Source organism: Haliotis rubra, unplaced genomic scaffold, assembly GCF_003918875.1.
Source record: "Haliotis rubra isolate DU_JTF1 unplaced genomic scaffold, ASM391887v1 Scf97, whole genome shotgun sequence".
NCBI lineage: Eukaryota > Metazoa > Mollusca > Gastropoda > Lepetellida > Haliotidae > Haliotis > Haliotis rubra.
This window is the reverse complement of record NW_025767712.1, coordinates 1,268,817-1,340,905: the sequence shown is the minus strand read 5'-3', so window position 1 is coordinate 1,340,905 and position 72,089 is coordinate 1,268,817. Positions and strand designations below refer to the sequence as shown.

The 72,089-nt window shown below is 40.6% G+C and overlaps 2 protein-coding genes and 1 pseudogene across 2 annotated transcripts; 2 read left to right on the top strand and 1 right to left on the bottom strand.

The window, feature by feature from the left end:
- Positions 1 to 13,390: 13,390 nt before the first annotated feature.
- LOC124265267 (bone morphogenetic protein 1 homolog) lies at positions 13,391 to 16,603 on the top strand. The gene is made up of 4 exons (XM_046700055.1): positions 13,391 to 13,525; positions 13,817 to 14,056; positions 14,324 to 14,421; positions 16,525 to 16,603. The coding sequence occupies exons 1-3, from the start codon at positions 13,465 to 13,467 to the stop codon at positions 14,419 to 14,421; spliced, it is 399 nt and encodes a 132-aa protein (XP_046556011.1). The 5' UTR covers positions 13,391 to 13,464; the 3' UTR covers positions 16,525 to 16,603.
- A 14,636-nt stretch (positions 16,604 to 31,239) lies between these two features.
- LOC124265284 lies at positions 31,240 to 36,292 on the bottom strand (annotated as a pseudogene).
- Positions 36,293 to 37,417: 1,125 nt separating this feature from the next.
- Positions 37,418 to 42,254, top strand: LOC124265269 (zinc metalloproteinase nas-39-like). The gene is made up of 5 exons (XM_046700056.1): positions 37,418 to 37,537; positions 37,769 to 37,832; positions 39,215 to 39,466; positions 41,203 to 41,304; positions 42,133 to 42,254. Exons 2-4 carry the CDS (start codon positions 37,772 to 37,774, stop codon positions 41,301 to 41,303), a joined length of 414 nt encoding a protein of 137 aa, XP_046556012.1. The 5' UTR covers positions 37,418 to 37,537; positions 37,769 to 37,771; the 3' UTR covers position 41,304; positions 42,133 to 42,254.
- Positions 42,255 to 72,089: the final 29,835 nt, after the last annotated feature.

The window sequence follows — 72,089 nt, the reverse complement described above, 5'->3', positions numbered from 1 at the left end:
CGCCCTGAACTATTATAATTAAAGTACGAGGACGCTTGCGTCCGAGTGCTTTAACGTTATAATAGTGTCCCCTCTACACCACATATACATGGTGGTAGAGCGAACTGTATTTCTTTTCTAAGATGCCAAATTTAACACACACTTTCGCCCTGAACTATTATAGTTAAAGTACGAGGACTGACGCAAAATCACGCAGAACGACAAAGGTCTAATTATCAGCATTTCTGGCTTTTTCTCTTCCTTTTAGTGAAAACGATAAAAACATATAACAATACACAGATAGTCAGAATCATTCTGATTACTTACATCTCATATTTATGTACAAACGATACCTGAATCAATGGAAGGGTCCTCGCAAAATCCTGTAAGAAATCGGTCAGTGGTAGTGATGTCTACGTCAACATTGTTCTACATATTAGGCAATTTCTTTGAGGTGAAGGTCGGTTGAACAAGGGTTAACACAATCGCCCAATCCTTCCGATTACGCTGTCAGTATTATGGTGTATATTTTGCGTATAGTTCAGATAATTTTTCATAAAAACTGACTTCAGTATCTACATTTAGCCTTGTTCAATATCATATCATACGTGCATATGTACATAAGAAATTGACACATTTAGTGCAATACACCATATTCTAAACCATTACACAAGTTTTAGAAGATCAAACGTAGCAATAACTGCAACTACTTTAGTTCCTATGATGTACAATATTCAATTTATTTGGACTAATATTGTAATTTCATATGAACAGGTAAATGAACGGTGATTTAATTCAACCTTGTATGTAAAACTGATAATATTAATGAAAATGATTTATATATGGTATGAAATGTATATGCACACATATTTAAAGGAATTGTCTTGTTCATTGCATAATTTTGTGTCGTTTTATAGATGGTGCATATTGATCGGCCAGGTGCGCGTTTGTTGGAAACGTTTTATGGTTCTCTATCATTGTTTTCGATAATATAATCAATTCATATTCGATTAAATAATATTGTGATGACAAGATATCAAACTCTAACTACATTTATAGGAAAATTGTTGAAAAATATATATACCATCTCATGTGTCAAATCTTACATCCATATTCTAATATATAGTTCCATATATAAAAAGCCATCTTTTTTGCATCTTTCATTGCATAGGTATGAAGAGAAATAGCTACATAATCATAAACAAACAAAATTCTTATCCCAAACAAAATATTCGGGTGCTGTGAAATATTATTTTCATTAACGTTAAATTGATGCCAAACAGGTGCGCGTGTCGTTCACAATAAGATACGCTGTCAAACCGTGTATTTGTTGATATATTCAGGACACTATTTAAATGGGAAAATCAGTCATTTAATGTTTTGTCTAAAGAGTGTTAAATTCTGACGTAGAAGCCGAGACCTTTTATACAATTAATGGAAATTAGGTGAGATATGTACTAATCAGCATACCAATGTCGTCTTTTTCCGACGTCGCAAAATGCATAAAACATGCAATGACGTCAACTAAAATGTTGTATTATTTTCAGCAATTTCATTACATTTGAAGATATGGCTAGTATTCTGGTAATAACGATGCAAACTTAGTCACATTACATCTACACAAACAGGAGAATAAGGGAATCTAAGAACTAACTTATATATCGGATAGGGCCATCCAAATCCCTATTTCGTGCTTTCACATGTACGTTGTCATTTGTCTTGTAAATTGTGAAACTACCAAACTGCATCCGCTCACATTGGGGAACTTTGAATTGGAATAGTTTGGTTCACCATAAACATAAAATAACGAAAATATAACGTCCGTATCCACAACAAATACTCTCAAAGTGATCTGAGTTACATTGACCTAGTGTTACGCATAACGGAGTTATGCCCCCTTATCATTATACGTGTATCACCTCTCTGTCGTCGTTTGACGTCCTAGAAGAAAATCCATCATTGACATTTATTGCGAGTCATTTTTAATGTTGAGCGTATAACGTTATGCACAAGCACATAAACCCAATTCATATACACTTATGTCGTTCAGATATCAGGCTGTATTTTTTTAACGCATAACAAACTTTGGACAACATTTAGCAGTGTCTATTTCTCAAACCGCCCAGGTAGTTGCACTTATATTTATACCAACGGATAGGAAATTTAATATTCTACATTTCTGTGTATGTTTATAGCTGTACGTAGATACAGGACAACGCGAGCGCAATTCTCGCACAACGTTCACTTTTCAAACCGTATGAAAATGTGCGCCTGAAAAAAACTCGTCATCAAGGGGGTAAAACATTTTACGCGAACGTAATAAACCAAATGATAATGTACAATATGTTCCTGTATCTGTACAGATGAACAATTGACCCGTCTTTGCATGTGTTTGTGAGGGGGCCGTCGATGGTACAAGACATTTGGTATAACAGAGACTGATTATGACCGTGAAAATGGTTGTGTCGCATTAATTTAACCACAACGATGATCGTTCAGCCTTAAATCGGATTGAAGAAAAGCAATTGTTGCAATACTTCACTATTTTGTTTTCAATAACATTTTGTACCTGTGTCGTTGTGAAATAGGAACTTCATTTTACCGTGATACTGTTGTTAAACTCAGTGGTATGTACTTATGATTTAACATTTCAGAGGTCTGAATTGAATATTCGCCTTTGAAGAATATTTCTTTTTGGCTTCAAGGGTGATCGCAAGTTATTGCCCTTGTTGTAGTATACATGTACCTATGGTAGACGAGGTACTCAAGTTCCCGCTGTATTTAAGGATTAATTCTTCGAGCAATCGCAAGTACTATCAGAAGAACATGTACACTGATGTACAAAAGTAAGTACACACCTGGCCCCATTTGAGTTATTAAAACACACAACGTAAATAGTGATGAGCTGGCAACGTTGCATTTGGGTATGCTGTATATGGCGTTTCGGGAACACGTACACAATCTTTGTGACTTGTAAGTCACAATCAAAACACTTTTCAAATGTCTCCGTCCGTTTGTTTTCAATAATTACAAAACACTAGGTGTATACTTTCTTTTGTACGTCAGCATAGTTTAGGCCTACTCACGGATACATGTATACATACCTCTATACTAACGTAATGGCATGAGCAAGAAGTAATGTAAATGACTGAAATTGTGGAGCCAGGTGTTGCAGGATGCGCTCACCTTTCCGTATCTCTTGCTACTATTTGATAGTGATTCATAAACATATGCTCCCTTGTTACAATGAGTTTTAACGCTTTCATGTTTGTACTGTTTCCCCCAATCAGGCCACGCAGACAGGTTTTTCTTACTTTTAACCCTTTATTTTGACAGTCACCTTATTTGAAACTAGGTTGTGTTTTAGTCCTATGCTGATATTAGTCACGGTGAAATTGTTTGCCACGGGAAGTACGGTGTTCAGCTGTATCAGATACTTTAGCGTTATTCGTGCTATTGTTTGCAGATTATGTCATACATATTCTGGTTACACTATCTTAAGATAACAGATGAAAACTTTCAGTAAATCTTACAAGACAAAAGTTTCTGTATTTAGGAGAAGAGGTTATTTCGTTTTGAGAGAAAACGGTTTCACAGGGTCGAAGCCCTGTCCACACGAAATGTGGAGTTGCCCCAAAAGCAACTCCATTTCCTCGATGGACAGTGAACGAAGAACACGTGGCACAAGAGTAAAGGTAAGTTTTCCATCGCATTTTCATTATTTTGCAAGTATGTATATCAGGTTTTGCCATTTGGCAGACGGGTCTAGAAATCTACAGATCTTTCTGTAATAGCTTGTCACTCTCTATATTTATTGCAATTGCGCGGTAAGCGAGGGCACCCTCCTGAGTGTCGAAACAAGATCGCGGAAAATGATCGTTTCAACACGAAATATGACATCCTCATCAGCAGACACGCCATTTTTTGCTGTCAATTCTTAGATAAAGTGATTGTAGGTCTTAATTCATAGTGCAGGCTTTATTGCGTCAGTAATTCTTCAATTATCGTCGAAAAATCAAACGGTACATTTTACATCGAGTTGTTCACATTTAGCAAACATAATGTCCATTGCATTGTCATTTTACTGTCCAGGGAGTTGACTGGGTGTAGTTTTAACCGCCATGCCATCAAACGTTATTCTAGAGGTATTTGTTGTGAAGAAGAATGTTTTGTTCTTGATTCTTGTAGTTTCTGAATAATATATTATATACTATTGGTAAAAAGTCAAGCAACCCCATAATTTCTGGAACATGAAGTCACAGTGCCATTTTTACTGCTAACGCTTTATGATGACACACATATTGGTGGATGTCTAACAACCACTAGTTCAAAGGTACTAAACATCATTACAAGACAAACTCCAGTCATTATGTTGTACTTTTAATCTGCATAATGTTGAAATGGTAATGTTTTAGGCAAATAATGATCTAACAAAGTTTGGGCACATAGGAAAACTTTTAAGTGTAAGGTGGGGTTTGTGACTGTTCAGCACAAACTGTAAACTATGGACTGTTTGATGACACAGTTTTTACAAGTCAAAATTGACATAATGACCCTCAGTAATGGGAGTCACCTCGGCTGTTTATCATCTCCTGACATCTTTGCCTCATAGAGAGCACCAGATTATGCATAAGTCCCATTGGCAAGTTGTTCCAAGCATTCAGTACAGCATATCAAAGCTCTTGTAAGTTGGTCAGAGGTTGATCACACCGGTTTACTTCCAAGTTTCATTCCATACATGCTCTATCGGGTTGAGATCAGGACTCTGACTTGGCCAATAAAGGGACTCAATTCTGTGTTCTTGTTTGGCTTCCTGTACAACAATGGCACGATGTGGGCGAGCATTGTCATCTTGGTAAAAGAATGCTGTGTCAGGTATGGCGTGAAGGAAAGGAACAACTGTCTTTTCAATAATTTCATTGAGAAACTTTACCCCTGTCATTGTTCACTGGACAACCTTGATGTCCACCTTCTCGTCATAAGTGACTCCAGCCCATACCATGATTGAGCCGCAGCCCCCAGCGACAGTAGGAAGCACACACTTTGGGTTCAGCGCATCCTTGGTTGTCCGTCTGACACGTAAACAACCGTCAGTGACGTGCAAGTTGTAGCATGACTCCAAATTACCCCTTTGCAGTGTTCGAATGTTCTAGTTTTGACGCTGTCTAGCCCAGAGTTATCAGTCTTGAACGTTTGAGTAGTCTTCGAGCCTTTAATCCAGCTGCCACAAGACGTTTATTCACTAACTCACGTCAAACGTTGAAGCCTGTTCCTCGTGTCCGTACTTGGCGTAACTGGTTAGCTCGACCGCGTCATACCAAAAGACGTTAAAATATGGTACTTGTTGGTCCCTGCCTGGCGCTCGGCATTAATGGGTACAACAAGGACTGGTCGGCTCGGAGTCAGTATAATGTGTCTGAGTGGGGTTTTCATGCTTCACTGCGGCATGGCATCTCAGTGGGCTAGCACTATAAACCAGCTTCAGTCTGGCTAGTACAAGCAACCGCACATACACATACACACGCATGCACGTCGTCATATGAGCGAAATATTCTCAAGCACGACGATAAACCCAATTTCACCTCACCTCACCCTTGTGATGGAAAAATCAATGCTTGACCGTGATTCTCTCATCACAAGGGATGCAAAACGGCGGATCCACACCTTTTAGCAAATATTCGTGGGTGTACCTTGAGTGGCCAATGCGACATCGTCGCATGATGACCTCTTCAAATCTGGACTGACAACCCAAGTAAGTGTCACCGATTGTTGGTTTAATTTCATGTAACTTATTTATGCCTACTTGGGTGTCCCACTTCTTCTGCATTTGATCACGAATGTATAATCGAATGGTTGCTTTGTAATTGGAGTATCGAATAAGAAGTGGTGTCAAAGATTTGTTGAGTGCTGCCTTGGCAGCAAAATCGGCCATTGTGTTCCCGGAAATGCCAACGTGGCTGGGTAACGTTCAAAAGACGATGTCGTATTGGCCAGTAGCAAGATCATTACATAATTCAATAGTTTGGATTAAAAGTGGATGTTTGGAAGAATGATTTTTTGATAGCCTGAAGGCAAGAAAGTGAATCGGAAAAGATTATGTATTGTTTATATTTAGGGTGTTTATTAATATATTTTAAGGCTGTTAATATTTTAGCTTCTGCTGTGAAAATAGAGCTGTTATTTGGTAGGCGAGAAGATAAGGATTTGTATGTATTATATTTATTTTTTAATTGATTATATTCTTGTTTATATTGTAATTCATTAGTTTCAGATTTCAGGCCTCACCAGTTGCCAAGGAGGCAAGACGGGAAGAAAGAAGACGGGAAGGAGATATATTTTCCAGCTCAATGACGGCAGCAGAAATGAATGGTTTAATTCTTAAACCAAGAGGCGGAACAAGAGAAGGCTTTTGTTGTACAAATCCTCATAAAGAGGATTAAAGACACAATTAAATGCAGGGCTAGACTCGTTAGAATAAAGTTTTGTTATATACTGCAAGGACAATTTTATACGGCGTTGTGTAAGAGATGGCTCATCTGCCTCGACGTAGAGACTGTCAACAGGAGAAGTTCTAAAAGACCCAAGACAAAGTCTTAGCCCTTGGTGGTGGACAGAATCTAAAAGGTGTAGGTTGCCTTTGCAGGCTCCACCATATACGATGGAGCCATAATCAAGTTTTGAACGTATCAATGATCGATAAAGTTGTAGGAGGGTTGCTTGATCCCTCCCCACTTAGAATTAGAAACGACTTTCAATAAGTCAAGTGCCTTCAGGCACATAGTTTTAAGGGATTTAATATGTGGCAGAAAAGTTAAATGTGAGTTAAAAATTAAACCCAAGAACTTGGCCTCCTTAACAACTTTGATGGGAGTGCCATTTAGAAACAGTTCGGGGTATTTAGATGGTTTATATTTTCTACAAACATGTATACAATTAGTTTTGGATTTAGAAAATTGAAAACCGTTTTCAAGACACCATTTATTTATTTTATTTAAACACAACTGCAATTGCCGTTCAATAGTGTGCATATTTATACCGCGACAGGAAATATTAAAATCATCCACAAAAAGTGATCCATCAATTGAATCATTAAAAACCTTGGATAAACTGTTAATCTTAATGCTTAACAATGTGACAGACAAAATACTTCCTTGCGGGACGCCATGATCCTGACTATAATGATCGGACAGGGTTGAGCCCACACGGACTTGAAATTGCATGTACATGTATTTAAAAAGTTGGATATAAATTGAGGCAAACGGCCTCCATTGATAATGGAAGTTATCAGCTCCTGCAGCAGTATCGTGAGCTTGGTCAAGAGCTTTGTGAAGCTCATGAATAGAAAATATCTCATTATAATCTTCCCCATTATCAGAATTAGACGAGGAAGAATGTTTAGCCAAAGTTTCACAAAGTGTATTTGCAATATCTGAAGTATCTGTTAATATTTCACTTCCATTTGTAAGGTGATGATTGTTAGTTTTAGAGCCCTTACCTTTGATATTTTTAACCATATTCCATACCTTGGACATTGGCGTTCGTGAGTTTTATTTTTGACACATAATTTTGCCAAGATTGACGTTTACTTTGGTTAAAAGTACGCCTAACTTTTGCATTTAAGATTTTGTATATATTTAAATTATGGACCATAGGAGGGCGACGGAAATAGTGTTCAGCTTTTTTCCGTGCCTTTCGCGCTATTTTGCAGTTGTCGTTAAACCATGGTTTTCGTATGTGAGGAACAGCAGAGGACTTAGGGATACATTCATCAGCTATAATATTTAGCTCATCAGAAAAACGTTTTATGAGATCATGAATGCCCATGAAAAGGTCAGGTTTAAATTTGTGAAGACACAGAGTTTAATATAAAAGCCAATCAGCTTTTTGAAAATTCCATCGTGATGACGGAGGAAAATCTGATTGGGACACAGGTTTCAAAATAGCTGGAAAGTGGTCACTTCCACAGAGGTCATCGTGGACTGACCATGTGAATTCACTCAACAAATCTGAATCTGCAAGAGACAGGTCTAGTGACGAATACGTACCTGGAGCAGGATGTAGGTAAGTTAATGAGTCATCATTAAAGATGCACAGGTCATTATGAGATATATAATCCTCGATCAATTTTCCTTTTGATTAATGTGTGGACTTCCCCATAAAGGATTGTGCCCATTTAGATGCCCCATGATGATACATGGTTTCGGGAGGTGGTTGTATAGCTTTTGAAGCTCACTCTGATGAAGACCCAAAGAAGGAGGAAGATATAAGGAGCAAAGTGTAAATGTAATATGCAAGGTAAGCCGAACTGCCACAGCTTGCAGATTTGCATTTAGGGGAACAGGACTATGAATGATGCCCTGTCGCACCAAAATAGAAGCGCCTCCAGTAGCCTTATCACCAGGAGGGGAAAATAAATGAAATGAACTGTATTGTCTCAAAACAAATTTATCTGTGTTTTTGAGATATGTTTCTTGTAGGCATATAGCTGATGGATTGATATCTTGAGTTAATAACTGCAATTCATTAAAATTATGCCTAAGTCCTCTGCAGTTCCACTGAAGTAGATTGGAATAGTTCATGATGGTTCGATGGGAGACCTTTCACGTGAACGTGAAGACGTGTTATGTGGGTGGACGGATGGCAAAACAATCGGGCGAATGCATGATTTTGAACCATGTCCAAATTTCTGACCCTTATAACACCGGAGTGGATTAGGAACATATACCTCCACTCCGATGTTGAAATATCCTGCTTTTATAGATCTAGGTATAGTAGGAAGAGAAAGAGTGAACAAATAAGTGTTTGTTGGGATAATGTGCTCTCCATCTTTCCTGGTGAAACGTTTCACGGAAGTGACATGTTGTGTTGAAAGTTCTTTCAAGATTTCAGCTTCTGTCATTTCTGCCAGACATCGTGTTCTGTCACAGATGATCCCACGACTTGAATTTAGAGTTCGGTGCTCTGATATAACAACTTCAATGTTTGCAAAAGTAGTACACTTTAAAAGATTCATAGCTTGTTTCCGTGAACATTCAACCAAAAGGGAGCCGCCCCGGAGTCTTGAAACATTCTTGACCTCACCACAGATACCTTCAATAGCTTTACAGATAGCAAATGGATTTAGTATCAAAGGAAGGCTATTTTTTTATTCAACAACTAAAAACAGTGCCCAATAATTTGAATTTTGCGGAGCAGAAACATCAGCAGCGGATGATAAACCCTCAGCTTCCAGCCGTCTTTTGTTTTCATTACGGTTTAAACCAGAATGGATATGAGACATGGTAATATCATTGTCATTCAGCAATCCTGCTCCCTACCCACTATGGAGTGTCAATAGAGACAGTGTTGCAATGCACCGGATCTCCAAGATGCAAACACTAGGGATACAGGATTGTTATACTCCAGCAACCCTGACCCAAATAGTAATATTACACCAATTCCAATGTCAGGCTGGTTTTGCCCCATGACAAGAAATTAGGTACGTATCAAATTTGGAGGTCAGTGTTACCAGATTGGCCCATGAGCCACCGCCTTCTGGCATAGGATTTAATATGATAATAATCTGAACAGGAATATCAATATGACCAATACTCAGTAATAAGTTAAATGTGCAAAAATACTAACTATGCACAGGGCTTGGCGTGACCAGCCGATTGATAGAACCGGACCAGTTCTACCACCCGTCCAGGTGAAGTTAGGGCCGAAGTGGTGTGTTTGGCAAAGGAACACTGTTCCTGGAACCAGTGCCATCAACCACCAGAATCCCTTCCTCCACCGACACAGGGGCGAAACCCACGGCAAACGGGTTGGTGGACCAAATATAGCCCCGGGTCCACAACGGGGGGTTGAAGAGCTCTTAGTGTTACCCGGCACCCACCACGAGGAGGTAGCTCTTCAAGGGTGCCCTCTGCCATCGTGAAGCATCCGTGCCATGTACATACTTGGCTGCCTAACTTTTTACCATCAGTATATATGCATTAGTTTGATATGGTTATGTTTTCAGGAAATGAATTTTGAAGTTGAACCAGTGGACGAGTCGCATATACTTCAATACCAGCCGTTTGTTGTCAAGCACACCGAAAACCAAGAAGAAACAGAAACAGACTGGGTTCCGTCCTATTGAGCAACTTAGTACACTTACCAGTCCACAATTTTGAGACCAACTCATTCAACTGGATATATAAGTATTAATCAGTATTATCTGATACATCTAATCACTTGTATATTGCAACACTAAGCGCCTTATATTCCGCCGTGCAGAAGAGCTCTGTCGTACAGCGTGCTCTGACAAACGGAAATCTGGAAATCTCAAAACGAAAAGATTCGGCGGTTTTGTACGACCTTGATATGGTATCAATCACATTCTTTGGTACAAAGATACTCTGAATAAGCGCAAAGAACACATGACAGGTGTAACCAGTGAGCCAGATGAATTGTGAATCATATTACGACCTCATCAAACAGACGCATTAAAGCCTACATTGTGAATGAAGATCTAAAATAACTATATCTAAAACTTGACAGCAAAAAATGGCGGGTCTGCAGATGAGGATGTCATATTTCGTGTTGAAACGATCATTTTCCGCGATCTTGTCTCGACACTTAGGAGGGTGCCCTCGCTTAACACACAATTGCAATAAATATAGAGGTGTCAAGCTATTACAGAAAGATCTGTAGATTTCTAGACCCGTCTGCCAAATGGCAAAACCTGATATACTTGCAAAATAATGAAAATGCGATGAAAAACTTTCCTTTACTCTTGTGCCACGTGTTCTTCTTTCACTGTCCATCGAGGAAATGGAGTTGCTTTTGGGGCAACTCCACATTTCGTGTGGACAGGGCTTCCACCCTGTGGGTTTAAGAAACCATGGCAATAACAGTGGCAGGTGAATATAAATACTGGGGCATTCTGCTTTCAAAGACCGAATTTAAGAAAAAAAATGTTCAACATTTACCAGCCAGATCAACGAAAGCAGTGATGATCACTACATGTAAATTACATCCCCCATTTTAATCTGTTTGACGCCCAAATACAATCCATACTTTTTTGTTTTAATCATGAACAAATAGAGAAAATTTTACATATACATGCTTGTAAAGGTTTTCTGAAGATTGGATTATCAACCCCTAACTGTATGGCTTAATAAATATAACTCGACTTATATAATCTCCAATTTTGTAGAAAACAATTTTTTTCATGTTTTTTTTACAAAAGTCTCTTTGTTCGAAATTGTAGCATCTGTACATAATGTTCTGAACTAAACTTCATAAATATGTTTATGTGCATATATGTAAAACAACTGTTTTGTTCAGTTCAAGTATTAATATACAACAGATGTATCATTAAATTCAGTTGACGGTCCAGAAATTGCACGTGAAATTTACATCATATACATGATATCATCAGATTTGTTCAATATTACTAACTCACTCAGTTAACTCATTGCAATTTTATAATGTAAGTCAGTCAGGAAGATTGCTTTTTTATGATCAACCATGAAATTAAGACATTTACAGCTTCAAAAATGATTTTGAGCCCATTATACACTTTTAGCTGTATTACAATTTCCTCCAGTCTGTCTTCCAAGAGTAGATAGTGCATGGACTCAGGTATGAAAGGTGTGCTTCTGTATATATGCAGCATCGCCAGACCAGTTAGACGTTCAGAGCTCATTGTTGCACGTGTCCACAGCTTGACCCAAGACTCACTGACGACTACTATTTATTTATTTGTTTGTGTATTGTGTATTCGTTGTTTTATATGTTGTTCTTTATTTTTGTCTATCCTGTCATTTGGAGTCATTTGGATTGAATGCAATCCTTTTTTCTTATTAAGTATGTTGTTCGTTAATTATCATTAGTTATTGCACAATATGCCTTCATTTTGTAGGGTTCCGGGTAGTCATGTCATTGCCCTGGATACCTAATCCGCAGATCCGGGTTCGATCCCCACATGGGTATAATGTGTGAAGCCCATTTCTGGGGTTCCACCGCCGTAATATTGCTAGAATATTGCTACACGCGGCGTACAACCACACTCACTCCTGCCCTATAGCCCTAGCTGCGGCCACCCGACGGACGGGTGCTAAATTGGCTCGGTTCCATCTCTTTAACTGGCTGGATTATACATACGTCCCACAAGATCAGAAGAATGTATGGAATTTCATGAGGAACACACTGTATACAAAAGTATTGAGGATGCACGGTCGTGAAATATCGAACAGTGATGCATCCCTTTGGCGATTGTGCAGCACTAGACTTGCTCCAGTCTTTCTACGCACTGGTGCACCTGAGCAGTTTGAACGTGACATGGCGACTTTATTGATGTTTTCAGTCGGCCATGAAGATTCCTTGTTGCATTGTCATATGCACATCTATTTTTAACTGATAGTACATAATAGTAGTATATTGTACTGATCTTTACAAATGTTTTATCATGATGCATTTGACTAACGACTGAAAGCGACTAAACAATCAGACACCCACATAAAAGTGTTCGACATGCGTTACGTCCTCATTTTCGAGCGAAAAACCCATAACATGTCGGTTTGTATCTCACTTCAATATGCTGTATAATTCTAAACATTCCTGGTCGAAGATGCGTGGAAGCGGTACGATGACCATGAACTATGTGGTAATGTGGTTTACCATCCATGATGCAAATACAGCCAGCGCCACCCATTTGCCGTTTTTTTACGTTTTTCACTGATGATATCTGAATATACCAACATGGTACTTGTTCAATACCACATCCAGCCCCTTCGCAGCTTGTTGGGAGGGAATTGTTTTTTAGAATGATGTAGCAAATGGCTGTATCGTCGCTTTTGACATGCTATTTCTGGACATGTTCCAGCTTGTAAGCAAATAATCGACATAATGAGCGATTGTTGCGTTCAACCCCCATAATTAGGTTATATCTTACAACTCAGCACGACAAGTCCATCAATAGTAAGAATAGAGCGATAGTGTGAGTATTTCTATTTAAGATTTAGTTAATTAATGCAGGTAATCCTGTTAGCTGTTCGTCCCACACAAGTGCGAGTGAGTGAGAATGTGAATTTAGTTTTACGCAGCACTCAGCAATATTCCAGCTATATGTAAATAATCCAGGCTGGACCAGACAATCCAGTGATCAACAGCATAAGCAGTTGGGATACGTTGACACGTGCCAATAAAGTCAGCGTGCCTGACCACCCCATCCCGTTAGTCGCGTCTTACGATAAGCATGTCCCATACAAGTATGTATATAGATACACAATCATATATATTTCATACAATGCGTATCCTTTACGTTTCAGAGCTACCTCTTGGAATTATATGGAATTATACATATAACGAATGGAAGAAGATAATAACATTGAACCCCTCCTTTTAATCTCACCAGATTTAATATCATATTGATATATTTTACATTAGTCCTATCTCATAGGTTTTGTCATAACAAATAACTTCTGCCATTCTTATCCAGAGAATCTTCTTTGGGATATGGATCACAAAGCAGTCATCGTGTGTCTCATCTTTGGTGTAGTCCAAGTATCTGCCGTGGGTGAGTCATATAACCGTGTTGCCTTTTATTGAATTTTTTTATTTATTTTATTAATGATACGTAACAATCGTATATTGTCATTCAAACAAAAACAGGAATTTCACTAAATATGTTATGATGCAACCCATTATTTAACAATATTACAATACTTAAGCGCTGATAATATGAGTAAGATTCAGTCGAAATTAAAACGATTTTCATGCCTAGATTTCACATAACAAACTGTAATGCCTGTCAAGCATATTTACTTTCTGAAGACATCTTTTAGAAACAATTCGTTTTGGTCTACAGAAACATATTATGAAATATTGGAAGGGAACCACGGTGACTTACACACCCCAGGGTACCCGGATGAGTACAAGAATAATTTTCACAAGACCTGGCAGCTGAATCTACCATGGACGGAAAAAAAATATACCCTGACCCTGACCATTGAGGCGATGGACATTGAAGGAACTCCTCCAGATTGCTATGATTATATCAAAGTGGACCATAAGGAATATTGTGGACAGTCATCAAAGGAAATCAAGGGTAATCTCTCATATGCGACTGTTTTTTTATAGTCATGGAGACATACTTTATTGAGATACTGATTGACTTTTAAGGTAAAAATATATGAATTATACTCATCTATATACACGTTTATCTGGAAGGATGGCATGGCATGCACGTCGTAATGTGATGTTCCTAATATTTGGACAGGATATGACAATAATAACGTTATTTATGGTATCATGCACTTGTCAGACTTGAAGTTTAGGAAACACAATTAAAGTCTGATACTTATTGAATTTTCAGTGTATGGCATCGAAAGCGGTCTGAACATTGAATTCATCTCAGACGGGAGTGTGGTTGGACAGGGTTTCAAGGGTCAATATAAATTTGAAGAAGACTAGGTTAGTTTGATACATAAATATTTCCCTTTACACATATGCCTGTTTCTTTCTCTGTCCACACATGCTTCTTTCCTATATTAATGCATAAATTGCCATCCGACCATATATTCTTGAATACCACTATACTTGCATTCTTTACCTCCTGTACATTTTCATGCTTCCTTTTTTGTTCGCCATGTTTTTCGTTTACTTTTACTGAGTTGGTTTCTTCTTTCTGCTCATTACTTCCTCTACACATTCACTATTGTTTTCTTGTACGTTTTACCCTATGTCCATACACACGTCTTTCCTTCATCCATAAATTGCCATAGCCATGTTTTCTTCTTTCCTCTATCCTTGTCGTTCCCGTCTCCTGTCTATATTTCCATACAATCTTTTCCCTCATTCCAACAAAAAAGATTCTTCTGTCAGTACATTCGAACTGTTTGCATATCTGCGTTTTACATTCTTCTATCCCCTATCAATTCTGCTCTTCTGCTTATCCATACAGTGTTTTTTAATTAACTGGTAATCTGTCCATTACTATAAATTTGTGATGTTAGTTAGACGTTCACTCCTTTCTCCCAGTTCTACCCTTGTATCTTTATCTCATTTCTGACTCCATCGTCATCTGCCTCTACCTTAATCTACCTCTGTCATCTCTCAACTCCGATCTGTCTATATCTCCACTGTCCCTCTCTGTATGTCTCTCCTAGTCCTATACTTGTATCTTTATCCCGTATCTGTCTCAGTCTGTCTCTATATATCGATCCATTTCCTTGCCTGCACTGCAACTATCCGTCCAACACCCTTCCAATGTTTGTGTTTGTTGTACATACATTCCTTATCGTAAATCTTCATTACTGGAGGAAAAAAGAGAAGTATATATATTTGTTATAGGGAATGTGTGAAACCAGGGATTTCACGTAATCCCTAAAAGAGTTCCACCAGGGATTTCATGTATTCCCTAAAATTTCAAGGGATTTCATGAAATTACTGATTTTCATGTTCCATTACACAATTCCCTGTTAGGATATCAGTGAATGTGTGAAATTAATGTTTGTAGCTTAAATGGACACTGATCCAGAGCCATTCCCCGGGACTGGTTGTTGATTTTGTTATTGTTTTTCCCCTGCAACTAGCCAGATGATATCCCAGAATTATTGATTGGGTTGATTCTCTGTTGCGCAACCCGCAAGCGCAATTGTTAGTATAAGAATGATATGTATATTCTTACATTGACCAACAAAGATGAAATCCTCAAAAGGAGGTATCCACAAAGGTTTGTTCACTCTCTACGAATGATGTCACAATGGTGAAAGAAGTATCTCTCCGGACTGCTGTGATATCCGAGTCGAATTGTGGTGGACAGGGTTTCTCTCAATGTAACTGTGATCCTAACCAGTGTAAATCGAGACGTTGTAAATGTTTTAAAATGGGACTGAAGTGTAATAACCGGTGTCATAATAGTCTTTCTTGTCCAAATATATTAATTTTATCAGCATATACTCTGTACTCGCGTCATAAATTTAGTGTTCTCTATTTCAATAAAGACCGCCAGGGGTTTCATGAAATTTAAGGGAATACATGAAATCCCTGGGGGTCACAGAGATTTCACGAATTCACTGACTCTTTCATGGATTACGTGAAATCCCTGGTTTCACACATTCCCTGTAACATTTATATATTTTCTATCCATACATTCTTTTCCCTCTTTTAAACCATTCCAACATAAAATATTTGAACTGTTTGCATACCTAGGTTTTCTCCAATAAATACAATCTTCTATCCCCCTATCAATTCTGCTCTTCAGATTATCCATACATTGTATGTTTTAATTATTAATAAATACTGTTAATCTGTCCATTACTGTAATTTTGTGAGTGGGTATGGTTTTACGCCGCTTTTGCAATATCCCAGCAACATCATGCTGGGGACACCAGAAACGGGCTTCACACATTGTATCCGTGACGAGCGAATGCTTTAACCACTAGGCTACCCCACCACCCCTATAATTTTGTAGTGTCAGTTGGACATTCCTTTCTGCCTTTTCACATCGGTTTATTTCAGTAGTCCTATATCTGTGCCCGTTTCACCAATGTTTCACTAATTATAATTTTGCAGACGAGGCTTCACGGCAAGGAGGTCTGTCATGCAACTGAAAAGCGATGGGTTAGCCGCATTTTTGGTAACAACACCTTTGATGACTATTAAAACGATTTGAATATACTCTTATTATTGTCTTTCAATCCTGTCTGCAAGCATAGTGAAATAGTTAACCAGCAGTAGTATCTGCAATGTCAATAGGCGACGAAACCCTTTCCACATAGATCAGAAATCTCGGCTCAAAGTAGAGTCGGTCGTATAATGACGACCGTATTATTTATGACTCAAAATAGTGAGTGAGAAAGCTTAGTTTTACGCCGCACTCAGCATTATTCCAGCTATATGGCGGCGGTCTGTAACAGCATGAGCATCGATCTGCGCAATTGGGAACCGATGATACAAAGTGTTGGCGAGCGTATCTTACCCAACTGGTAGCTTCCGCATAAACATATGCAGAGGTTAGTCAGTTTTTCACCTGACAATATGAGATCTTGAATCTTGTAACTTTGATCGAACAACTTCTGAGCAAGAGTTTTATGACGCTCTTGTAAGAGAATGTTTGATTGTACCTTAAAACTTGTCAAATGTGAACACCAAATAGTGAAGCGGTTTCCATTAACAATGTGCATTTCATGATAAAAGCACAAAAGTTGGTTATCATTTTCAAGAACATATCTGAAGTAATTTCAGATATGGAGGCACATGAGTTTTTGTTTGTTCGGTGTGCGCATGTGCAGTATACAAAAAATGCCGTACTATTTTCAATGTTTCCTCTTACATAATCAGCATAGCCAATCATTAGAAACCAATAATTTCACAATTGATGATTTACAGGTACCGGAAAAGAGAAGAAATAGTTAATTTACATTATGATTAAACATTCACCGAACATAAATGCTCCCTCCATCCAAAATGGCAGGTACCAGAGAGATTTTCACATATGCAACTCAATGACAAAAGATAAGTATCTTGTGGTTTCATCTGATCCATACTGACTGAAAATGCACATAATATTTGGCAAAAGAACACCAGGACAATAATTCATAAGTTAAAGTTTTGGATATTTTAACAATAAAATCTTTAAGTCATTAGATTCAACGGCAAATGTGCAGATAATTAAGTATTAAGGGTAAACATCAGTATGCCGCACTTTTATTGTTTAATTAATTTTATTAAATTATTGCAATTCAGTGACAATGTAGCCTAATTCGATATTACAAATGAAGATAAAATATGTTCTCTATACGTGTCTTTTATATACCATTTCCGTATAATTACGTTATGAAGTTTTGGTTTCCAGAAAGTTGATAGTAATATGTTTATGTTCATCAAATAGTTTATTCGAAATTCAAAACTCATGGTGACACAATAATCTCCTTCGCTTACAGCTCCCATGGCAGTTATACTACAAATGACAAGTTACGATATTGAATTTGGACTTCATGCTCAAGGCCATAATGAAATATATCCATGAGCATTAAGCATGCAATAACCCACGTTTTGAAGATGAGTCCGAAAACACATAATGGTGCATATGCTTTGAAAACCAAAATTACACAGATTAAAATGGGAACTGCAACACATTTTACTCTGATTTCAACAAAAACAAATCTGAAATTGAAACATGGTAACACATTACTGCAATCTGAGAAGAACACACAAAAACGTCAATATGATAATGCTGGGAAGAATGATCACCATGACTACATCACAAATCTGATTGTCGCATAGTTTTTGAGCAATGGTTGTTGTGATTGTATGAACCAGCATACTATCAGGTGTAGCATCCCTCGGACTACTGGGTTGCGCAACAGGGAGAAAATGACCAGTCTTCCTATTTGCGAGCAAAGGTTGGCAACGTACTTCTCTCGCTTCGGTTCGAAAACTATGTTTTAATGTCAAAATAAATCTCGCTACCATCAATGGTGGACACCCGCTTCCTCACAGGGTTGTGCTTTCAGATTACAAACTTCATATTTAATAATTACTCACGTAAAACATATTTCATTCAACATTTTAAGCGTAACTCGTGGCATATCAAATCGTTCTTCGCCTCCATTACCCCTGCCGGCTTCCAGTTCAACGGAATGCAGGAACAAGAATGAGCAGAAATTAAAGGCACAATGTCACACATTTTCGACAATATTTTGGCCTATATTACACATATTGGTGCATATGCATTCACAAAAGTTTTCTATTGATGTAACAAAAGACTAAATTATTATATCTTACAACTTGCCTGAAATCGATAATTGAAACTTTGAGGCGAACAGTTTCCAATATATGGAATGTAAACAATTGTTCCGTACATCGAAAACTGTCGCACCCGGTGTTGTCGGTGTATGCCGAACTGGTTTCAATTCAATCCAATCTGTATTCAATACTGAAAGGCCACAGGCCTATAGCACAATATATGTAGTAGTACAATACAGAAGAGTATTATATACGATATTGATATTATGTTTCCATGCTCGATGGCTATTATTCTTTTCTGAGTTTCATAGCATGATATATAAACATAGCAACCTTCTGAATCATATCATGGTTGTTGCCGTTTAATAAGGAATAAAATCTATCTATAGATGGATAGACATGAGAAAAATCTTCCAGGTATTTTCCAGGTATATAAAATGGACATACGAGCAAAAAATGATATTCATTTTCTAAGACATTAACATCACATGATTTACATAATCTATCTTCTCTTTTTATCTTCATATATCTACCTTTTTCATTCCACAGATTATGTGTTGAGCAGCGAAAACGTGCTAAACTTACTCTCTTTTTTATCGTTACACATGATATATACTCATGCCAATAATGGTTGTCACCCCTTCAATTTTTTTAATTGGAGAGGGGGTGTAGGTAGGATGTGTGGGATGTGAGGGGTTGGGGAGGGGGTGACAACCATTATTGGCATGAGTATATAATGCTCAGTATAAATGCATGGTTTAAAAGATGAATAGTAATCACATTTCGTAGAAAGGGAAAGTTTTGTTGGTATATATCTTTCAATCTTTGCGTAAATAAACTAATAAACATTAAGGGAGACTCAACACACTGCTCACACCACATGTGACTAAAACCTGTTGTAAATAAAAGATTCTTTGCATTCGTTGCCCAATTTGTGTGTCTATCATATAAAATCATCATTTCATAACATTTCTTTGGTAAACGATAAAAGGACATACTTAAAAGTCTTAGCCAATATTTGATTACTTTAACTTGTGAATTTATAGTAAGTTGTGCGTAGGATATTCGTAAAGAGCGCACCAAGAGACATACCTCTATGGCGTTCGCTTGAAATACTATGTTCGGCCAGTAGAGGGCGCGGGCGTTGATTTAATGCAACGTTGCATTGATTCATTCAGCCTTTATAATTTAGGGAGGGTTAACTATATGTCCGCTTCCCAGAGGGCTGATAGTTAGTATTATTGAGAGAAATGAATTGTATATTTTCAGAGATGTTTGGTGTGATATAGTGCCTTTAAAATCAAATATCATATTGTTTAATTTTGTCAGTAAACTGTTAAAGATTATTAATCTTATCTGCCGTCGTTATTGTTAGAATTTTCGTAACATTTATTCTAAAAAACACTTCTGACGTAGCGGGTGAATGAAAACAAGGGAGGTAACTCATTCATGGTTAATCTGGACAGGGATAATCTACAGCTGATCTGGACGACGATTGTCCATTATTGCGGACACGTGATTCAACACGTGTATTTAGAGTTAACCCCTGTTGCTTCACTCCGTTGAACTGGAAGCTGGAAGGGGAACGATTTGATATGCCTGTTCCTATCTGTGAGGAAGGGACGTATGATCGGCCGACGTACCCTCAAACGTCGCAGCCACCAACTGATGGTAGTGATGGAGATTCTGAGAAACTGCGACTCCCCATTTCAGTTCTTCGGCAAGGCTTATAATACTGATGTCTTGCCAGACGAATTTAGACCCGATCACCATGGTCATTGGTGTTCCTCAGTCTGCTAGGACTTGGACGACACTATACTTCCCCGGTGACAACATGGTTCCTCGTGGGCACAACATTCCTCTTAAGTGGACTAATGGCCATGTAATAGCCATCATGTAGTTTTTGAACGTTAAAAAGTTATTTTTTAGTACTGCCGTCTTTTAAATCATTTCAGGAAGTTGTAGGGCACATACTGCAATTTTGAAGTTTATACTTTGCTGGGGACCATCGTATCAGACGCTGGAAAAGAGCTGTTTGAGACCTTCACAAAGGAAAGAACAAAGCCGAGTAACAGCATGTGTCTTTTACGTATTATTTTAACTTAATTATTTCTAAAAAAGCAATAACAAGGGGTCAAGAAGAGCTGGAAACAATGAAGAGTGACACTCTTTTCATAGTGTACATTAGACGTCAGTCACGTGGCAAATTTAGATGATTCTGCTCAGCATGAAAAGCAGACGCCATCCCCATCAGAAAATCGACTCGTTCGCACTTTTACAAAATGTGACTTGTTGGCACGTATAGAAGCATATGTTGCAGCAATATTAGAATTATTGGCGATGCTGTCACTGTTCAAAGGTTGAAACCTGGTACTGTCAAAACATTGATGAATATGTCTTCACTTGTCCCTTGCAGCCATCTAGAAACCGATACTGACATCACACTTTATCTTGCTCTTGCTGCAAATAATGGCCATGAAAAGATTATGTTACGAACAGTAGCTGCAGTAGTGCTTACAGTAACGTTCAAAACATGCCATCCCACCAACGCAGGCAGCTCTTGTACGGCATGTTACAAAAACAATTTTCCCAACCTGAGCAGAAATTCTGATTCGATGCATGAAGAGTGAGTGAGTTTGGTTTCACGCCGCTTTCAGCAATATTCCAGCAATATCACGGCGGGGACACCAGAAATGGCCTTCACACATTGTACCCTTGTTGGGAATCGAACCGGGTCTTGGTGGTTAAAACGTTCGCTCGTAACACAGAAGACCCGGGTACGATTTACAAAGTTTAAAGCCACCATCATGCATATGAGAAACGTTGAAACATTTAAAATCTATAACATCACTGACCATGAAAAATAAGGAACACAGATATGTATTGTCTTTTTATTCAGAAACACGAAGATAGCGTCTAATATTATTATGTTTATGTTATAACATTTCTAGATCTACTATATATTGGTATGTTTATATAAAAAATATATAAATATACTTCCTTTCAAAAGTTTAGACTCACTATATGTTAAGGATATATATGTTACAGGGAATGTGTGAAATCAGGGATTTCATGTAATCCCTAAAGGAACCAGTGATTTCGTGAAATCACTGTGACCCCCAGGGATTTCATGTATTCCCTAAAATTTCAAGGGATTTCATGAAATTACTGATTTTCAGTGGCATGCATTTTATGCCAGGATCTTAAGCTTGATTAGCATAATGGGGATTTCACGAACTCACTGACTCTTTTAGGGATTACATGAAATCTTTGGTTTCGCACATTCCCTGTAACATATATATATGGTTATGATTGATTTCTCCACTCTTGGAGGAACCATCTGCAAACCTTATGCAGATGAATTGCACAAGGATTATGCATCAGATTGCTGAAAAGCATGTGCAAATATCGTGCATGTGACCAGCTGCGTTTTGGTGTTAAGTTTTGTTAAGAATTCGCCAATTTTCACTGATTTTTATCATATATTGAACTCATGACAATAATCTTTTCAACGTTACGAATGTGTTTTACAATACATCAGTTGATGTGTAAACAATACCTTTAAACAGTATGGAATATTTTGCAAAATTTACTTTAGAACAGTTGCTTGAAGTAAGTGGCTATATTTACACTAGTGAGTCTAAACTTTTGAAAGGAAGTATATATGCTCAATTTGTGAACTACTTTCTATGTAGGCATAGGTACACACATCCCGCAACTGATGAACATCGATCTACACAATTGGGATACGACGATATGTGTCAACCAAGTCAGCGCGCCTGACCACCCGATCCCGTTAGTCGCCTCTTACGACAAGCACGAGTTGCTGAAGATCAATTCCAACCCGGATCTTCACGGGAAAATCAACAAAGGAACAATCAAGGAATCGAAACAGTTGACATTGCTTATATCTGAGGCGCGCGTAAAATACCCAGGCTGTTTGACATCGGTTTGTGATTATGCGCATCGTTCAACACAGTCAATCAAATCAGCAAACATCATCCGATCCCGTTAGTCGGCTCTTATCACAAGCATGCACAGCCAAATCTTATCACAAGCAGCACTTGAAGCACAAAATTCAGAAAATAGGTTTTTAGCTTCAACCAAAACAGTAAATGACTGGTCAAGACTGGTCAAGACTGGACTGTTCACAGGGCAACATACAAACGTTATAAGACGTGTATATGGATGGCAACGTCTTGTTTATTGTATGAAAAGACGTTTCTGGGCTACTTCTTGCCCCTTCTTCAGGTGCCCCAGTAGAGGCCCCCCAAGAAGTAGCCCAGAAACGTCGTGTTATACAGTAAACAAGAAGTTGCCATCCATATACTCGTCTTATATACACTAAACGCCAAAAGAAACGTTACCCTCCTTCCTTAATGAATGAATGCATTTGAGAACTTATTTTCGTGATTTGCATAAAGCTGTGTTGTTAAGCTTTCTTGTAAACTATTACCTTCTACTATATCTTTGATAGTTTTTAAGTAATTCATAGTGTATTCAACAACTTCTAAATGCCTCTCAAGAGCAGCGGGTCTCACTGGTAAAATAGGGACATGAGTTCCTTTTTCAGGTTTAGTGTATCATCACTGATTTCCAGCCATCCATTCATAAAACTTTCACCACAATTTCTCCGCTATCGTGCCTATAATGCCCAGTTGACTCTTGCAGCAGATAATCAAGACCGCTGTCCGTTGTTGAGATTTTAAAGCCAACTTAATGGAAGATAGAAGCCCGAAAGGTATCAAGGGTGTCCAGTACGCTTCCCACACCGGCGAACCAGCGAGCACCACAAAATTAGAGATAAACAGGGTGAACCGTCTCGGATTGAATTAAATTAAACATGATTCATTCGATGTATATTTAGCGTATACAGTATTTGTAAAATGATTATTAAAATAAATAGGGGCGGTGGGTTAGCCTAGCGGTTAATGCGTTCGCTCGTCAAGCTGAAGGCCTCACATGGGTACAATGTGTGAAGACAATATCTGGTGTCCCTGCCGTAATATTGCCGATTATTGCTAAAAGCGACGTAAAACTAATCTCACTCACTCCCTATAAAATAGATAAATACGTAAGTCAATTATTACATTTTCTTATTCACTAGTTAATGTGTGACAAGTATATAGCTGGGTGCCGTTGTACAAAACAACCTTAGACTACCTTGCGTCTATGTTAAGGTATTGAAGTTATGGTCACCTTAGCGCTAAGATCGCTTTGTACAACGGCACTCTGTTCAGATTGTTTGCCAATTCAAAGCAAATATAGGTAAATATTTCACGTAAGCAACTGTGGAATATATTCATTTTTATTTTTGTTATCATAAAATTATCAATGGTAAAAACAGGTACATCTAGACTGGCCCTAATCAACATATGAAATCAACAACCCGAGAAATAGCCCCATTAATGTGAAATATAAAATTTAAGTTGATTAGGTATATATTGATTTTAGACTCGTAGCTATTTTACTTATACGTAAACGTATTTATCATTATCACAGGAAGATGAACATAACAGTGAAATAAATTCGATCGTAAATAGATCGTTATGTAAACAAACACACCAGAGTGGATTTGAATCCGTCGTCGAGCATGACCCTATCTCTAACGTTTTTAATTCGTGCAACACAATTCTTTTAGCACGAACTTTGTAATATCAACACCAGTTCTCGATATTTTACGAGAGTTTCGGGCATTTGCTGCCACTGACAGTTGTCTTTAAGTCTATAACAATCTAATACAATTGCTTGTCGTTTAACACCGCACTCAGCATTATTACAGCTCTATGGCAGCGGTTTGTAATTATTGAGTCCGAACCAGAAAATCCAGTGATCAACAGCATGAGCATCTATGTTCGCAAATTTTAGGTACGATGACATGTGTCAAAACAAGTGAGCTATCCTGGCCACCCGATCTTCTTACGACAATCAAGGGTTGCTGAAGACCAGTTCTTACCCAGTTCCGAGGATCGTACACCACGGAGCCTGAATACCTCCATGGAAGGTAACCATTCTAACATAACCATGCTACATGTGTATGTCATCAAGTGGTGATGGGTTTCCTCTACATATCCAAGAGTTGCGTCCCTTTTCCCTACTTGGAGCGCTGTGGTAGGTGCGGTCGAACATATGTCACGCAGGCTAATATTGAAATATAGGCCAAGCCCTCAACTTCAGTCAGACTACATGTTTTTTCTGTAATACTTATATCACAATTTAGGAAGGTGGTAGACTAGGCACAGGCACAGTTGCACGTCAAAGGCATTGTTGTTTTGTTCTTTTTAAAATTGACGGTGCAAGAAACTTGAAACAGCCTCAATATATCGGAAGTATACTCAGGGCCGTACTAATCTGCGGCATCCATTGGCGAAGTGGTGAAGGGGGACAACCGAAGAATGTTGGTGGTGATTTTCTTTTCTGCTTAAAACGAATTAACCCATTACTCTTCCCGCCTGTCTATGGACGGATCAAGAGCGGGTAGTTTGAGATCGGAAGAACCAATGCAGGTTTACCTAATTGCAAACCCATGAGGTATAAAGGATGGACCTCAAAGGAATGGGAAAACTCATTGAGCCTTTTAGCATGTGAAGTTTTTCCAGGATGCATGCTTACACAGTTCCCGGATAAGCAAGCTATTTATTATATTTCAGTTTCATCCGAATTCTACGTGATAAAAAGTCCCACTCTTCGTACATGCTAAGAAAAACAATATAATCCAAGATGAAGATAGAATTCAGTACCTTCAGCTGAAAAGGAATCCAAATAACCGTGATATTTATTTAAAAAATAAAACCATTGGTGTTTGCAAAACAGTACATCATATTAAGGGAGTCACCTAAAATGGGCTAATGTCAAATTTGAAAACTTAGCAGCCTTTACGATTGAGCGGACCGCCTCCGCGGTGTAGTGGTTAGAGCGTCCGCTCTGTGTACCCAGCTAAACTGGTTCGATACATAAGCTATGCACCACTTGTCTACCCGTGTCTTCGCGAAGCGTATTTTCTGGAACCATGGCGAAACTTTCTTGTCTGATGACAGCTCTCCAATCACGTTAGGAACATATTGATAAATAAACCACAGACAGCTGAACATACACTCAATAGTGAAATCTGGCAACCCTGCAATAATCATTCAGAATCTGTTTCGGTAAGCACCAGAAATATATTTTTGCCTACTCGACATGGTTTCGGTGGCAATACCTCCGTATTCCGATGAAGGTGGCCCCGCCTTATCTTTCAAGTAGCACTTTATTACGCATTTAACGTTTCTGCATATCGTCAATGTGACAAGTAACCTTTTTCGGGGCGTTTTCAGTTCTGGTCAATAAACATACCTTATCGTCATAATTCTACTCAGAACGGTGTCTCAGTCATGTGAAAACCCGAGTGAAGAGCAAGTCGAAATGTTAGTACTTTATAAATCATTACGAAAAATGAATCGCTTGACAATATATGTGTATATATATATGTAAATAAAATAAATAAAAACGCATTTACAATTATGTTCAAGACGATTGTTGCGTCAAACAGGAAGGAATTATTTTGGTTTCTGTGTTCTAATCCAAACGAAAGATGCATCTCATCCTCTTTCTGGTTTGGCGTGGCTGATTCGGATAAACGGTGTAAAATGATCCATGTCGTTGATCACCAAACTAGCTTGCTCGACTTATAACAGAGTCATCGCTGTAAACACATCTATTTTATCAACATAAGCCTTTAGACTGCATTGATATTCACGTCAGTGCACTTGCCGGGACCAGCTGTGCAGCTTGTGATGAATTATACATGTGATGTTTAACACAAGGAATTATTGAGCTGGATTTTGTCAACACGTATTTTGTATCGCAGGATCAATTTGTGGAAACCAAAACAGCTCACATTTCCGATTGAAATAAATACAGCTCGTTATGAACTTACACGTACTGTTTGAACATTTCGGCTCTGGGTGCATGTACGTCCTAATTAACAGACCTCATGTTTCTGTTGCTTTGTACCTCGGACCTAATTTTCGCAGTTGTTGAACATAATTACTTTTTTAAAGCACACACTTTCTTCGAATCGAGTTTTGATATAGTTCAGCTTTTAGAAACAACTAAAACATATTAATACAGAAGGGAGATGCACTTTCCGCTCCAAGCAGAAACCTCCGTCCTTTCATCCCCCGAATTGAACCCCACTTACTTTAATCAGCACTGATCCTTCATATGTTTGACACTCACTTCACTACAAGTACCGTAGTGAAATTCGAGACGAATGCTGCAATTAGGGAAACAAGTAAAATCTCTAAAGAATACCTCTTAAGATTATATCTATGGATCACTGAAAATGTGTGGCATACTTTCATTGATGTCTTACTCACCGAGCACTTGCTCATTACGTCACCGATATATAGAGGAGTGTTTCGTCAAGTTTGTACAGGGTTGTTTTTCAAGATAATCAATCTTCATTATTTCAGATATCGTTAGTAAACAAGTCATTTGAGGTACGACGCTGACAATAAGAATCTACGTAATCGGCTCACCACAAGACCATATTGGGAGACATCCGTATTGGACTTAATTTCACCAGTTTTACGTATTCACGTGATATATGACAATGTTCAAAGAACCTGACAGCAGTCGTAACCCTTATGAAAAGATTGAGCCCTAACAATATTGTATGGCTGTGTTCTATATAAACACAAAATAGCTGACCGGTCAAACTGCGGTTTACGGTAAAATCGCGCTACATCGATCACATCCTCTTACCTGTCCGATTTATGGTCGGGGAATAAGCCAACTATTACCCAATAGAAATCGCAGCTTCACAGCGACCATTACCCATAAGAAATCACAGCTTCACAGCGACCATTACCCAATAGAAATCCACAGCTCCACGGCAACCATTACCCAATATAAATCACAGCTTCACAGCGACCATTACCCAATAGAAATCACAGCTTCACAGCGACCATTACCCAATAGAAATCCACAGCTTCACAGCGACCATTACCCAATTGAAATCACAGCTTCAAAGCGACCATTACCCAATAGAAATCACAGCTTCACAGCGACCATTACCCAATAGAAATCACAGCTTCACAGCGACATTACCCAATAGAAATCACAGCTTCACAGCGACCATTACCCAATAGAAATCACAGCTTCACAGCGACCATTACCCAATAGAAATTCACAGCTTCACAGCGACCATTACCCAATAAAAATCCACAGCTTCACAGCGACCATTACCAAATATATACATCCACAGCTTCACAGCGACCATTACCCAATAGAAATCACAGCTTCACAGCGACCATTACCCGATAGAAATCACAGCTTCACAGCGACCATTACCCAATAGAAATGCACAGCTTTACAGAGACCATTACCCAATATAAATTCACAGCTTCACAGCGACCATTACCCAATATAAATCCACAGCTTCACAGCGACCATTACCCAATAGAAATCACAGCTTCACAGCGACCATTGCCGAATAGAATTCACAGCTTTACAGCGACCATTACCCAATATAAATCACAGCTTCACAGCGACCATTGCCGAATAGAATTCACAGCTTCACAGCGACCATTGCCGAATAGAATTCACAGCTTCACAGCGACCATTACCCAATAGAAATCACAGCTTCACAGCGACCATTACCCAATAGAATTCACAGCTTCACAGCGACCATTGCCGAATAGAATTCACAGCTTCACAGCGACCATTACCCAATAGAAATCACGGCTTCACAGCGACCATTACCCAATAGAAATCACAGCTTCACAGCGACCATTACCCAATAGAAATCACAGCTTCACAGCGACCATTACCAAATATATACATCCACAGCTTCACAGCGACCATTACCCAATAGAAATCACAGCTTCACAGCGACCATTACCCAATAGAAATTCACAGCTTCACAGCGACCTATTACTCAGTAGAAATTCACAGCTTCACAGCCACCATTACTCAGTAGAAATTCCCAGCTCACAGCGACCATTACTCAGTAGAAATTCACAGCTTCACAGCGACCTTGTACAAAATCGAATAAACACTCCTCTGTATGATTAGAGAATAACCCACGAGGTACGAGTGACTACGAGAAACATGTCCCGACTCGAAATCAATGTTCACTGCCCCGAGCTTTAGCGAGGGTCTTGAACATTAACTTCACGAGGTTTCGATTACATAATGGGTAATATAGGTTGTTTTATCTCTCATACATGTGTAATTGACAGTCTATTTTATCTTATACTCTATTGTAAATCTGCCATGATCCTAATAATGTATCCATTAGCACAGGGGAATAGTCCGCAATTAAATATCCATGCGACTACAAAGGGGAATGACTGACTGACTGTCAACACATTGCATGGATCATCTATATTGATGTAGGTGACTTGTTTGCCTGTTCCAAACTCGATTATGCAAAGGTTATCGTGATATAGCTGGAGTATAGCTTAATGTTCAACACCATTTCCCTCACCCATTGCTCTGTTAATGATATGTTAATGATAATGGTACCTTTTTTGCACGTTGAATCTTCTTCGCGTGCTTCATACTATTTGGCACAGTTTTCAGTATTCAAGCACCTTATCAGTGTGTCTTTATTACTTTAGTTCAAAGAGACCAAGCTGATATCTTCCATATACGAGGGTACAAAACTAACGCTTGTTAAGTACGTCACAATTCTGTTTTGTAGGTATGGCGTCGAGCGGGCCCTTGGGTAGCCTAGCTGTTAAAGCGTTTGGTCTTCACACCGAAGACCCAGATTCTATTTCCGACATGGGTACAATGTGCAATGTCCATATCACACTTTGAGTGGTTGAAAGTTCATGGTATAAAATGGTTTGACTTGCACCAGATAAATCAATATAACTTTAACCAAACAGAATAACAACAGAACATCTAAACCTATAAGTGTTTAAAAAGTAAGGATACACACGATTGAACGTACTTTATCCGTTTGGCCGTGAGTGAGTGAGTGAGTTTAGTTTTACGCCGCTTTTAGCAATATTCCAGCAATATCGCGGCAGGGGACAAGATAAAATAGGCTTCACACATTGCACCCATGTGGGGAATCGAACCCGGGTTTTCGGTGTGACGAGCGAACGCTTTAACCACTAGACTACCCCACTGACCCTTGTTTGCCAAGGACATCAATATGCGACAATGACATCAATATCTCAGACATACTTCACCTACCCTTCACTACTTCCACTCAAATTATTTAATCAATGTCGCCATGTTGAACGTTAGCATCAAGTCTGTTGCCGCCATCTGTGCCATCGTCAGACGCCGTCGTGTTGTCGCGCTGAAATCACTTCTTCACGGCTTACACCCACAGGTAGGTCTGTACCCACACTATATTACATTAAATGATATTAAAATTATTATTCTTTGGTCATATGTTTTAATTTAGTGTTTAGAAGATATTTATTTAAAAATGACTTTGTTTGGTTTTTCAAGCGAAGAACGCTGAATAAACTAGGTGTTCTAGCAAAAACGACAAAAGTTAACCCTTTTGGAAATAAAAAGAAATATCTGCAAAAGGAAAGTTAGTATAATGAGCATGTGTTCATGAATCACTATCCAATAGTGATGACGCCAGGTGTTCGTCAAAAGAGGGGCATATGCTGTGTGTTTTAATCCCAGGTAATCCAAGATCATGACCTCTTAATATCACCACCATTCAAGTGAATGCGTCCAAAGTGTTCGATATGCGTTTCTCTTTCTCCTGACAACAGATCGTAATATTACAAAACTCTTATCGGGATCAAAAGTCTCATCCCTTAGCTGTACCAGGTTCCGAGTTCAGTTTCCGTATTTCCTCCTTTTCCAAGCTGTGACGTAGCTGAAATACAGGTGACCCACTGAAACTCAGACAGAACAATTCCGAGCGGAGTAAAACCCAAGTGGTTTGCTGTGTTGCTTGCTACGTGGCTTGCTGTGTTGCTTGTTGTGTGGGTTGCTGTGTTGTTTGCTGTGTTCCTTTCTGCGTGTCTTTCTGTGTTGCTTGCTACGTAGTTTACTGTGCTGCTTCCTGCATGGCTTGCTGTGCTGCTTCCGTAGTTTGATGTGTTGCTTGCTGCGGCGCTTGCTGTGTTGCCTGCTACGTGGTTTGCTGTGTTGCTTCCTGCATGGCTTGCTGTGTTGCTTGCCAGGTGGCTTGCTGTGCTGCTCGCTAAGTGGTTTGTTGTGTTGCCTCATGTGTTGCTTGCTACGTGGCTTGCTGTGTTGCTTGTTGTGTGGGTTGCTGTGTTGTTTGCTGTGTTCCTTTCTGCGTGGCTTGCTGTGCTAGTTGCTACGTAGTTTACTGTGCTGCTTCCTGCATGGCTTGCTGTGCTGCTTCCGTAGTTTGATGTGTTGCTTGCTGCGGCGCTTGCTGTGTTGCCTGCTACGTGGTTTGCTGTGTTGCTTCCTGCATGGCTTGCTGTGTTGCTTGCCAGGTGGCTTGCTGTGCTGCTCGCTAAGTGGTTTGTTGTGTTGCCTCCTGTGTTGTTTCCTGCGTGGCGTGCTGTGTTGCTTGCTGCGTGGTTTGCTGTGTTGCTTGCTTCATGGCTTGGTGTGTTGCTTCCTGTGTTGTTTGCTGCGTGGCTTCCTGTGCTGCTTGCTCAGTGGCTTGCTGTGTTGTTTGCTGTGTGGTTTACTCTGTTGCTTGCTGCGTGGCTTGCAGTGTTGCTTGCTGCGTGACTTGCTGTGTTGTTTGGTGCGTGGTTTACTGTGTTGCTCGTTGCCTGTTTTTCTGTGTTGTTTGGTGCGTGGTTTGTTGTGTTGCTTGTTGTGCTGCTTGATGCATGGCTTGCTACGTTGCTCGATACGCTTCTTGCTGGGTTGCTGCATCGCTTGCTGCGTGGGTTGCTGTGTATTTGTCGATGTTGCTTCCTGCGTGGTTTGCTGTGTTGTTTGCTGCGTGGTTTCATGTGCTGTTTGGTGCGTGGTTTGTTGTGTTGCTTGGTGCGTAGTTTTCTGTGTACCTTGTTGCGTGGTTTTCTGTGTTGCTTGTTGCGTGGTTTACTGGGTTGCTTGGTGCGTGGTTTGTTGTGTTGCTTGGTGCGTAGTTTTCTGTGTTCCTTGGTGCGTGGTTTTCTGTGTTGCTTGTTGCGTGGTTTTCTGTGTTGCTTGTAGCGTGGTTTTCTGTGTTGTTTGGTGAATAGTTTTCTGTGTTGCTTGGTGCGTGGTTTTTAGTGTTCCTCGCTACGTGGTTTCCTTTGTTGTTGGCTGCGTGGTTTTCTGTGTTGCTTGCTTTGTGGTTTCCTTTGTTGTTTGCAGCGTGGTTTCCCGTGTTGCATGCTGCGTGGTTTGCTGTGTTGCATGCTGCGTGGTTTGCTGTGTTGCTCGCTACGTGGTTTTCTGTGTTGCTCGTTACGTGGTTTGCTGTGTTGCTCGCTACTTGGTTTGCTGTGTTGCTTGTTGGGTGGTTTACTGTGTTGCATGCTGCGTTGTTTGCTGTGTTGTTTGCTGCGCGGTTTTCTGTGTTATTTTTGGTGAATTGTTTGCTGTGTTGCTTGCTGCGTGGTTTACTGTGTTACTTGCTGCGTGGTTTGCTGTGTTGCTTGCTTCATGGCTTGGTGTGTTGCTTCCTGTGTTGTTTGCTGCGTGGCTTCCTGTGCTGCTTGCTCAGTGGCTTGCTGTGTTGTTTGCTGTGTGGTTTCCTCTTTTGCTTGCTGCGTGGCTTGCAGTGTTGCTTGTTGCGTGGTTTTCTGTGTTGTTTGGTGAATGGTTTTCTGTGTTGCTTGCTGCGTGGTTTGTTGTGTTGCTTGAATTGCGTAGTTTTCTGTGTACCTTGTTGCGTAGTTTTCTGTGTTGCGTGGTTTTCTGTGTTGTTTGGTGCGTGGTTTTCTGTGTTGCTTGTTGTGCTGCTTGATGCATGGCTTGCTACGTTGCTCGCTACGCTTCTTGCTGGGTTGCTGCATCGCTTGCTGCGTGGGTTGCTGTGTATTTTTCTATGTTGCTTCCTGCGTGGTTTGCTGTGTTGTTTGCTGCGTGGATTCCTGTGTTGTTTGGTGCGTGGTTGGTTGTGTTGCCTGTTGCGTGGTTTCCTGTGTTGTTTGCGCATTGTTGGTTTTGGTGTTTGTTGCGTGGTTTTACTGTGTTGTTTGGTGCGGTTGGTTGTGTTCCCTTGTTGCGTGGTTTACTGTGTTCCTTGGTGCGTGGTTTTCTGTGTTGTTTGTTGCGTGGTTTTCTGTAGTTGCTTTGTGAAGCGTGGTTTTCTGTGTTGTTTGGCGAATGGTTTTCTGTGTTGCTTGGTGCGTGGTTTTAGTGTTGCTTGGTGCGTAGTTTTTTCTGTGTTCCCTTGTTGCGTGGTTTTCTGTGTTGTTTGGCGAATGGTTTGCTGTGTTGCTTGTTGCGTGGTTGGTTGTGTGTTGCTTGTTGCGTGGTTTAATTTGGTTGCTTGGTGCGTGGTTTGTTGTGTTGCTTGGTGCGTAGTTTTCTGTGTAACCTTGTTGCGTGTTTTTCTGTGTTGTTTGGTGAATGGTTTGCTGTGTTGCTTGCTGCGTGGTTTTAGTGTTGCTCGCTACGTGGTTTCCTTTGTTGTTGGCTGCGTGGTTTTGCTGTGTTGTTTGCTTTGTGGTTTGCTGTGTTGTTTGTTTCGTGGTTTGCTGTGTTGTTTGCTTCCATGGCTTGGTGTGTTGCTTCCTGTGTTGTTTGCTGCGTGGCTTCCTGTGCTGCTTGTTCAGTGGCTTGCTGTGTTGTTTGCTGTGTTGTTTCCTGTTTTGTTTGCTGCGTGGCTTGCAGTGTTGCTTGCTGCGTGACTTGCAGTGTTGTTTTGCGTGGTTTTACTGTGTTGCTTGTTGCGTTTTTCTGTGTTGTTTGGTGCGTGGTTTGTTCTGTTGTTTTTGTGCTGCTTGATGCATGGCTTGCTACGTTGCTCGCCTACGCTTCTTGCTGGGTTGCTGCATCGTTTTGCTGCGTGCTGTGCATTTGTCTATGTTGCTTCCTGCGTATTTTCATTGTGTTGTTTGGCTGCGTGGTTTTCTGTGTTGTTTGGTGCGTGGTTGGTTGTGTTGCTTTGTTGCGTAGTTTCTGTGTTACTTATTGCGTTGGTTCCGTGTGTTGCTTGTTGCGTGGTTTAGCTGTGTTGTTTGGTGCGTGGTTGGTTGTGTTGCTTGGTGCGTGGTTTTCTGTGTGTTCCTTGGTGCGTGGTTTTTCTGTGTTGTTTGTTGCGTGGTTTTCTGTGTTGCTTGTAGCGTGGTTTTCTGTGTTGTTTGGTGAATGGTTTTTCTGTGTTGCTTGGTGCGTGGTTTTAGTGTTCCTCGCTACGTGGTTTCCTTTGTTGTTGGCTGCGTGGTTTTCTGTGTTGCTTGCTTTGTGGTTTCCTTTGTTGTTTGCAGCGTGGTTTCCCGTGTTGCATGCTGCGTGGTTTGCTGTGTTGCATGCTGCGTGGTTTGCTGTGTTGCTCGCTACGTGGTTTTCTGTGTTGCTCGCGTTACGTGGTTTGCTGTGTTGCTCGCTACTTGGTTTGCTGTGTTGCTTGTTGGGTGGTTTACTGTGTTGCATGCTGCGTTGTTTGCTGTGTTGTTTGCTGCGCGGTTTTCTGTGTTATTTTTGGTGAATTGTTTGCTGTGTTGCTTGCTGCGTGGTTTACTGTGTTACTTGCTGCGTGGTTTGCTGTGTTGCTTGCTTCATGGCTTGGTGTGTTGCTTCCTGTGTTGTTTGCTGCGTGGCTTCCTGTGCTGCTTGCTCAGTGGCTTGCTGTGTTGTTTGCTGTGTGGTTTCCTCTTTTGCTTGCTGCGTGGCTTGCAGTGTTGCTTGTTGCGTGGTTTTCTGTGTTGTTTGGTGAATGGTTTTCTGTGTTGCTTGCTGCGTGGTTTGTTGTGTTGCTTGGTGCGTAGTTTTCTGTGTACCTTGTTGCGTAGTTTTCTGTGTTGCGTGGTTTTCTGTGTTGTTTGGTGCGTGGTTTTCTGTGTTGCTTGTTGTGCTGCTTGATGCATGGCTTGCTACGTTGCTCGCTACGCTTCTTGCTGGGTTGCTGCATCGCTTGCTGCGTGGGTTGCTGTGTATTTTTCTATGTTGCTTCCTGCGTGGTTTGCTGTGTTGTTTGCTGCGTGGATTCCTGTGTTGTTTGGTGCGTGGTTGGTTGTGTTGCCTGTTGCGTGGTTTCCTGTGTTGTTTGGTGCATTGTTGGTTTGGTGCTTGTTGCGTGGTTTACTGTGTTGTTTGGTGCGTGGTTGGTTGTGTTCCTTGTTGCGTGGTTTACTGTGTTCCTTGGTGCGTGGTTTTCTGTGTTGCTTGTTGCGTGGTTTTCTGTGTTGCTTGTAGCGTGGTTTTCTGTGTTGTTTGGTGAATGGTTTTCTGTGTTGCTTGGTGCGTGGTTTTTAGTGTTGCTTGGTGCGTAGTTTTCTGTGTTCCTTGTTGCGTGGTTTTCTGTGTTGTTTGGTGAATGGTTTGCTGTGTTGCTTGTTGCGTGGTTGGTTGTGTTGCTTGTTGCGTGGTTTACTTGGGTTGCTTGGTGCGTGGTTTGTTGTGTTGCTTGGTGCGTAGTTTTCTGTGTACCTTGTTGCGTGGTTTTCTGTGTTGTTTGGTGAATGGTTTGCTGTGTTGCTTGCTGCGTGGTTTTTAGTGTTGCTCGCTACGTGGTTTCCTTTGTTGTTGGCTGCGTGGTTTGCTGTGTTGCTTGCTTTGTGGTTTGCTGTGTTGCTTGTTTCGTGGTTTGCTGTGTTGCTTGCTTCATGGCTTGGTGTGTTGCTTCCTGTGTTGTTTGCTGCGTGGCTTCCTGTGCTGCTTGCTCAGTGGCTTGCTGTGTTGTTTGCTGTGTTGTTTCCTGTTTTGCTTGCTGCGTGGCTTGCAGTGTTGCTTGCTGCGTGACTTGCAGTGTTGTTTGCTGCGTGGTTTACTGTGTTGCTTGTTGCGTGTTTTTCTGTGTTGTTTAGTGCGTGGTTTGTTGTGTTGCTTGTGCTGCTTGATGCATGGCTTGCTACGTTGCTCGCTACGCTTCTTCCTGGGTTGCTGCATGGTTTGCTGCGAGGGTTGCTGTGTATTTGTCTATGTTGCTTCCTGCGTGGTTGGTTGTGTTGCTTGTTGTGGGGTTGTCTGTGTTGTTTAGTGCGTGGTTGGTTGTGTTGCTTGTTGCGTGGTTTTCTGTGTTGTTTGGTTGCATGGTTGGTTGTGTTGCTTGTTGCGGGGTTGTCTGTGTTGTTTAGTGCGTGGTTGGTTGTGTTGCTTCCTGCGTGGTTTTCTGTGTTGTTTGGTGCGTGGTTTTCTGTGTTGTTTGGTGAATGGTTTTCTGTGTTGCTTGCTGCGTGGTTTTCTGTGTTGTTTAGTGCGTGGTTGGTTGTGTTGCTTAGTGCGTGGTTGGTTGTGTTGCTTCCTGCGTGGTTTTCTGTGTTGTTTAGTGCGTGGTTGGTTGTGTTGCTTGTTGCGTGGTTTACTGGGTTGCTTGGTGCGTGGTTTTCTGTGTTGTTGGCTGCGTGGTTTTCTGTGTTGTTTGGTGAATGGTTTTCTGTGTTGCTTCCTGCGTGGTTTTCTGTGTTGCTTGGTGCGTGGTTGGCTGTGTTGTTTTGCGTGAAGTTGGTTTTTGTTTGTTTGAATGGTTTGCGTGGTTTTCTGTGTTATTTTTGGTGAATGGTTTACTGTGTTGCTTGCTGCGTGGTTTCCTGTGTTGCATGCTGCGTGGTTTCCTGTGTTGCTTGCTGCGTGGTTTCCTGTGTTGCTTGGTTTCCTGTGTTGCTTGGTGCGTAGTTTGCTGTGTTGTTTGGTGCGTTGTTTTCTGTGTTGCTTGGTGCGTAGTTTGCTGTGTTGTTTGGTGCGTTGTTTTCTGTGTTGCTTGGTGCGTAGTTTGCTGTGTTGCTTGGTGAATGGTTTCCTGTTTTCCTTGTTGAGTGGTTTTCTGTGTTATTTTGGGTGAATGGTTTGCTATGTTGCTTGCTTTGTGGTTTACTGTGTTGCTTGTTGCGTGGTTAACTGTGTTGCTTGCTGCTTATTTTGCTGTGTTGTTTGGTGAATGGTTTACTGTGTTGCTTGCTGCGTGGTTTACTGTGTTGTTTGGTGAATGGTTTACTGTGTTGCTTGCTGCGTAGTTTGCTGTGTTGTTTTTGGTGAATGGTTTGCTGTGTTGCTTTCTGCGTAGTTTGCTGTGTTGTTTGGTGAATGGTTTACTGTGTTGCTTGCTGCGTGGTTTACTGTGTTGCATGCTGCGTGGTTTTGCTGTGTTGTTTGCTGCGTGGTTTACTGTGTTATTTTTCGTGAATTGTTTCCTGTGTTGCTTGGGTTTGCTGTGTTGCTCGTTGCGTGGTTTCCTGTGTTGTCTGCTGAATGGCTTCCTGTGTTGCTTGCTGCGTGGTTTGCTGTGTTGCTCACTGGGTTGCTCGCTGCGTGGCCTGCTGTGTTGCTTGCTGCGTGGTTTGCTGTGTTTCTTTCTGCGTGGCCTGCTGTGTGGCCTACTGTGGTTCTTGCTGCGTTACTTACTGTGCTGCTTGCTGTGTGGCCTGCTGTGTTGCTTGCTGTTGTTACACGTCTATTACTTGCATCTCCCTGGACTCTCCTCCACTAAAATAGTGAGTTGCCTTTTACATAAACTAGATGTAAATGTCTTCGTTAATGTCATGTAAGTTTATAATCAATGACGCCCAAGGATGACAACGTAAAGTGATACTCATGATGTATTTCAGTAAGCTGACAGACAATCGCAACCTCCCCCAGAGTGTCCTGTTCATGACAGCTGGGATGGGTCAGAGTTAAAAGTACCTGTTTCAGTGCTAAGTCAGACAACAGGTTCTGCTTATGCCTACAGATTCAGCCGATCTGCATCCAGTATCAGGGCTGATTACTCAGCGTAATTGTTACTGGTACCACTACAGAAATTCCACAGACCTTTTTGACCCGGACAGGAACGGACACATCACACATACAGGTGGACACAATTTTGTTGATGCATTTTCTCAGGAAGATATTTCTTAAACCGGCAATATATGTCGAAATACATTTAAAGTCAAATTTCTTTCTCATTTGCTCATACGTTCATTACCAAAATATTTCATTGTTTGTCAGTCTGGCGATTCGGGGGCAGTAGGGAAGCCAAGTGGTTAAAGCGTTCGCTCGTCACTCACTCACTCACTAACTCACTCGGGATTCTGACTTTCAGAGTATGGATGCCAAGGCAGTCTTCGCATGCTTCCTCCTGGGCGTGATCTCAGCGGCAGCTTCAGGTGAATATTTATTGTTGTTATCTTAAATTCAGTAACTTGGGTCAACAGTTGCTTAAGGACTGATTTCAATTCAAACCTTTCTAATCGATCACAACACGGCTAGGATTCCGTTGACAAATGTAAATGCTGATACATGTTTTATATCAATCAATAGATCCTTCAAAATGGTTATTCCAGACTAAACAAAACAATCCTATCTTATTTTAATTGAAGTTCATTTCGCTTTTGGATATTTTCGTATTCACGGCACTCAACGAGTTGCAATGAGTATTAATTACTTCAACAATGTATCCGTGTTACGTGTTGAAGGGCATTGTCCTATTTCAATGGCTGGAATTCTCCCCATATTATATAATGTAAATTGTGAATGCAGATAAATTGATCATATGAAACTGTAAAAGTGAATGACAAGTTTGTCGTAAATTCTTCCTTAAAATAACCCTTGGTACCATCACATACAGCATGGGCACTATCTCCATGTTAGTGTAACGTGCCGTGCGGGCATAGTGCATGTAAACATACATCGTTACTATTTATTGGACCAGAGTATATATTATAAGTTGTTCACTGGTCACGAGGGGAACATAAACAAACATCGAGGGTACATCAACCCATGGGCCCCGAGGGACCAGTGAACAACGCATTTATCTTACCGAACACCTTAATGTTAATTTTGAATTGTTTGACATGGGGTACATTGAAATGTTACTCGCTTGTAAGGGGGTACATTGAAAATAATAGAAGAGCGCTCAGCCAATCAGAAAGCAACATTTATGTGTGAGGTAAGATAAAGTTGGTTGGTTGTTTAACGCGCACTCAGTGATACGGCGGCGGTCTGTAAATAATCCAGACTGGGCCAGACAATCCAGTGATCAACATCATCAACATCGATTGCACGCACGCACGCACGCACATACACACACGCGCGTGTGTGCGTTCTTGCGTGTATGTGTTTGTATGGAGTATTGGGGCGTAAAACAACCAGCATTCACACTCTGTAGTTCCTTTCTAATGGAAGTTGCTCTTACGTGTAGCTGTATTCCTTTAATGTGTTGTAGGTCAGTAAAGTTTATCGTTTTTTTAAATGTTCTTTATCTCTTATTATTTTTCCTCAGGCGCTTCGAATAATCGGCCTTTCCCCTCATGAGCGAAACTCTTGTTTCACATTTTCTATGCGGAAGACTCTAGTTTTGAGCCTTTTATACATATCTGATAATTGTAATTCTAACATTTTAAAGTGTTACGGTTTGATATTTCTAATCAACCGACACACGTCTGTATCACATTTCGTCCTTAATCAGACAACGATTAACTTTGCCTCTGTGTGTATCGAATGTACATTGTCTTCAAATACATATCTGGCGTTATCCTTTTCATATCAGACCTAACAATAGAGACCAATGTGGTGGAGTTGGTAGAATTTCACGGAACGATAAAGACCCCGAACTACCCTGAAAACTACCACGACGACTACGAAGGGATCTGGGAGTTGAACATCCCTCAGATAGGCGGCAAATATACCTTTGTCCTGAATATTGAGGCGATGGACATAGAGGGATCTCCTGGACATTGCGCTGATTACATCAAAATAGACCATAAGGAATATTGTGGACAGTCACCTATGACAATCAGGGGTAAGTGTTTAACCAGGACGTCAAGGTCACTTTAGACGCATGCCATACCCGTCGGTGACAGCCAGTTTCATTGCGAACATGAGTGAGTGAGTGAGTTTAGTTTTACGCCCCCATCAGCAATATTCCAGTTATATGGCGGCTGTCTGTAAATAATCGAGTCTGGACCAGACAACCCAGTGGTCCACAGCATGAGAAATTGGGATACGATGACCTGTGTCCCAAGTCAGCCAGCCTGACCACCCGATCCCGTTAGACGAAGTATGGGTTACAGACTGATCAATTCTAACCCGGATCTTCGCGGGTCCCAAGTCGCATGACGGCTCGTGTGTCGCTTACAGCCCTTCAATCAACTTAGTTTCGTAAAGTTGCAGACGAACTTGGTGATAATAGAGAAATAGAAAACAAAAATGGCCTAGTGGTTTTTGTAAATCTTGTGCATCAGGTACCTGATACCTCTGCCATTCGGAATTAAAACTAATTTTCTCTGCCAGAACTTTCAAGTGTACGTAAGTTTTCTTAGTCTTATAAACATCTCAGTTCTTCGCTGAATAACAATAACGTATATTGTTGAACTTAACTTAAACCTTCACAATGAATAAGAAGAAATGAATAGTTGTCGTTTTGTGAGTATTGATCACAAAAATTTGTTGCTGTTCCATAAGTGGGATTTACACTGTTTACTGTTTTCACTGTTTGTGAAACTTTTCCAATTCACCTCACCGTCACTTCTTAGCCTAACTTAGACGGCCTTGTGTGTGTTGAATTCCATACATGAAAGCACCGTTTGGATGTTCGAGATGATTGAAGATCAGAAGCATCGATCTTGTCACACAGTCTTGTAGAGAATATAAACCCATCCATCTTATCACACAGTCTTGTGGAGAGTACAAACGCATCCCTCTTTCCACAAAGTCTTGTGGAGAGTATACATTATAAGTTGTTCACTGGTCACGAGGGGTGCATGGGTTGATGTACCCTCGATGTGTGTTTATGTTCCCATGGGCCCTGAGGGACCAGTGAACAAGGTATTTATCTTACCGAACACCTTAATGTTAATTTTGAATTGTTTGAAGCACGGATACAAATCTTTTTTGTAGCCATCGCTAGATTTTGCTGACAAGAAAAACAGATTTAGAGTTATCTCCCTTCCATCGATTTGCATTCCCAAAACATCGGTAATTTCCGTACATCATACATGATTCAATGTTATTCGAGATAAAGAATTACTACCACGAAGTACCCAATGAGTTGCCATTGCCCGCGGGGTACATTGAAATGTTACTCGCTTGTAAGCGGGGTACATTGAAAATAATAGAAGAGCGCTCAGCCAATCAGAAAGCGGCATTTATGTGTGAGGTAAGATAAAGACCTATATGTGAAACAGATGAGGCTGTTCTACTTTTCCCTTATATTTCTTGTTCAGATAAGTAGATCAGCTGCAGTGACTTGGCCACTTGGTCGTTTTTCAAAGTTATCAGAGATCTTAGGCATCATAATACATCATCGCTATTCCTAACATTCATTTCTCCATTGGTCAATATTGGTTGACTTTGTATTTGATCCAGTCGAAAGTATACTAGAGGAGTTCTTCCAAATACAAGTTCTCCAACTCAGTATTAGAGGAGACTCGTTCTTTAAAATACAGGTTTAATGGATGTATAGTGGAGAGGCAGCGATCAAAGATAATTATTAAAGACAAAGTTGAAGATTTTTTGCATGGGATTTGAATATTTCAGTTCCAGACATCGAGTACGGGGTTGTGATTGACTTCCACACGGACATCAGCATCACAGGAAAGGGCTTCACAGCAACTTACGACTTTGAACCGCAATATTAGGGTAAGATAAATCCAGGAAACTATATCATCTTTCAACAGGTAACTGTTCTGGAGAGCCAAATATGGTCATCATAAAGCTAATATTTAAGAATCAACTCTGTTTGCTTTTTCTCCCTTTCAATGTTTAGTCCTGTTTGTTAGCATTCAAGTTGTACCTTCCACTTATCCTTCACTGTATGTATTCCTCTCAGCCCTAACTGTATACTGTATACCCTGGTTATAATGCCACCATTTGTCAAGGAGAAAACGTGGCATTATATCCAGGATGGCATTATAACCAGGTAGGACAGTCAGAGGCCCTATGCAATCAACAACGTGATTGAGCTGATGTTTCTTGTAATGATCCTTGAATGACTGGATATTCCCAGCATCTAAAGGCTGCAGGTGACGTTTTGTTGTAGGTGGCAGGAAGTGTATTGTCATCTTATCTGGGATTACAAGACTACTTAAAGCATTAATGAGTTTGGTCAATTAATTTGAGTCATGTCAATTAACCAATTAAGGTATTATAATACATGCAGCCAGTGTAATTGACATTATAACCTGGGGAAAATGACTTGTTCCAAACACCTTTGGCAAATGGCATTAAAATCAGTTTGGCATTATAACCAGGGTTTTATATCGGCAGGAAATCCGTTCTAGCAAAAACATGGCATTATATCAAGGATGGCACTAAAACCAGGGACATTTTAACCGGGGTGCACTATACATTCTTCTCAACCCTTTCAGCACTCTCTCACACCCGAATCCTGTCCCTCACACAATCTCGACAAGCACATGTGTTTTGGGTGGGATCAAATCTACATTGTTTGCTACTCTTATGTTTCAGGCAGCATGTCAGCACTACATGGACTGAGGTGGATCACTATCCGTGACATCGAAATTAAAATCGTTTGAGTGTACCATTATCGGATTTATTCTTTATCGGTTGAAATAAAAACTGCAGTTAGAGTGAGTGAGCTATTTTCAAAGAGGTGACGTGGAGTTTAACGTTATATAGTGACTTGTGCTGTGTGTTCGTGCATGCGTTGGGGCGGTGGGTAGCCTAGTGGTTAAAACGTTCGTTCGTTACGCTTAAGACCCGGGTTCGATTCCCCACATGGGTACAAAGTGTGAAGCCCATTTCTGGTTTCTCCCACCGTGATATTGCTGGAGTATTTCTAAAAGCGGCGTAAAACTAAACTTACTCGTGCTTGCGAAGTGTCTGCTTTTACTAATGTTAACGCTCATTCTATAGCGCTAACACACTGAGTTGTCATGCCACTGTTTGACATGAAAACAAACTCAGACAAAACGGCGTTGGTGGCCTGAGGCACTGCATTTCGCAGATAATGCACATTTGCGTGGATTCCAGAGCCGGTTCGCCCCATTCGTGTTTCTAAGTTTGTCTGCACTATACACTCATGGCTTTCATGGAATTGTTAAATGTCCAAGACCCTCACTTACAGCTTCCTTCCACATCAAGGGAACAATATTGAAGCAAAATATTGAAACCCTACTCACTCAGTCACTATATCCCTTAATCACACTACCGCTTAGATACAGACTCCAAGCCGACAAGTCCTTGGTCTTTCGCTCTTCATTCAGATGTGCTTCTAAATGAGAAGATCTAAATCAAACAATCGCCAAGTACATGTTATCAAGAGAAGAAGTGATCACCATTCCTTTGTGTTGTTTGTATCTAAATCTCTGGATGTCGGAGCTAACCGACCTGATGAAATGTTCGAAAAGCTTTCTTGACACATTTAAAGTTTGTCTGCATTTGGTATTTTTACTAGTCCAAAAGTTAAAGGTCACATGCAACCAAAAATCAAACATAATTAAAACACAATTATCACTTATTCATGACATATAATATACATTGCTGGTTATGAAAAAACATATAAACAAAATTATAAGCGTACAATCGCAAATCAAAAGTGCAATATTGTGTACTTCGGTTTACTTCCCAAGAAACGAAGCAGCCGGGATACCGAACCCAGTCAGAGCGGGTGGGTGTGCACTCAAGTGTAACGGCTGGTTCAGTTGCAGATGCCTTCACGGCTAATTGTGTGTATATATATAGAGAGAGATGTTGGGTTTTGAAAATACATGCTCATTTTTTGTGTATAACATTTTGCAATCAACAGACATCATAACATGTCATGTGTTCAAGTATCACACCTGCCTGTCTGTGTAATTACATAATGTGACAGAGACCGAACTCGGGCCATAAATCAATGCGTTTTGTTTATTGTGTATAGCCTGATTGGTGTTAAGTTCAAATCGCTTGTGGTCAGTGATAGCAGCTGTGTATTGAATATTGTCATTAGCAGACAGACAGGCAGACACACAGGTGTCAATAAAACAAGACATTGAATTTTGTCTGTGACAACGACATATCTATATCACAGTTAGAAATTCTGTCAACGCTAAATAGTGACATTGCTTTTAAGTATCGAACTGAGAAAGTTTCTCGGTAAGAAGAACGTGTGGTGAAATAGACAAATGAAATTATATAAACAGTTAATTTACTGTCATAACATATAAAAAAGCTCGTGCCTGTGAGATATCAACAAAACATTAGAAAAATAGCTCACACCAAAGCCTTCACCGAATATTCACCCGACAACCGCTTCCAAGCTGCGCGAACCTATTTACTTGCGCACGTGCTATGAGCGCAGCCCAGCTGTTGAAACCCGTTTTCCCCAGAAAAGTCTGGGGAAATTTAGTGAAACGTTTGAACTCCGATTTCGCGCGTTTTTTTTCATCGCGTTATTTTTCAACTTTATAAGTTGAATTTGCATTTTTTGACGATTTGTTTCGGTATGTCCATACCGAAAGGTATCAGAATCTGCAAAGTTGTGTTTTACGTTGCATGTGACCTTTAAGAAAAGTTACTTTATGGCCATATCAGATAACTTTCATACCGATTTTAATGTGTCTTAATTTCGTGAAGAATGCAGACCTACAAGAGTCAGTTTGGAGTTGGTACATGACGCATTTTACATTGGAGCCATACGATGTGAAACGATTAAAATGTGTTTACAATGCTGCAGATGCTGCTTATTATGGTTGTGTCATGTGCGAAGCTAACTAAATATACACCCGAGTTAAAGCATTCCCGGAAGTTTTTACAAAGTTGTATCGGTGGTGTGCACTTTCAGTACGATGGTAAAGCTGCATGTTTCTCTGTAAGGTCATGTCTTGACTACAAGAAAACACAAGAAAATAACTGTTACAGTTTTCTTCAACGTTTAAATTATAATATAGATTTGGCAGAATACACAAACTATCTTTTTTGGCTCAAAATGATACATTACAAGTGTGGAACTAGACAGAGGATCAGGCAACATGGCGTGTATGTGATGAGACTCAAACGTTTATTTGTAACCTGGGAACCAGAGACTAAGCGTTTGTCTAGGTGTTTTGTAGCAAGAGGACGATTTTCATCATTGGGGACAACAACTGGACCAAGCACTCACAGGCCCTCGTGTCTTTGCGAAGATTAAAGATTTAAAAAACAAACAAATTGAGATGACTCCCGACTCGAAATGCTACACAGTACAATCATAATACTGTGAAGCATTTCGAGTCGGGGGTCATCTCAAATGTTTCATGTGTTTTTAACATCTTTAATCCTCGCAAAGAGACGAGGGCCTGGCAAGCACTTCCTGGATACACTAATCACCCCTCAAATCCCCACGTATTCTCGCCAAATCATGTTTACAGCCATGAAAGACACATTCCCACACCATGACGGAACATCCAACAAAGGCAATAGTTGGTTGAATGTTTTTTGCTGCGAGTGCTACATTTCGGGAAATACTTGCTTCGCTTAACGTAGATTTTGGTCTTAAAAGGGATCAGGTTCCTGATTTATACTTTGTATTGTGATTCAACCACCTAGCACATGTGTATTGTTGACAAACCCAAGGAGCATAATTGTAGCTGAGAGATACAACGCTTTAAAGAAACTCCTGCTCCTTGGGCCAATGGTCCATGAGCAAGTATCACCTTTTAAAGTTCTTTGTTTGATATAATCAATTGCCTTCGTTACTTATTAAGATCGTAAGTACGTTTTGCGACCTTAAAGTAAGGAACGCAGCTTCCGCGTCCAAGTCTGGTATAACATACATATAATTATATTGCACGTGACTGTTCAAACGGACGATCCTGATAATTGAATTGAAGAAAAAAAATAGAATAACGTTCATGAGAATAAATCAATTTCTGAATAGTATCTCGGTTTTTAAATTATTTCACATTGTATTTCTATCTACATAATAAAATCGTAGTTTCTTGTTGTTCACAAAGTCAGAGTTTTTCAATTGGCAAATCCCTGGGAAATCGTTACTAATGTTAGGCATTTTGAAAGCCGTTCCAACCAATTTATTTGCCTAGTCAGATGGGCGAGATCTTGTTTAATCACAGACAAGTATGGTTCGCTGGACTGGACTTCACATTATTCTAAATTTGCAATATGGTTGCTCGAAGATAAACAAAGTTCAGAGACATTCTTGTGCATTCGTCGCAAGTGTCATAGTATGCATTCATCTCAAGCAATATTTCATCTGATACACGAATATTGTATATAGTATGCATGTTGTGTTATGTACGTCTATCAAGGGTACATTCATTAATAATATGGTCTTTGGCACTGTTTGGCATTTGAATGGAATGGGTGAATCAGTTATAACACTGTTGATGGCTTTATGACATAGGAACATATACGTCCCTCCTCTTCATCCCTCACTTTGGTGTTGAATAAAACTGATAATACATGACGCACCCAAATACACTGTTCTGTTACACCATCCGTCGTCAGTTGAGGCAAATCAAACTTATTGAATACAGAAACATATACCGATGATCTCTGCTGAATTCATACGATCACAGAAATTGTAGATTCATTTTTTTACAGTTAACTAGAGCAACATTAATTGCATTATTTTGTGTTTATATGTTTGTAGTTATATCACATATTTACTCAGACAATACAATTGCAAACGTAGCACTTTAGTGATCACAGGTGACTGCAATTTAGCATCCAGTATTTTGGAGAAGTGGGGATACAGGGTACATATAAACCATTACGTCCAAAGGTTAGGAGAAAATGCTCCTCAGGGAAAATAAAAAAAAAAAAAAAAAATTATTTTTTTTTGTGTGGGGGGGACGACTGAAAGCATTAACCACTGGGATACCCCACCACCACAAATGAAAAGAATGGAGCATAGGATAAGCTGAAAACCCTACAAAGCTATTCATAGTCATGGGAAATAGGATTGGAAAGTGAGTCAACAACAAAAGCATGATATCATAGTGCTGAGATTTCCTCAGGTTCCGGCTGAATCTCCGTTCTCCCTTGGGCTCAATTTATATGGGCTTGTTTGTTACTATCAAAGTTATATATATCAGAGACTAAGCGTTTGTTTAGGTGTTGTGTAGCAAGAGGACGATTTTCATAATGGGGGACAACAACTGGACCAAGCACTCACAGGCCCTCGTGTCTTTGCGAAGATTAAAGATTCAAACATTTTATTTTTTTAGATGACTCCCGACTCGAAATGCTACACAATACAATCATAATGTATTGTGCTGTGAAGCATTTCGAGTCGGGGGTCATCTCAAATGATTTATGTGTATTTACATCTTTTATCCTCGCAAAGACACGAGGGCCTGTGCAAGCACTTCCTGGATACACTAATCACCCCTCAAATCCCCACGTATTCTCGCCAAGTCACGTTTACAGCCATGAAAGACACATCCTCACACCATGACGGAACATCCAACAAAGGCAGTAGTTGGTTGAATGTTTTTTGCTGCGAGTGCTACATTTCGGGAAATACTTGCTTCGCTTAACGTAGATTTTGGTCTTAAAAGGGATCAGGTTCCTGATTTATACTTTGTATTGTGATTCAACCACCTAGCACATGTGTATTGTTGACAAACCCAAGGAGCATAATTGTAGCTGAGAGATACAACGCTTTAAAGAAACTCCTGCTCCTTGGGCCAATGGTCCATGAGCAAGTATCACCTTTTAAAGTTCTTTGTTTGATATAATCAATTGCCTTCGTTACTTATTAAGATCGTAAGTACGTTTTGCGACCTTAAACTAAGGAACGCAGCTTCCGCATCCAAGTCTGGTATAACATACATGTAATTATATTGCACGTGATTGTTCAAACGGACGATCCTGATAATTGAATTGAAGAAAAACAATAGAATAACGTTCATGAGAATAAATCAGTTTCTGAATAGTATCTCGGTTTATAAATTATTTCACATTTTATTTCTATCTGTAGAATATAATCGTGGTTTCTTGTTGTTCACAAAGTCCGAGTTATTCAATTGGCAAATCCCTGGGAAATCGTTACTAAAGTTAGGCATGTTGAAAGCCGTTCCAACCAATTTGTTTGCTTAGTCAGATGGGCGAGATCTTGTTTAATCACAGACAAGTATGGTTCGCTGGTGAGGGCGCAGGACTGGACTTCACATTATTCTAAATTTGCAATATGGTTGCTCGAAGATAAACAAAGTTCAGAGACATTCTTGTGCATTCGTCGCAAGTGTCATAGTATGCATTCATCTCAAGCAATATTTCATCTGATACACGAATATTGTGTATAGTATGCATGTTGTGTTATGTACGTCTATCAAGGGTACATTCATTAATAATATGGCCTTTGGCACTGTTTGGCATTTGAATGGAATGGGTGAATCAGTTATAACACTGTTGATGGCTTTATGACATAGGAACATATACGTCCCTCCTCTTCATCCCTCACTTTGGTGTTGAATAAAACTGATAATACATGACGCACCCAAATACACTGTTCTGTTACACCACCCGTCGTCAGTTGAGGCAAATCAAACTTATTGAATACAGAAACATATACCGATGGTCTCTGTTGAATTTATACGATCACAGAAATTGTAGATTCAACGATAATTTCTTACAGTTAACTAAAGCAACATTAATTGCATTATTTTGTGTTTACATTTTTGTAGTTATATCACATATTTACTCAGACAATACAATTGCAAACGTAGCACTTTAGTGATCACAGGTGACTGCAATTTAGCATCCAGTATTTTGGAGAAGTGGGGATACAGGGTACATATAAACCATTACGTCCAAAGGTTAGGAGAAAATGCTCCTCAGGGGAAAATAATTTAGGGGGTGGGGGGCTAGTGAGGAGGAGGAGTATATTCCAGCAATATTATGGTGGGGGAAACCAGAAATGGCATGGGCTTCAGTGGAAGCGAACCCAGGTCTTCGGTGGGACGAATGAAAGCTTTAACCACTGGGCTACCCCACCACCACAAATGGCTTTTTGAAAAATAGGAGAATGGAGCATAGGGTAAGCTGAAAAATAACCCTACTTACAAATAACCCTACAAAGCTATTCATAGTCATGGGAAATAGAATTGGAAAGTGATTCAACAACAAAACCATAATATCATAGTGCAACCTCTTCTGCACACACTCACGTTTCAACAAATGTGTGTGTGTGTGCATGCGTGCGTGCGTGTGTGTGTTGGAGAGAGAGAGTGTGTGTGTGTGCAGCAAGTCCCCTTAACGAGGCCACTAATAAGGACTGACTGACTGACTGAGTTTTGGTTTTACGCCGCTTTTAGCAATATTCCAGCAACATCACGGCGGGGGACACCAGAAATGGGCTTCACACATTGTACCCATGTGGGGATTCGAAGCCGGGTCCTCGGCGTGACGAGTCAACGCTTTAACCACTAGGCTACCCCACCGCCCCCACTAATAAGGAAGCTGAACAGCTTAAAAGCCATAACATAGGAAGGAGCGCGTAGACATCATCAAAATGGCTGAAGTTATATGTATTCCGCAATCTATTAGCATTTTCCATGTATGCTGGGTCTCATATGCTATGTTTTATATGTGACACAAAGACTTTAGGTATCAGGTATTAGATTTTCTATCATATAATGAATCTTTTACCCTTTTATAAGTATGTTGATCTGATATTTTATTTTTGTAAGAACAAACATATTTTCATCGTGGTCTTTGGAGTTTAGTTTCATGGTACAAATTATCGTGTTTAGCATTTTTCTCTATAATCATCTAAATCATTATGCAAGATCTGAATGTTATGCAAAACGTTTAGTTCAAATCTAATATGTATGAAGAGCATTATGGTAATGAATGTTGAAAGTCGTTGAAAAATTGTGATTGCTCATTAGCAGCAAAATGGATCATGCTGTAAATTAATAAATTGATGACGTTTTTGACGTGTAAACAAGGTTTGCTCTAGCCAGCAGCCTTACACGACATAAGTTTATCCACACTGGTGAGCGTCCATACCAGTGCGACCATCGTGGTCGGGGATTTACACAACCTTACCGTTTACATCTGCATCGAATGACCCACATGACGAACAACCTTCATGATCTGCACTATGATCTCTAATGGGTACCTTATGATCTGCACTATGTTCTATTATGATAAGGTATTTTATGATCTGCACTATGTTCTATTATAGGTATTTTATGATCTGCACTATGATCTCTTATGGGTACCTCATGATCTGCACTAGGTTCTATTATAGGTATTTTATGATCTGCACTATGATCTCTTATGGGTACCTCATGATCTGCACTAGGTTCTATTATGGTATTTTATGATCTGCACTGGCACTATGATCTCTTATGGATACCTCATGATCTGCACTAGGTTCTATTATGGTACCTTATGATCTGCACTGGGATCTCTCATGGGTACCTCATGATCTGCACTAGGTTCTATTATGGTACCTTATGATCTGCACTGAGATCTCTCATGGGTACCTCATGATCTGCACTAGGTTCTATTATGGTACCTTATGATCTGCACTGGGATCTCTCATGGGTACCTTATGATCTGCACTAGAATCACTCATGGGCATGCTGTCATCTGCATTAGGACCTCTCAAGGGTGGGCACTCATCTGCACTTGAATAACTTAAGGGTAACAACATTTTACAGAATTCAATAACAATAAATTTTATATTCAAAGGGAAGCTGAACATCTCTATTCTAAGGTCTAAGGTCCGGGTCGTAAGAGGCGACTAACGGGATCGGGTGGTCAGGTTCGCTGACTTGGTTGACACATGTCATCGGTTCGCAGCGCAGATCGATGCTCATGCTGTTGATCACTGGATTGTCTGGTCCAGACTCGATTATTTACAGACCGCCGCCATATAGCTGGAATATTGCTGAGTGCGGCGTAAAACTAAACTCACTCACTCACTACTCTTGGCGCTTTGTTGATAAAATATATTTATATGATACTAACTAACACTTTAATCATGTTAGTAGGCACTTAAATAAAGTGTACAGGTAGGTTTTAAACACAACAGCTCAGACACATAGTCTGTGTACTGGATGTTGCCTGCAGGAGTATTGTTTATCAATAGTTGTGTGACTGCAAGTGGGTGGCCTCTATTGATTTCCACTTTCTGACTGGCGGTAGCTCTAGGGTTCAACAAGCTGTTGTATTTTCACCTTGGACACTTACTGTTCGCTTTTCACTTCAGAGAGTTACTCACCCCTTTTCACGTTGAATTCCAACAGTTCCCACACACTTTAAGATGTTTGGGTGCCATTGAATAGCTTATTTTGTTACCAAAAAAAGTGGAGTAGAGAAATTATCACTGATTTTCAATCACAAAGCCATTAGTTAAGTTTAGTTTAAAATCAAGACTTCAAATTATTAGTTATGTGTAGTAACACAATGAACAGACGAGGAATTATAGAAACTAATGTCGGTATGGCGGATCCAGGAATTTTCAGAGGGGGCGGGGGTGGGGGTTCAAACCCAAAACATTAACTTCAAGTGTGGTCTTTAGTCATTTTCTGTGTGTGTGTGTTATTGTACAATAGCGATGTTTTGGTATAGATACTCATACAGTTTTCAAGATATTAAATATAAGTTAAACGCATCCATAACAACCAATCACTACTGTGAAGACGGAACTGAAATAAGCAATATATTGTTTGAAGCGTATCTAAAATATGTCTATGAAGACGCCTACTTGTTTCTCGACTGGTGCGGTAGACAATCGTCAGTCACGGTAATATTCTGCCTCCAGGCTTCCATCTTTTATTTGTGAAAAGCACCTAACGACCCAAGGCCAGAAACATGGCTGGGAAGATGGCCTCCTTATGTTTGAGTACACAATGCCATTCAGAAAGTGGTCAAATGTAACAAATGTTCTATTAGGGATTACACTTTCTCAGTAAAGTACAGATTCTAGTACTTCTGTAGGGTTCCATTCTTGTCTTTAAAGCACAGATTCTAGTACATTTTGGGAGTTGAGTCCCATCTGGGATTCGAACCCACACCCTCAGAGTCAGGCACCTAATCGGCAGCACACAAAGTCAGCCGCCTAACCAACTCACCCACAAAAATGGAACCCTACAAAAGTACTAAAATCTATGTTTTAAAAAGAACGTGGAATCTGAAATTTGATGCCTTCTTATGTAGTACCAGTTTCTAAGGTGGAATGTCTGCAAGAGGTGACGTGACCGTTCAAACGCATATGAGAAATCGCCGTTTCAGCTACCGTTTTGCTTAATTTATGCTAGAACCGTTTCACGGTCCTAGAACAAACTTTTCGTGCTGAATGCAATGGTGTGGATCAAAAACTTGTAAGTTCACAAAATAAAAAAGTTATACCAACACAATCGGCCGCCATTTTGATTGTCTCATTCTTTCAGTCCATATTTAAAGCATTTAGTAAGGGTGCTCGACGAGAAAAATTCGTTACTATGTGTCCGCGAGTTTGCTTTATCATGTGTCCGACCATGTGTCCGCGAGTGTGATTTATCACGTGTCCGAGTTAAATATCAAACTCGACACTTAGTTCTCGTTTGATATTTAACTCGGACACATGATAAATCTCCATATCAAACTCGCGAACACATGGTAACTTATAATATGCTCATCAAATCCAGATCTTTAACTCCGATATGATTGCCGTCTGCGTATCTGAGGATAGCTTAGTAGGAGTTTGCGTCTATGCTTTTACAATAAGTCATCAGTACAAGTGAGCGAAACATTCATACGAGCTTATCTGAATTCATATGAGCTTATCTGAATATTTCCGATAAATTCCGAATGCACGAATATGGCAAAAGGGTGTACTGTGATGATTATATTGTGTTTCCTTTGCTGAGGGGCGGTGGGGTAGCCTAGTAGTTAAAGCGTTTGCTCATCATGCCGATGGCCCTGGTTCGACTCCCCACACGGGTACAATGTGTGAAGCTCATTTCTGGGGTCATGTGATATTGCTGGAATATTGCTAAAAGCGGCGAAAAACTGTATTCACTCTTCAGCTGAAACGAATGCTTCTTTTAGATTGATCGGTCAGAAGTCGCAACATCCTGTTGAGGTATATTCAGGTCCTTATGCAGAGGGGCGTCGTAGACTTGGTAACAGCTGGCCAATCAAAGCATACTGTTGTCAGACACTATGGGTAATCTGAATGTGATTTTCCAAGGTGATTGAACGATATCGACCAACGGGTGGTGTCGAAAACAGAGTGGGTAGAGGGAGGAATAGATTATAAACAGGATCGAAGCACCGTTTCGTTGAGATACAGATTCACTTCTGAAGCAGAACTAAGGGACATCTTCAGGGCTGCTACAGGATCCCGACTTCCGGGCTCTACGATAGAAACAGACTGAAAGTTGCAGTTCTGAAATCAAAATGTCTTATCTGATCTAGAGGAAAGTGTTGTTGGTGTATCTGTTTAGAAGCAATGACTGCACATGCTGTAAGACATAATAACACTGTTGTAATAGTTGTTGATGTATCTGTTTAGGACAACTGACTGTACATACGTTTCTTTCTTCAGACTGACGGGATTAAAGTAACATTCTGATCAAAGCGGCACCAAACTCAACTCACTCGCTCTTTTAAAATTCTTTTAGTTGTTTGGTTTGTTGATTGTTTAACCCGGCACTTAGCATTATTTCCCCACCCCCACCCCTTTTTTTGCCCTGAAAGTTTGTTGTATGACCACTGAAACTCAGGTGAAAATGGAGTGTGCACACACACACACACACAAACCCCCACCCACCCCCACCCCCACCCCCACACACACCCTTCTCAAAAGCTGTATCCCCCCTGATTTCAGCTATAAGACGGCGGTCTGTAAATACTCGAGTCTGGACCAGACAATCCAGTGGTCAACTGCATTAGCATCGATTAGCGCTGTTGGGATACGATGACATGTGACTCGATATTTACAGACTGCCGCCATATAGCTAGAATATTGCTGAGTGTGGCGTAAAACTAAACTCACTCACTCACTCACCCCATCGGTGTCAACATCTGATGGAAGACTTGCGCCATTATCCGTCTTCTCCATGATATGCTGTACGTGGCAGTAGCGTAGGTTTATGGAATGGGAATTGAGTGGTTGTACCGGAAAAGAGAAAAGTGTCAGAGTGCATCTCCCGGAGAAATCCCCGATAACATAGGTGCGTGCATTCGCATGTCATCGGGACCGTGATCGTAGTTACTCTGAAACCCAAGACATTTAACCCTTACGACACTGGCGATAACAACAGCCGGATGTAACAGAAATTACTATACGATCTATTTCAGCGTGCGTGGGTGAATGTTGTATTATTAAGCCAGAACACATCACTGGTCAGAGATAACAGTGGTTGATAGCGGGAGCATCAACGCAAATGTACAGTGAGGTTATACATGATCCTGCTCCTTAAGCCGTTCATGAGTATGGTGTAAGTGGGTGAATTTTGGTTTAATGTCGCTTTGAACAATATTTCAGTTAAGTGCCAGCGCGTCTGCTTCATCAGAAAGCCGAAGTCAACTAGGTCAACACTTTAACCGGGGCGGTGGGGTAGCCTAGTTGTAAAGCGTTCGGTCGTCACGCCGAATTGAAGACCCGGGTTCGATGCCCCGCATGGGTACAATGTGTGACACCTATTTCTGGTGTCCCTCGCTGCGATATTACTGAAATATTGCTGAAAGCGGCTAGAACCAACCTCACTCACTCGCTAACACCTTTACCGAAAGTGGATCTGGTGCTGACAGACCCAGAAACTACCAATGCGAATCTGGCCCTATTGCTGGACGAAACTCAGCTCCCCGTGCATACACCTGGATATATGTCTGGCACCATTGCTGGACGAAACTCAGCTCCCCGTGCATACACCTGGATATATGTCTGGCACCATTGTTGGACGAAACTCAGCTCCCCGTGCATACGACTGGATATATGTCTGGCACCATTGTTGGACGAAAGTCAGCTCCCCGTGCATACACCTGGATATATGTCTGGCACCATTGCTGGACGAAACTCAGCTCCCCGTGCATACACCTGGATATATGTCTGGCACCATTGCTGGACGAAACTCAGCTCCCCGTGCATACACCTGGATATATGTCTGGCACCATTGTTGGACGAAATGTCTCACGCTCCCCGTGCATACACCTGGATATATGTCTGGCACCATTGTTGGACGAAACTCAGCTCCCCGTGCATACACCTGGATATATGTCTGGCACCATTGTTTGGACGAAACCTCAGCTCCCCGTGCATACACCTGGATATATGTCTGGCACCATTGTTGGACGAAACTCAGCTCCCGTGCATACACCTGGATATATGTCTGCCACCATTGTTGGACGAAACTCAGCTCCCCGTGCATACACCTGGATATATGTCTGGCACCATTGTTGGACGAAACTCAGCTCCCCGTGCATACACCTGGATATATGTCTGGCACCATTGTTGGACGAAACTCAGCTCCCCGTGCATACACCTGGATATATGTCTGGCACCATTGTTGGACGAAACTCAGCTCCCCGTGCATACACCTGGATATATGTCTGGCACCATTGTCTGTTGTTGGACGAAACTCAGCTCCCCGTGCATATACCTGGATATATGTCTGGCACCATTGCTGGACGAAACTCAGCTCCCCGTGCATACACCTGGATATATGTCTGGCACCATTGCTGGACGAAACTCAGCTCCCCATGTATACACCTGGATATATGTCTGGCACCATTGCTGGACGAAACTCAGCTCCCCGTGCATACACCTGGAAATATGTCTGGCACCATTGCTGGACGAAACTCAGCTCCCCGTGCATACACCTGGATATATGTCTGGCACCATTGCTGGACGAAACTCAGCTCCCCGTGCATACACCTGGATATATGTTAACATATCTCAAGTTTGTCCTGCTCACTTTTTGTTATTGGTGTGTACAACTGTCAACTGCGAATTGCAGGGTCCGTGCGACCGTGCAACACGGCGTGCGTAAGAAGATAGGTACATTTTATGACAGGTAGTAACACTTGGCCCACCCCACAATGATAAGGTCTCATTTAAGGTCAACCGCAAGGCTAAAGAAGCCAGTTGAAGTCCATTTCTGGTGTCGCCCGCCGTGATATTTCTGGAATATTACAAAAAGCGGCGTGAAACTAAACTCACTCACTCACTCAACGAGTTACTTGACGCCTTAACACGTCAGCAAGGGCGTAGCCGTCATCAAGTACCAACCCGTGAAGATCCGGGTTGGATTGATCTTCAGTAACCCATGCATGTCGTATAAGGCGAGTAACGGGATCGGGTGGTCAGGCTTGCTGACTTGATTGACACATGTCATTGTATCCCAATTGCGTACCTTGATTCTCATGCTGTTGATCAGCGGATTATCTGGTCCAGACTCGATTATTTACATACCGCCGCCATATAGCTTGAATTGTGCTGAGTGCGGCATAAAACTAAACTCACACACACTCACTCGTAGTTGAAGCTTGTCACCGTGTCCCAAATTAATACTTATAGGGGCACGTGTAAGGATTTTGAAAAGAGAGGGAGTGCACACTTAATTTAAGCCAACTAAAAAAACATGGAGGGGATGGCACTTTTTCTATGTTTTTGCATTATTCAAAGAAACACATGTTCTTACTTTTACCGGCTTTTTACGAATGTTCTTAATCCTCCAAAATGGCCGACGCAAGATACGTATTCGTTTCAATACAATCTATAACAAGAAGACAAAGTCATCAATATCCCCCGCAATGGCAAAATACTCTTCATGATAATGTCTACGAGTTATGATTATGTCAAATATTTAGGTGTGTATATAGAAAAGTGGAAGGAGAGTATTGAAAGGTTTTTAAAGTTCTGCTCCAGAAAGGAGCACTATCACTAATTTCAGTCCATGTCAAACTTGTTGCCATGGAAATGCCAAAATATTTTATTAATATTCAGAAATCCAAAACTACCAAAAGGCACCAGTACGCCACCAGATCTATGTATGTGCCAAGTTTGGTGAAGAAACATTGAACGGTTTCAGAGTTCTGCTCCGGAAAAGAGTACTACCACCAATTTCAGGCTAAGTCAAACTTGTTGCAATGGTAACGCCAAAAATATTTTATTCAAAATTCCAAAACTACCAATCTATCTATGTGCCAAATTTGGTGGAGAAATAGTGAATGGTTTTAGAGTTCTGCTCTGGAAAAGACAAATGTGCACGGACGGACGCACGGACGGACGGAGTCCATTTTAATAGATAACAAATAGCACTACAGCCCACAGTGAAGAGTTCCGAAAAGCTTGAATTAGCTGATTGTGAGATGTCAGACTCGTCATGACCATGATCCATGTTTTGTCAACTTTATACCCGAAGTGTAACCACCAGGACCTCCACGACATGCACCTCTGCGATTTCGTCCGACAATGAGTTGACACGCCATTTTATAACTGTTCATAACGGCAATAGAGGCATATAATGGACATGCACATGTACATTAACATGTCACCATAAGGTCTTGGCCAAATTGGCTGACAATTGATGTAAAGGTTATCCAAACACATCCTGAAATATATCGACGCCTGCGATTATTAAGCAGTGGCAGAACTCTGAGTCACATTCTCCCGTTTGTGCTGTGCACGGAGTTCGCAGATGAATGATAATGTCGGGCGCTATCTCGCAAACACTCACTTCATACCACGACCTTTCAAAATATCAAGCTTAACATTTGTACAGAGGCTAAACTCAAGGGGCTCGGATGATTAATGAATGAAACCTCGGATAGGATATTTCAAAGGAAATACTTTTCTACTTGTTCTTTTTCAGATTATTTATCTCTTAAAGCAAGGACCCCATGTTTTCTGAAATTCTCTGCCAGGAGAAATGTTGGTTGTTCGATTCCGTGTCAAACCAAGAGACGTTGAAAGACGGTGCTCGCTTTTAACCTGCTTGGCACTGGGCACTGTGTCTAATGGGCGGATCCAGATGGGGGGGGTTCGGGAAGCGCCCTTTCCCCGTGGAGCATTTACCCCTAATCTTTGAACTTCATGACGTATGTCCAACCAAGCACACGCACACTCGCACGCACGCACACACAGTATCAGAAAAAAAATATCAGTTCTTGCACTCGATACGAAACGCATCAATCACATACATATATACTCCTCACAAAAAGTTAAGCAACACACATATTTAGTCTCATTACATTTTCAATTATTGAAATTGCAAATCATGGAATGATGCAATAGAAAGGTGAAACATATGTACACACGATTAACAAAATGAAATGAAATGGTATTGAGCAATAATAGACTTACAAATCATCAAAATCATGTACCCGTGAAACAGTCGTGCAAAATGTGCTGCACTGATGGAGCAAAATGTTAACATTAAAGTTCAAGTCAGTTTTGGACAGTGAAGCAGTGTTCAGTAACGCGTATGACCACCATGAGCACGAATGCAAGCTTCTACACGCCTTTGCATTGACCAAATGAGCTTTTAAAGTTGCTGTTGTGGAATGTGCCATTCTCTCTGTAATGCCTGCTCAAGTTGATCCAGAGTCTGGGGCGACCATGGAGACCGTAAACACGACTTCCGATAATGTCCCAAGCATGTGGAATGGGATTAAGATCAATTGACCTTGCAGGCCAGTCCATATGTGTGATGTTGTTGATCTAAACAACATCATTAACAACTTTTTCTCGGGCATTATCATCCATGGACGGGCATTATTATCCGTAAAAATGAAGTTAGGGCCCGCTTGTTGTACCAGAGGATTGATTACTGGTGATTTACTGGTAGGCTTTAACCGATCAGAGCGCATGTGGAACACGTGCATGCCACAGGTTTTGCATGTTGTTTTGGAGGGTGGTTGTGTTCGGGTGATGTAATCAATGTTATCAGAAAAGTCAGTTTGACATATTCTTCGAATATTTACCTTTCAGTAACATGTCGGCAATGTCGTTATCGTAACTGATAAAGATATTACACTGAAAATACTTGTTGCTTAATTTTTTGTGAGGAGTATATGTCATATGATCACCCGATCCCCATTCTGGTGGGTTCTGGCAGGCATGAGGTATAGTTCCGTCGTTCCTCGCAAATGGTTGACGTTAAAAAGGAAGCATGTGAAGGTGATGATGCCGTCAACCACTAGCTGACCTGGGCCTAGATTTTCGAAACTCTCTTAGCGCTAAGATAGTCGTAAGTGCCATACATTAACATTAACTTACGACTATCTTAGCGCTAAGAGAGCTTCGAAAATCTAGGCCCTGGCCCAGACTTGATTATTCACCGGTCACTCTTTATCCTTGTTCTGCTGCGTAAAAGCAATCTCTCTGAATAATATCAAGTGATGATGTGAAACCTCAAACACATGAACATGTTTTCAGAAGTTCTAATGACCACTGGGCGGTGGGGTAGTCTAGTGGTTAAGGCGTTCGCTCGTCACGCCGAAGACCTGCCTTCGATTCCTCACATGGGTACAATGTGTGAAGCCCATTTCTGGTGTCCCCGCCGCGATATTGCTGGAACATTGCTAAAAGCGGCGTAAAACCCAACTCACTCACTCACTCACTTACTCACTCTAATGACCACTTAGCCAGTTCGAATATCAGTTTCGCCATAATTGTAAAAACAGCGCATAACAACGGAATTTCTTTGAACAATTACAAGTGATTTGTCAAACTGGAAACATGTATACATGTTTTCCGAGGTTCTAATGACCCACTAGGCGAGTTTGAATGTTAGATTCGCCATGATTATGACTCTTATTTTTCAGCACCGTACTCATTTATTGCACCAAACTTTGGTGTTTACTCCAAGAATACATGTACTTGTGATTTAACTGAAACACTGCTCACAGAGGCGTATAAACATAATCACTGTCGCAAGTTTTTTCCCCAAGATTTGAACGCATGAAATCGGCTACATTAACATCGGAAATTAGACGTTTGAAATTTAAACTGAGTAATAATATTTTTAAGCGTGTAAAAAGTCCACATTTTTGGCAGAAAACATAAAACGCCTTCTTTTCAAAGAAACCAGCAATACGTGAGCAACTAGAGCGTGAAGCGAGGTTTTCAGCTCTTTCATAAAATGTTTTTTTGGAAACCAGACCTTTTAATTCCTATATATGATATGATGTATCCTTGCTTGCAAGAAAACATTAGGGAAAAAAGACCAAACCCGTCTCTCCTCCGCGCTACTTGGGATTTGTTTGTCAAATGATAAGCTTGCGAACCGGGAGGAATCGTCTCCAGAACGGCAGTGTTCCCTACCATGCCCATGTTATATGCTGCAAAGTACAATCACGTTGAAGTTTTATATACCTTTATATACCACTAAGGATGTTTATACCTCAAAATTTGTTAGTGCTGTAACGATGCATCGAACTATCGATGGATTGCAATTGTTGAGTCTCCGATATATAACAATTAATCGATGATAGAAACGAAACACTATCGATGCATATGTGTGAATATCGATAGTTTAGTAATTGACTTCCGTTGATAAGTATCATATTCGTTCACGTTGATTTAGAGTTATCCGTCCCTGTTACCTCTCAAACATGGCAGCAAACACGGCATGCTACCCGGAGTTTGAAATTGTGAATAACAATAAATTTAATGTTTGTGTTTTTTTAACCGTGTATTTGATCTGGATTTCATGTATCTTTTCAGTTATTAAAAGAGACTGAAACTACTTCAGCTTGTTTTCATTTCATATAAAATGTACATTCATTTGGAAAATGTCTTCAAATGAGACAATTCAAGGAGAGAAAAAACAGTTGCAATAGTATTTCAATAGTTGGTCGCAATAGACTATCGCTATCGCAATAGTTGTTTCCCCTCAATAGTCACCTCTAATAGTTCTTATTGCTTATTGTTTTAATTCCTCACCCTATATACTAGATAGGATATGGTCATGAGTAACAGGCACCATCACAATGCTTGTCTTAAGAGTTGACTAAATCCGGAAGCAGGTTGTCAGACATAATGCCCTGTCAAACTGTATTTTAATCGTGTCCAGATATTTGCGCTTTTAATCTCCTTTTTACCCATTCAAGGCTCGATCACGTATAACTAACTGGTCTTTTGCAGTGTGTAGCGTTAAATGACATTGTCATAATTTCATATATATTGGACACGTTCTATTCTGATTGGTCTATCAGAGGTTTCAAATAGATTTTAACATCTAAATGAAATTTGATTTGACGGTCACTGCACTACAGAAATATCTACGGCCTGACCGATAGACAGCTTCTTGCAGCAGAGACCAGAGACCGATATATGGTATATGGTGTCTATGTGAAGATCCGGTTTAGAATTCGTCTTCAGACCAATTATTTATTAAGACTTACTATATTTAGCGAAAGATCTTGAAAGCTTATTCCAGAATAATATGTCAGTTTAGAATTTTCTTTAAGTATATAATGGGATTAGCTATTGCCTCTCATCTCACACCCGTGAAGATCCGGGTTAGAATTGATCTTCAGTAATCCATGATTTTCGTAAAAGGCGACTAACGGGATCGGGTGGTCAGGTTCGCTGACTTGGTTGACACATGTCATCGTATGCCAGTTGCGTAGATCGATGCTCGTGCTGTTGATCACTGGGTTTTCTGGTCCAGACTCGGCTATTTACAGACTGCCGCCATATAGCTGGAATATTGCTGAGTGCGGCGTTAAAACAAACAAACAAAACAAACAAACAAACAAGCAAGCAAACAAAGACTGTCAGTTAACTCAAAATACAATGTATCTAAGTGTGGGATTATTTGGATCTCCGCAGATAGCTGACTGCAACCTGTACTGACCAATTACATGGTTTGTGAAGTAAAATTGTCACCAAACTTAACATCAGCAGGACCGTATGTCATACTTTTACTGCCAACTTTCGAGGTGTGAATATGCCTCGATGTGTCTTTTCAAATTACAGTCGTTGCACATGCGCACCTGTAACCGGATATGGTCCAGATTTGAACAGCATTGTTTGACTGCGTGACCTAAGAGGGGAACCAGTTTATTACAAGCAGTGCCTGGAGCATGAACAAGACCAGTAGTGAACTAAGGCGAGAGGTTAAACCGCAAACCTCTGGGAACATGCGACCAGTTTGTACAATTTGGACGTAATTCAAAATGACAGTGTTCATTTGAGTAATGTCAAGATTTCCTCTTCAGATTCCCAGAGGTGCCACATGCAAAAGATTGGCCTTGTGGTAACATGTATTTAGGACTTACATCAAACAGCACATGGAAACAATTTAGTCAACACGTTTCCTGTTTCTTGCCGGGCAGCAGTTATCCGAGTGTATTAGCCTGGCGAGAAGAAACATGGGGAAGTCTGTTGGGAACATACATACCTTCGTCTGACACAACTGACATATTGTGAGATCAAGGTCAACATGACATTGCAACTAAAAGAATTTTAAAAAAGCAAGTGAGTTGGGCTTGGTGCCGCTTTGATAAGAATGTCACTTAAATCACGCTAGTCTGATGTGGCAGAAAAGCCCATCGTCCGATTGGTTGCTTGGTTTGTTGTTTAACGCCACACTCAGCAATATTCAAGGTATATGGATTCGGTCTGTAAATGATCGAGTCTGGACCAAACAATCCAGTGATCAACATCATGGGCATCGTTTTACGCAATTGGGATATGATGACATATGTCAACGAAGTTAGCGAGCCTGATATGACCACCTGATCCCGTTAGTCTCCTCTTACGACAAGCATTGGTTACTGAAGACCAGTTCTAACCCGGATCTTCACGGGTCCATCGCCCGAAAGAGTTGACGTTAATGCCCCTGGTGAGCACCACAAATACACGGGCTCACACACCAAGGATCTGTATTTGGGAGAACGTGGGATTCAAACAGCTGTTTCGGCAAACAAGACATAACAAGAATTTATTGTAGTCACACCGAGGATACATAATTGAAACTTGAGCATTGCATTGTCTTCACATCAGAAGTTTAATTCCGTTTTCTCAGCTGACTGTAAAATGTCATGTACTTTTACCATCAAATGGTGAGAACTGGTGCTTCTAGCCCCGTTGTTCCAAATTCCATAGGAGAAAGGAAAATTTATCGTATATGCCATCTTACGCCGTCGGCACGGAACGTTGTTCAGCGTAGCTCAGACTTAATTATTATCAGGCCGTGGTGATATAGCTGGAACGTTGCTGACTACGGCGTGAACATCGTTCTACTACAAACCTTTACCCTCAAGAGATATCTTAGCAGATCGGTCTATATTGTTTTTTCATCAGGGACATATAACAATTATTTTGAGTATTGTAATATCGATGTATAATCACGGTAGATTTATGTTTTGTTTTGTTGTTGAACGCCGCCGCGATCAGCAATATTCCAGCTGTGGCGACAGACTGTAATTAATCGACAGACAATCCACTGATCAACATCATGAGCATCGGTCTGGGATACGATGACATGTGTCAACCCGAACCCGTTAGTCCCCTTTTACGACAAGCATGGGTTACTGAAGATCAATTCTAATCCGGATCTTCACGGTCTCCTCTCTCTCTCTTCACGGGCGCTAAATTTAGTCAGTCTCTCTCTCTCTCTCTCTCTCTCTCTCTCTCTCTCTCTCTCTCTCTCTCTCTCTCTCTCTCTCTCTCTCTCTCTCTCTCTCTCTCACACACACACACATACACAAAGTTGCAAACGCTCACACAGCTGCACACACACTAGATTAACAACTAGTCTCTGAAATGAACATATTTTACAGAAAAAAGGCTCATAGTGAAAAAAATCAAAATATATTAAAAAGGAGCCCTGAGACATTCTTCATTTTCAGAAGCTGTGGAAATCTAGACTTGCCACATTTTCTAGACTTGCGTGGGATTTTTGTTGGAAATATGTGATTCAGGGTCTGTATGACAGACTACACACACGCAGGCAGGCAGTCACGCACACACACTCTTTGTAGCATGAACAAAGAGGCAAGATGGGCCTGACCACCACATCCCGTTAGTTACCTCTTACGACAATCATGGGTTGCTGACGACCAAGTCCACGGATATATTTCCACGGTAGAGAAATGTTTTCTGCACTGTGATCGGTACTGAATTAGCCATGCAGGCCACGACACTTTCAATCTAGACGTATTTATTCCCGCCACACTGAGGGAGGTTATGCAACTAACAGGTCCTCTTTAGCAATGTTCGGCCGCCCCAGTTGGCATTTCTGGAGGTACTTCTGACATATAATGACAAGTTTCGGTCTTTCACATGGAACTTTAATAACCGTTGAATTATCTTTCTTCGTACCCTTTAAAACACGCACAGAGTCAAATTTGTCCCAACACCGTGTATCGAGTTGACATATTTGATAGAAATGGCGACGTGGAGTTTACAGTTATAACCACGGGTGACAGAGCATGACGTATACGCCCGAGAGGACTGACGTTCAAGGCCGACGCATGGAATGGCACGCGGCTACCTGACCTCAACGTCCACAGGACGATGCCAGTTGTCCTGATAATTCATATCGCCCTTCATTGTTCATTGGGAGAGTACTTTATGAAAATTTGATGATATTTTCATCAGTGTTCAAGAAACGTTTACGATATGAAGGGTCGTATTCAACCGACATCAAAAGCCTTGATCGTTTACAGGAAAGTTATTTGTTTGACACCAAGAACGCTATGTTTTGACATTCGTTGAAAGGTTTGGTGAGACATTCCATTAGGGGAAATGGAAATTATGGGAAGGAGCGTCCATGGGCTGAAAGATGGCACGATGCGAAAGAGTGGTGACTTATTCATGGGTTTATTGGTAGTACATCTTAGGTTAGAGGCATAAGAACTCCTAATGGCTGCAAGAATAAAACCATTCCAGAGGCTACCTTTTGAGCAATGCTGGCAGAAGTACTCAATTATGTTGGAGGGGCAACAATGCTCTATATTTTCGTTGAGTAAGTTTGGTTTAACAAGCATCATTTCAGTTATATTACAAGATGTGCGTACGGAAGATGTATAAGGATGCAGGTGACCGTGTGCACTTAGCAATCAAATCACGAATTAGAGCAGATCTGAGAATCGTACTTTCAGTGAACTACAATTTTCTTTCACGCGATATATACTTGTCAATATGTGAATACTACGGTCAGCCTTGTTTATTTATGCTGATCAGTTCTGTCTGCTTATCAATTCTGGATCTCTTTTTTTTCACCACAGTTTGTTTTCAAATTTTTAATCACCTGATCCTAGGTTCTATTGTGTCTTGGTTTCCAGCATTCGCCACTGAGACAGTCAACTATCTACAACCGCTAGAAACCGTGAAGATCCGGGTTAGAATTGGTCTCCAGCTGTCCATAATTGTCGTAGGAGGCGACTAATGGGATCGGGTGGTCAGGATCCCTGACTTGCTAGACACGTGTCATTGTAGATCGATACTCATGATGTCAGTCTCTGGATTGTCTGGTCAAGACTTGATTATTTTCAGACCGCCGTTGGAATATTGCTGAATGCGACGTTAAACAACAAACAAACTACAGCAGTAACGTATTTGCTTGGTGCTGACGGCTTGAAACTAGCAACAGTACACCAGGTGTATCATGTGAACACTAAATTCAGATGGGATTTGAAACCTGGAAATCGTGTTCAAATACGATTTGTTGCCTTTTACTCGACCATTCTCGTACCTACGTGGGGGCGATGGGGTAGCCTAGTGTTAAAGCGTTAGCCCGTCACGCCGAAGACCCGGGTTGGATTCCCTACATGGGTACAATGTGTGAAGCCCATTTCTGGTGTGTCCAGTCGTGATATTGCTGGAATATTGCTGACAGCGGCGTAAAACCATACTCACTCACCCACTCGTACCTATGTGATATTTCATCTGCAGTTGGTATGCGATATCAAACGTAACATATGTTCTTTCAGCAGTTCACTCATTTCACACAATTGAAAGGTCTTGATGTAATGATTGTGATGTGAGCGTTTCAGATCTGTAAAACCTGTTAGAAGCTATTGTATATGTTTATTCTGAAAGAGCGAGTATTGTTTTATCGGTTCAGTAACATTCCAGCAAAATCACAGCTGTGGACACCAGAAATAGGCTCCATATATTTTACCCCCTGTGGAGAATTGAACCTGGACCTTCCGTGTTACGAGCGAACGTTCAAAACCCAAACCGCATCCTTGCTTAACTTTCTGTGCTTAACCTATAAATGATTTTCTCATTGCTTTGAAAATATTCCATGTAATTTATTATATAATATATTCAGTATGCGATAAACATGTGTTCGTTGTGCTAGATGATCCAACTCTTCCGGGCATGAAAGACTGGATGCCGCTGCCATGGTCCGACCTCTGAAGGAGAAGACTTGGTGAGGATGGGCCGTATGATTCACTTACAGGAAATTACCGTGTTATGTCAGCAGGAAAAGCATGTGTGGATTAAGGTGGGTGGATGTCAACGGTTGAACCTGATCAAATAAGGTGATGACACACACTGATGGTTGTAGCGATGTTGATGCTGTTGATGGAGACGCATGGCAGATAATTAAGAAGAACATGTTGGCACGGCACAACTTAGACATACTGTATTTACTTTCTCTGCTTTCGGGAGAGATGGTGTTGGAATATTCTCTTTGCAACACTTCAAGCATATTAAGATGACGCACAAGATGCACATGTTAAATTTAAAAAAACATGATTTGAACTGAGTGAGAAAGAACAAGAAAGACCAATATCATGTGGAATCTGCAAAGAAATTGCTTGAATGTGTACAGTGTCAGTAAAGAAGCAAGCTCAGTTATGTCAAAACACTTTATTTTTACCACGGTTTTTATGACCATCTCACACGACAAACTTCTGGAATTTGTTAAACATATCTTTTATACATTGGGCTTCTGTGACAACACCCGCTGCCCATAGACGTACTTATATGCGGATCTCCAGTGGTTCAGAACCAATCGTCTACGTGTAGTGTTCAAATATGATGGAACATGTTATCTCGAATCTACTCAGAAATCAGTATGTCAAATGCTAGACTGCCTCATACTCACAGATAACATCATGTGAGAGTTCGAGAGAGGCCATTTAGGCATGAAACGGTCATTGCTGCTAGCACCAACTGTTATCCATTGCTTCTTTATCTGTTTCTTTATGCATATGAATAGGCATTTCTGTTAAGATTTGCAACTAATTAAAAAGAAACTACCTTAACATATATATCGATCATTTCATGTCGTTTTACTATGTTAAAGTAGCCAATTAAATGCGAATGGAAGTAGTGAATCCATAAAGAAATATTTGTGACATCAGACCATCTTCAAGACAGGAGAGAAGACTTCAACCTTCCAATGATCAACTCTCTCTGTCAACAGTTTCACTACCAATGAGGTGTAATCGGAAATGCTTTTTCCACCAAGATTGTAAATAGTGTCATATGTTGTTTGATCTTGTTTACATCACTCAAACATTTGTAAAACTTTGAAAATGTTTTATGGTAGACATGTGGAGGACATTTCCGAGTGTGACGGAAATGATGTCAGATGCAATTCTCTTTGCCGTGTACCATATGTTCCGGTGTTTTTCAGGTGGACGTGGTGATGAATGCTAACGACGGGTCAGGATACGCTCACGTTTTCGCAAACACTTGGTTTTATCACTAATTTATCACTAATTGACACACATAGATTTCTTATACACTTCCACGCAGCAGAGGATGGAAAGTGGAAACTGAGAGTTAATACATCATGTTTAGCGTCAGCTAAGTCAGCAAACTCGCTATCGTGTCACTGGATTGTCTGGCCCAGAAATCTTGAGATTTTCTAGGACTTCAGTCCTGCCCCACTACGAAGCACGTGTGATACAAGTGGTGTCACCTTAGGCAAGTGAGTTTGTTCAAAATTGCCTCTGTTCACCCAGCAGAAAATGGGTACCCGGTGGAATAGGTCATGTGACTATTAACCTTCTAGCGCTTCACAGGCAGCTTGAGTTGGGTATCCGGGGAAATGATAATCAGATTGTGACTGTGCGCTTTGAGGCATGGATATATGCGCTGTACATTATTTGATTGCCAGCTGCAGTCGTATGGGTGTGTATTGTATGTCGTGAGGCAACAAATGTTTGTTTTCGTTTACAAACTGTGTGAGTGGCGGGTGCTTCCGGTAGAGCAGGATATGCTTACCCGTTTGATGTCATCGCTGATTGTCAGTGATCGATACTCATAATGTTGGCATGGGAATGGTACTTAAAGAATAGTTAATATGTTATGCCTATACACTATGCAAATATGTCAGACACTTTATAAAGCAAATTACAACATACTGTCACTTTATGACACTTGTGTAAATTGAAAGATATATTCTACAGTATTATAAACATGTTTTAAGCCTGTCCAGATATAATAGCTTCCAACCTCCAACTGTAACAGGGAGGCATAATACACTGTACTGTAATAGACTCTGTTTATATTGCTATACCAGTAGTTGAAGATGAATACCATTTAAATTGTCAATGTTAAAAAATGCATCAGATAGAATGTTTTCCCCTTACCTATATATTGGTAACCCGTGTAAAGATAGTCTCGTTAGACTTGTGTCATCTAAGGATGATATTTTGATAAGTGTTGCTACTTTTCTTTAGTAGGGTATATTATGCCTGTACATTGTACACAAATGTTTTCACAGCTTTCAGAGGCAATAATGTATGGCCATTACTGGTTCTACCAGCATTAAACCAAAATGTAAAAATATTCTGTAATGTGGGCCATGGCCTTGTATACTGAAAATAAATCTTTCTGTCTGTCTGTCTGTCTGTCTAATGGGGTCAATGCGAATCCAAGCAGCCAAGCAAAAAAAGCAACACTACTGCTTTACAAGAGAAATGTGATCTTCCGTGATGTTTGCGTGAATATGAATTCGATCATGAAACAATCATGAAACAGACTAATGTAACATAAGCACATAAATCAAATATAAAGGCTTATTTTTACATTTTACAATGTTGCACACAAAGAACTCTTTGTCATGTTCTGCAAGGCACGTAGGTTGTCATGATGTCAACGAAATGAAAAGCCATAATGATTGTATCACTATGTAATCAACAAGTAATACATATGCCTTATATACATATATCTAAGAATAATCTTGACAAACTTGAATGGCCTACAACGAATTTCATCTTTAACGAAAATGTTGTGCTTTTTGTACCTGTGTATGTCTTTCGAGCAGACATTCTCAATCTTGAAAGTTCTGTCCCTCAAAACGTCCTTTTACATCACACAGTTTCAAATTTGCAAAGTAAGCAAACAAAACGCTTCAAGCCACATGTTAAGCACAAAAAGTAAAATGCCATCATCGGATTGAAAAGATCGAGCCAAAATTATTTTACCCACTCGCTTGCATGTGTCATAAGTTCATCGTGCTGTAGCTGACCGAAATGTTGTAGCCTTTGTAGAAAGAAGAACATATTTTCTCAGCATTGTATTCAATTGACCCCCAAAACATGTAAATAGGTATGCGTTACGTGTGTGAGAGGTTAGTAAAATGTTGGAAGTCTTTGGAATTCAACTTCATTATGACGCAATGTTGGATATTGACCAATCAGATAGGAGGTCAGTGTCAGGCCAGTGTCAAGGCGGCACCAGCACGTTCCACACATGGCGTCCCAATCTAACATCTCTGCACAATTTCCTTATCATTCTTGTGCAATAGCGTTGAATGTCCAAATTCCTCACTTGTCAGAAATGTTGTCGTTTCTACACCAAGAATGCCTCTCAGCGAAGTGTTTCTTCGGTACGTTGCCAGATATAGATGGATATCGGAAACCTTTGTCATCTGGATATTAACGACGTCAAACTCTATGAGGTATTTACGAGAAGACAATACAGTGTAACCCCAAAACACAAACACTCTCTAACCGCTTGAATTTACGACCTATAGATTCGAATCTGATTTAACGACTATAATAACGTATCTATTCATAGAGCTATATATTCGTTCATCATTATTCGTGAATCCTGTGGAGTTCCTATACATGATTATCCAGTATTCCATGCCAGTTGCGATGGCCACATAAAGAGGATTGGTCTTATGTCGGTTTTAGCTATATTCCAACAATGTCACAACGGGGACGTCTGAAATGTGCTTCCGACCTTGTATCCGGTTGAGTCCCGAACGAACTATACACAGTCTTCACATACAAATCTAAGAAATTTAGATACTAAGTTCAAGGTACCAGGAAAAATGAGAGTGATTTCGTTGAGTTCAAACTTTCAAAAGTCTTGAAGTTCATCTCTGCATGCGTGACAGAGGTCGTTGACCTATCGAGCAACCCAAAATGATAGCACCAATCACTGAGACGCTCCCGTGTAGTTGCGGGGGTTCAGTTGTATGTGACAAAATGTACCCTGCATACAAACGAGACGTCAGATAGAGCGACGTCCTAACTGAGAATGCCTGGATTAATCACATTCAAATCGTGAACCTAAAACATCAGTGACATTGTATGGCGTTTGTAAAGTCAATCGGAAGCATTCTTTCATATGTTGCCACATTCATCAGCCTCTAATTGCTGTCCTCAAAACCAGCGTTTTTGTTGAGACGTTTCTGGATTGTTCAGCTCTGGAATAAACCTAACAAGGTAACCTTATCGCACGCTGGATTTCCCGGTCCTCCCCGGGGGAGGAAAAAATGTTCAAAGTGTTAAGTTTTCAGTCACGACTTTGCAAGGACTGGTTGTAAGGGGATCAGTGTGTTTGTGAACCTTGCTCTAATTTCTAGGCAACGTTCGAGGCAACTGTCTCAACATGCCTTAATGGTTTTGAGACGAGACCTACAAGAGAGTTGTACAACTTCTGTGGCTGGCGACAGGCCATGCCTGAGTTAGCGAGGGTGCTGAGAGGAGGTAGCATTAGTTTAGTAGTGAACAAGTAACTTCAAGAACAGCTCCTTGGCAGCACAGCATTCCATGTTTATTGGCCCTCAATGCAGTGTAGGAATATGTCCCTAAAACTCTAACTTGTCGAAACAGGCGACTAAATGGGAAGGTGTGGTCAGACTCGGTTATTTGGTTGACAATAGTCTACTTTTCTGATGACATAAACCTCTCCATTTTTTCAGGCTGCTCTGAAATAGCTTGAATATTGATGACTGATCCTTGAAACAAGCAAACACTAGTAATGTGCCTTCATTTTCCCACAATAAAGAGTGCTGGCTGTATTCGGCACGATGATGAGGTTTGACGAGTCATTTGTGACTATTTTTAACATAGCCTTATGGGACACATAGTCACATTACTTTGTCCAAGTTTACTGCACGTTGCTGTACCCGCAACTAGGTGTTTGCACGTATTCATGTGGCCACCATCTGGTCATTTACCAACGGATTCGCGGGTTATTTCAAGTGCACAAGGTTGTGTACTGCACACTTCGGGTTGTGACAACACTGAATGAGTCTGCACACAAAGTTGACTCCAAGGTTTTTTACACCCGGTCACAGATGGGCTCGATCTCGGCACCTCAAGCTCGCCGATCACTAGCCTGGCGCCTTAGACAGCTCGCCCACCATGATAACCAAAATGGACCGGAATCACTCACCGAGTCTGGTATGTAGGCTTCTCATGTACCAGTAAGTCCACAGTGCACAAGTACTATAAACAAACTATTTTGGTCAGATAGTATTCTGGAACCGATGGTTCTAAAATGGATCCTACATCGATAAGAAACAGGAGACGCCCCAGGTACGGCAGTTCACCTGATATTCCCTCCGTTTCAGTATGAACCAGGAGGCGAAGGAGTAGAAAAACATCCTCTAATTTCGAGCGTTATGGCTTTTATTGCCACTTAACATCTAGGTGGAACTGAACAATCTGATGAAGTGTCTGAGAAGCATTTTAGCTATTCGTAGTAACTGAGTTGTATAATTAGCTTGGTTATTATTATCGGATCGTCTTTTAGTAGAGATGAGGCCATTGATTCTCAATCGCAGGATTGGGTGTATGATGTTTCGGTTAGGCCAATTTGCTGGTATATTTATTTCATAAAGTTTAAGGACCTCACTATACATATATGATACATACAAACAAACCAGTCACGATATAGACAAACTTTATGGGTAACAACTTCTATATTCCGTGAGTGCGACGTTTCGATACAAATTCGTGTACCGCTGCTTGCCAACTTCCAAACTGCCACTCAAAGAAGTTATACCAGTCACGAGATTACTATTAATCTGTGGGAAACTGAATAATAAGCATGAACCACTAGGTTGTGGAAACGTTACGTTGTAACATAACGATCTGTAACGCTGTGAAGCTACATTGCAACCATTAGTTTCATATGCTTCATTCAATTATGTTTACTAGAAACTATAGTATGATCGTAATTTACAATTAAAAATCTAGTTAATCTTTTGCAAAAAGAAAGGGATTTATTTAAATTTTGGATGGAAAAAAAAAGAATCAGGACATTCTGAAATAGAGGTCAACAACAGCTCTGCTGCATGACCGCCGTTTTCTAGGTGATG

Excerpts from the sequence above, each read along its gene's own strand:
- LOC124265267 (XM_046700055.1), top strand. The coding sequence starts at position 13,465 with ATGGATCACAAAGCAGTCATCGTGTGTCTCATCTTTGGTGTAGTCCAA. Across the intron at positions 13,526-13,816 it reads AGTCCAAGTATCTGCCGTGG|AAACATATTATGAAATATTG; the intron begins GTGAGTCATATA and ends TTTGGTCTACAG. Across the intron at positions 14,057-14,323 it reads GTCATCAAAGGAAATCAAGG|TGTATGGCATCGAAAGCGGT; the intron begins GTAATCTCTCAT and ends TTGAATTTTCAG.
- LOC124265269 (XM_046700056.1), top strand. The coding sequence starts at position 37,772 with ATGGATGCCAAGGCAGTCTTCGCATGCTTCCTCCTGGGCGTGATCTCA. Across the intron at positions 37,833-39,214 it reads GATCTCAGCGGCAGCTTCAG|ACCTAACAATAGAGACCAAT; the intron begins GTGAATATTTAT and ends TTTTCATATCAG. Across the intron at positions 39,467-41,202 it reads GTCACCTATGACAATCAGGG|TTCCAGACATCGAGTACGGG; the intron begins GTAAGTGTTTAA and ends TGAATATTTCAG.